At 41.4% G+C, this 55,657-nt stretch overlaps 1 protein-coding gene and 1 long non-coding RNA gene across 3 annotated transcripts in view; one reads left to right on the top strand and one right to left on the bottom strand.

Annotated features, from left to right (window-relative positions):
* Positions 1–32,109: 32,109 nt before the first annotated feature.
* LOC103923696 lies at positions 32,110–38,053 on the top strand. The gene is made up of 3 exons (XR_663944.1): positions 32,110–32,120; positions 32,922–32,924; positions 37,976–38,053. It is a non-coding gene; the product is annotated as an uncharacterized LOC103923696 (long non-coding RNA).
* A 16,051-nt stretch (positions 38,054–54,104) lies between these two features.
* The window catches only part of LOC103923704 (inducible T-cell costimulator-like), a 10,298-nt gene continuing 8,745 nt past the window's right edge, over positions 54,105–55,657 (bottom strand). The window contains exons 4-6 of one of the 2 annotated variants that reach the window (XM_009332125.1): positions 55,395–55,507; positions 54,692–54,782; positions 54,105–54,156 (exon numbers count right to left, since the gene is read on the bottom strand). In XM_009332125.1, coding sequence (XP_009330400.1) covers positions 54,693–54,782; positions 55,395–55,507 — 203 coding nt within the window. In that variant the 3' untranslated portion in view covers positions 54,105–54,156; position 54,692. Of the gene's footprint in view, positions 54,157–54,688; positions 54,783–55,394; positions 55,508–55,657 lie in introns of those variants that run through there. The other variant, XM_009332115.1, reaches the window with a different exon arrangement.

Here is a 55,657-nt window from a genome sequence, read left to right on the forward strand (position 1 = left end):
ATAAAAAGCTGGAAACCATTCATGGGGAAAAAAACGAAACTCGTTCTGCCAAAGAAAGAAAAAAAGAAACACAAAAGACAATAAAAAATGAAAAAGACCCTTGAAACTGGCTGGGGCAGTGCCCTCATGATGAGGGGTACCATGCCCTGGAAGTGACTCAGCCTTTTACAGGATCAGGCCAAAGAACAGCTTGTCTGCTTTGCACAGGAGAACAAACACCTGCCTATATCCTGCCAGAAAAGCACAAGGCCTGGAGATGGTTTTCTACATCTCTCCCCCCTGCCTCTGACATATACACTAGATTCCACCTGATGGGGAGGGAGATACTAGCATCTTCTATTCACCTAAATCATATAAGAGATTCCCTTCCCCTTCACTTCTGTGATACCTTGTGAGGACAGGAGCCATCTTCTTCCTGTCTTCTGCAATTCTGCCTTCTTGTAGTGAGCAAAGAGCCTTCTTTCTGTAACCGCTTCCTCTCTGTTACCCCCAGCAGAGTGAGAGGGAAAGATATCTATCCTGGTCCTGCCAGGTATATTTTCCAGTGCCATATAGTAAGATAGAGGCAGGCCTTGGATCAGGATCAGTCTGCTGTTTGCCAAGAATCCCATAACTGTTTGCCCTGGTTAAGGCCTCATGTTCTCCATTTGCCAAGGACCGAATCAGCAGGATGTGGCTCACACAACCTAACAGCAACTCCTATGGATGTCAGAGGAGCACTGTGAAACCCCTGCAGGTACCTGGTCCATGTGGATTGCTCCTGTGATTGTGCTCTTTGCTAGATTTAGAGAGAGAAATGACATTTTCCCCCAGCTCAAAGGGAAGGTCTCTGAAGGAAGGGGTAAAGGACTAATTGCTATTTTTTTGCTTGTTTCTAGTCTGTAGAGTCCTCCCCAGGCTCACAGCATCTTTTTACCTGACAGGCCCAGTTTCTCTAGGTTGATGGAGTAATTCTGACTTCTCTTGCGCTCTTCCTGTGGTGCGTTGTAGTTTCGGGGCTTCTATTGTGCAGACAACAAGCCTGCATTTTCAAGTGTCTGGACTTAATAACTAAGGGAGACCTGTGCTTGGTTTGCATCTACTGAAGTAGAAGGTGGTTTTACAAATTCAGCCCTAAATGGCTAATGTATTCTGGGTCTTAGGCATACTGTGCCTCCCAGTGGTGGTGGCTCTATTTCCACATGTGTAAATGCCTGGTAGACATGAGGGAAGGAAGAGCTTTGGGTTTTACAAATGATTTGGAGCCTGTTGAGGCTTTTGACACCCTAGAAGAAAGGTGGTTTGGAGGCAGTGCTTTTGCAGTGGTGAAAGGATTTGCTTGTTCTTTCATCTCTTTTCTCTGAACAGCATTGATGTGATGTGAAAGTTTGGATTCCTAGCTCTTCATCCCAAATAACCGTTGAAAGCAATCGATCGTACAGCTCTGCAGTCGAATAAGACTTCTATAAAAAGATGGTTTATTTTCCTGATACAGAAGACGCAGGGCAGTGGTGTGTGCTCCATTCCTAGCCTTATTCGTGCTTCATAGGTACATATGGGCAGGTCACTCAACATCTGGGTTGGTTTTTTTTTTCCCCCAAAACTGTATTTGAGAGAAATGTTATGTGCTCAGAATCACACTCTCAGCTCCTACAATAAAGTTACTAAACACAACTGGCCTGTTTCATCATTGTATATGCAAATACCTAATTTGTGCTTGCAATCACATCTCTTGTCTCTATGCAATTAGGTACACACAGTTTAGAAATCCAGACCTCTTTAAAAAAATAAACAAAACCTGCTGTAACTGACAGGTTGGTGAGCCAGTTACTCCATGTCTTTATTAAAAAAAGGGGGGGGGGGAAGAAATAAAGTACATTCTTGAAGCGAGGCCATGAAGCTCAATTTCTTAATATTTGATAATTATCTTTAGGTGGCAAAGAGAAAATTGCATTAAGACACATGCAGTGTTATGACTTGCACTGACTAAAAGTAGCATTTGCCAAGAATATGATGTCCTGAAAATTACTGCTACTGTTATAATGCCATCAGCCAGGGTAGCTGTGAAGGATTTGTTTTTATGTCTCTGCCTTTAATTTCATCATGATTTTTAAAAATTCCCAGAGAGTGTTGCAGCTGCTCCAGCATTAACAGCCTTGAAATAGAAATGTGTTACTTAGCAAGATACAGCTGCAGAGGAGAAAAAAAATTTCCCAAACAACCCCAACATTTGGGTTGATTAATCTACCAAGATCATTATTCGTATTTTAAATTCATGTTGTTTAAACTCAAATCTGTTTGCCTCCCAGCCATTTTATTTAGTTACGTTTTTCCTAAAGTGGTAACAATTTCCAAGATCTGCATAAAAAATGAACACTGCCCAAGCAGTTCAGCAGCTCCTGCTGCTTGTTGGCTCCTACTTGTTTCAGTATCACAAGTTGAGGCACTGAGATAGCTCTCTTGAGGCTCTTTATCCACAATGATGTAAATAACTATTCCTCCTTACGTTGCCCTTTCTGTAGATGCTTCCACCATTTTTTGGCCTTTCCTAGGTACAGGGGATTTCATACCATCATTATTAGAGGTTGGAAAAACACACAGTGTATTTGCACATGTCCAGGTATATAAGACCTAGGGGAGCGATAGGAGAAGTTCAGCAGTTCCCAGATTGATTATCACCTGCTCCAACACTGCTGTTAGAGAGCATGTTTCTTCTCCCTTTGCTTCCAGTGCCATAAAACCATTGCCATGTCATGAATTTAGTAGAGTCCTTCGCTGTATGGGTCTTGCATTACAAAAGCCTGTCTGTAGCTCAGACTCTCTTCCTGCACCTAGGATAAGCACAAGGGAACCTCTCTAACCACCGTCATCAGAAAAAGGGGTCTCAGAGAGAGGTGGCAATTTTTTCTTGTTTCAAGAGCTGCTTATGATGTGGCTGAGAGCCACATGAGACCTGCTGTGAATTGAGAGACAAGGAGAGAGAGCTCCTTTGCCTGCTGGGCAGAATGCGGCATGGTGCTGGTCCCTGCTCAGCTGGTGGCTGGGCTCAAAGTAAAACAGTCCCTGCTAGTTCTGCACTCCCCTCAGCCAGCACTGATTTCTTCAGGGGCCAGCAGAGAGCCCCCCCATTTCATGGCAGAGGCTGCGCACAGGAGCCCTCCTTGCCTGCCCCACATCTAGAGAGGCCAACAAGAACGACCCTGAGCAGACCTAAAGGTGCCTGACTAAGGTACCATCCCCACCCCATGGCTGCACTGAGCCTTCCTCCCAGCTCCACCTAGGAGTTGGCCCTTCACGAATGAGGGTATGGCACGTATCTTGCTGGGAGAAACTCAGTTTTGACATTATCTGTGGCTGTAACCCCACACAGGCTTTCACATACGGTACTGGTGAGGCGTGGTTAGGCAAGGAAACAATAGGAGAAAGCATCCCTAAAAACATCAGCCCACATCAAGCTAGGAAGGATTTTCCTTCCGACACATCCTGTGAGAACTCACTCCATAGTGCCTCCATCCACAGGAAGATGAGAGGAACATGACTCCTGAAAAAACCTGTGCTACCACAGGGATGTTCCTGGCAGCACAGCGTGAGAGCAGGCAGTCCCAAAAAACAATGTTTCAGACCTCCTGACATGCTCTGATATCCAGGGGATTTCCTCCCCCAGTCTGTAATATTCATGGATTTTGGAGAAGTGTTATCCCTTCTAGTCCTGTGAGACCATCTAATTTATAGGAAACTCAGAAAACAGGAAATCTGTGGCATTTCCCAGCCCTCTCACATTTTTTGTGCTGATGGTATAATCCCATTTTCATGATCTAGAGGGAAATACATCTTTTGGTCAACTGATTATCGTGTAGCATTTAATACTACTCATGTCATTGACTCCTACAAACACATTATGCAGCCAAGCATGCTTTACCTCCAGTATACCACTTACAGAAACCCAGCTGGATTAATATTTTATTCCTTATTTAAAAAGAGCTGCTCAACTGATTATCGTGTAGCATTTAATACTACTCATGTCATTGACTCCTACAAAACAAATTATGCAGCCAAGCATCCTTAACCTCCAGTAAACCACTTAAAAAAACCCACCGGAATAATATTTTATTCCTTATTTAAAAAAGAGCTGCCCAAGGTTATCTTATCCTGTCAGACCTTACTTTTTCCCCTCTCTAAATAATTCCTTTGCCCTCACATTGTTTCAACTTTTTATTTAGCGGCTCTCCATTTCTCTCCCAGCTAATTTATTCCTTGAAGTGCCTCCTCAGTCCTTTTAGTTTGTCTGTTCTTTTTTGATGACATTCATGCACCCTAGCTTAAGTAGGCTACAGCAGCTTTTTCTTCTTCTCTCAGAAGTTGCCTGCAGTACTTTAATAAGTCCTATAATCTCTTTTTTTGTAAAGAATGCAGATTCAGTTTACCTAACCTTTCTAAAAACTGCTGTGTGCCTGAGTCATCTCTGTTGCCCTCTGGTACTTTTCCATAATATCCTTCTTTTATAAGGTGACCAGAAAGGCATACAGCATCTCAAATGTGACCTCACATGTACTTAACCAATGCTATAATAATTTCCTGTGACTTATAATTGATACCACAATATTAACGTTTCCCAGGATTTTGCAGAGCGGTGAGGTTACATACCTTTTTCCTTGAGGCTTCCCCCACACGCGCTCTTCCAAGCTGACTCTCCCTTATGCTGGCCCACAGTCTTCTGCCATTAACCGTATATTTCCACTGTCTCCCTATGCAAGTCTGGACAAGGTATGGGGAATCATGCTTCTCTTTAACCTTTCTGTATTGACTGGTAGGTATCCCTCTTAGACAAATACAGCTGTCACTTTCCATATATCCAGATTCATGTTGAAGGGTTAATGTTACGAGGGTCTTTTTGCATTCAGCCGTGTTCCCCATGAGTTTGAATGCTTCCAGACTCCAGTGCTGCCGGTGCTGTGATGGCACCAAATTAGGTATTTACTATTATTGACAGTCTCTCTGGACAGGGGATGATCTGAGTCTCGTTCTTCTGAAGCAGGTATTGGATCTGACTGGTGGAGAATTAAGTGCACAGTTGCTTTAATGGTAAGGAAAGGAATAAGTCTGGGAAAAGGATGAGAAATGACTGAGTTTCAGTAGTTGTAGAAGTTCAAGGTGAAGTAAACCTATGGTTGATGCCCTTTATAAAGTGCAAGGAATTCCTGACCACTCACCTCCCAGCAAACTGTGTACTTCAAAGGATAAAATCTGGCTCTTTGTGCTAGAAAATATATTACTTTTTTTTCAAGTGACTCTTGGCTTTTTCAAGTCTGAGAGAATGATTCTATAAAGATAAAAAGTAGAATCTATGGCCTATTACCATTCACTCCCACAGGTATTAAACCAGGTATCTCTAGCCTCAGCATTCTTGAAGGCAAATTTCAACATGGATAAAGGGAATCCCTTTCAGTTTTACAAAGTAATTGTGCACATTTGTCTAGACACTCCAGATTGTAGGCTCCAAGTGCTATTAACCTACAAGGCAACCACTTGTGTGTATACATAATGTGCTTTTCTGGCTTTCGTACTTGAACAGTAAGTACACAACTATACACCCATACACACGGCCTCCCTATATTCATATAATTACATCCTTTGAGTAGACATTAAAGCATGTATGTTGCTTGTTTCGTAAAGAGCAGCCTGGCTGACTGGCTTAAAAGGTGCTGACTGAGGTTTTGTTCTTACACAGTGTGTATGACAGCACTGCACCAGATCACAGGTCTACAGCACATATATAGGTGAAAATATGATTTGTGCAGAGTGTGATTGCAGCTCCCAGTTTATAATCACTTCATCCTGAAGTGTACTTGTTATATAATTATCAGGAGGCCTGAGGTGACAGGGCAAAATAGGATGCTGGAAGAGGTGGAAAAATGACTTGGGATCTATTCAGACAAAGGAGCGCTTGCTAATTAATTTCACTGGAACTCTGTGATTCTGTTAGACTTACTTCCACGACTACTCCAAACCATGCAAAGCTAGCAGTAGCTAAGCAGGATTTCAGTGAGTAGTATTTCACAGCACTGCAGAGCGGCTGAGGTTGGCAGGCATCTCTGGAGACCGTATAGTCCACCCGCCCTGCTCAAAGCAGGCTGTTCAGGACTGTCCCATCACACTTCTAGTGAAAAAGTTTTTTATTTGTTTAAACTGAATTTCCTATATTTTAATTTATGCCCACTGCCTCTTGTCCTGCCACTGGGCACCACTGAGAAGTCTCTATCTCTGCCTTCCTCACTTCCCCCATCAGATATTTATCCACACTTATAAAATCTGAGATTTCTCCAGGCTAAATAATCCTAGCCCTCTCAGCCTCTCCTTTTGCGACAGATGCTCTGATCCCTTTACAATTTTTGTATCCGCATCTCCAGGTAGAGGAGTTGTTCTGGTGACAGCATCCACATGCTTTGCTAGGGCCTCCTCAGAGCAGGTGAAGGCGTGAGCATCTACTGCATGCACACACAGGAAAGCTAAACTAGGTCTCCTTAGGCTCCCTCAGTAGTCAGGAACAAACTGCAGTTGCTTTGTACTTGTGAATTCCTGAACTAGTTTTTAGATTTGCACAACCAGTTTGATTTCCTGAACCTTTGGTGAACTTCAGCTATGCTTTATTCAGGGATGACTCAAGTTAAAAATATGCACATTTCTCTAGCTATATTTCTGGGAGTTGAAGACTCCTCAAAACCTTGGCTGCTCCAGATGAATACCCTTTCCCTAGATTCAGTCCTTGGCTGGCCTGGATGGACATAGTTGACATGAGTGAGTTGCTCAAGAAGCTGGGCTATTTAATTTTCTCCCTAACTCCTCTCACTTTATTCCCTGCTTCTCTTTTGCAAAGCCGACGTTGGTTGCCCACTGACTATGCAGCATATCACTCCCTCTTTCCTCCACCCTTTTGTAAGATTTTAGGCTGATCCTTAGCTGTAATAATAGCTTATTGCTCCATTGAGCTCAGTTTAGTTTTACTTATCAGAGCTACACAATTCGTTTTAAGGGAGCTGTGCCAATTAATAACAATTGATGATTTAGCCCCTTGTTTTCACCTCGTTATAGCATCTCTGTTGTTAACATTCTTGGATATTCAAGTTCTATGGTACTTGCTGCAAGAAAAGCATTCTCCCTTCTCCCAGCAATTTCTTGGTGAATAATAGAAAAAAAATACCCATTGATAAAGCAGATATCTTACTGAAGCTGTCCAGCTTATCCCTATGTGGTCAACAAGCAGACTGCTTCAGAGTTAGTTTCCTAGTACCTCAACATGCCCATGAGACAACGTGTTTTGCGCAATTTTTTCAATTCTATCTGTAACTACCTGTCTCCAACTCTTTAAAATTAGATTTTTTCTCATTAATTAAGTTCTGTGGCCTTTATGAGAAAATTAAAGGAATATTATCTTTTTAAACCAAATTGGTATTTTAAAGGTCTAATAAGTAGAAGTATGATTTCGAAATTAAACACGATATTTCATCTTTGTCTGCTATGCTTATTAAATATTTAATTAAATTGCAGACTGAGATGGATTGATGGTTGGGAGGAGGGGGATGTGAGTTGCCCTTGCACCCACAAAAGTCTTTTATTTAGAAGCCTAAAGGTTTTGTCAGGAAAGCGAGCCTTCAAAGCCCAACTATATGACACCACTGCTGTTGAAGAAACAGTGAATCATAACTCATGAATTCACTCCACCTTCAGCTAAACCTTGTATTCACCATACCTGGGTCTGGCCTAAGGAGGTAGGGGAAGGGGCTGACTGTAGCAGTGCCACATGTGTAGAAAAGACATCCTCCTCTGGACCTCCAGGCCCAGTTGACCCAATGCACAACTCTGCTTTTCTCCTCTAGTTCAGGAAGCACAGAGATTTTCATTTGCTCAGCTCTGTGGGGCTAGAACTTAGTGAATTCAGATGATTCTTCGTCATCTTTCTCATTCCCTTATTCTGGAACTCTCCCTGGCTGTTGATGACAGTCTGGTCCACTCCGGAGTTGTTCATTTTTATCTTCTTCCTCCTGTGATGCCAGGCAAACGGAGACTCACCATAGTGCTGCCTGCACTGGCTGTAGCTCCTCACTGCTTGGAGGCTGGGAGCATGTACCACATATTAAAAAGCCTGTGGTCTCAAGAGTGCCAGGTTAGTATGAAGCACTCGTCACTTTGTGAAACAGTGCCACAGCCAATATCTTTTTCTTTTTAGCATACCTACCATTTGTTCATGTCCAAAGTGTATGAGTATGAAATAAAGACCGTAATTAACTCACTTGCTAACCACATTATACACGGATTCATAATCAGATCATACCCCACTTGAAACTAGATGGGAATCCTCTTATTCTGGAAGGCTGATTTCCATTCAAAGTCTATTCTTGGTTGATTTAGACCTATTTTTTCTTGTGCCAACCTTATTCTTCAACGTAAACAGTTCTTCCCTGTGAGGATATGCCTATAATAATGTCTTGATATACAGCAGTCTGCTCCACCCTCTTCTCCAGACCTGTTCCAGTCTGAAACTCTGCCTTGAATAGGTTTGGCCAGTGTTCCAAACCAAATCTCAAGCCTCATCTGATGACATCAATGCTTCCTTATTTTCCTTGGAAACCTTTCACCCAGTGCTTCTTAGGATTTTACTTGCCTTTTTAATGGCGATACTACGTTGCTGGCTCATAATCATTCAGTGATCAAATAGTATACCTAGGTTTTTCTCCTTCTTAGTCATTTCCGACTAATGAGCCAAAGCTTACAGTAGGAGTTCTGTTACTGGTCTCTAAGTGCATGACTTCACACTACTTAACTTTTTTTCATTTCTGGTTTTTGAGTTCTTCCCACTTGATATAGTGATAGTCTTTTCCTTTTACTGACAATGCCTTTCAACTTTGTGCATCTGTTAATCACTTCTGCATACACCTGCTCTTCATGCCAAGGTCATCAAAGTACAGAAGATACAGAATGAGATTGGTTTCAATACCAGCTGTTGAGGGCTGACACTAAGCAACCTCCCACCAGAAATGTCTTCCGCACAGAGATACAATTGCCTCATTCCCTTTAAGAAGTTCTCACAAGTTCTCTTACAATTTTAAAGCTGTCTGATTTCTCCAGTTAAACCCATATCTTTCTATATTGTATCACGTTAAATGCATTATCAAAGCCCAATTAGTAAAAAGCAGATCGTTATCTTGAAAAGTAAAACCCTATGTTGCATTTTCTTTTAACTTCATGTCAATAGCTATTCATTCTAAAATACATTCTTTAATTTTGCATACCATAAAGGTCAGGCTAGCACATTACTTGGAAAATGAAAAGTACCTAGAGTGTGCAGTTGGTTAGCTACACATTCATATTATATATTGTTTATTATCTAGATGCAATGTCAGCACTTAACAAGTAGGAATGAATTCTGTATGCTAGAGTTATGACTGTCATCTTGAGAAAGTAACAGAAACAGGCAGAATAAGCTGGTATTAAACGCTAAATCATATGGCAGCTCATGAGCTCACCTTTCACCTCTGGGAAGATGGATTTAATAGAAAGCCATCGCAGGGAGAAAAATATGACTTCAGCTCAGCCCTTCTGCAGTTCTGCACACCCCGGGCAACTGGGGGTGCGTGTTGGTGAGGGAGGCATGCCAAAGCCAATCAGTAAGCTCTTGCAGGTGCTGCAGCTTGCACAGGGCTGCTCTCTGTGAGGCCTCTGATAGCAGGGCCTGTCTGACCTCATGGAGTTTAAAAGCAGTACTTATAGGCTGATGCTGTACCTTACTAGTCCAGGCTTCAGAAGGGGGCAAGGTGAGAGTTTTTGACCATGTGAGGAAGTCTGTTTGTGAGCAGGGAGCCTTCAGCCTCACTTTACCCATGTATACCCTAGCACTGACGTGGGTGGACAGCCCACTGGGAAGTTTAAGGCTGCTGTGGGCCGTGCACTCAGATGGCCGGCAGGACTGCTTGAGGAGCAGGGGCTGGGGGAGGCAGGGTCAGGCTGCTTTCCCTCCACCTGTCACTCCATACTGCAGGGGTTTGGGGACACCTGTCATTTCTTCCCGTGCAATACCTGCGAGCTGTGGGAGAACTGCAGCAGAGAGGGAAGAGCTAACTATCAGGGCTGAGTGTGCCTTCAGGTTTTGAGAAAGAAAATGCCCAAATAAAGCAGGAGCTGCTACAAGGAAAAAGCTATGCAACCTCATTCACTCCCCTTCCTTTGCCTTGCATACGTGCTGGGAAAATACACACACAGAGACAGCAGCAACGGTGGATACTCCTGATACATCACTCTTGCTGTTTCCTTCCCACCCTGTCTCCTTCCATCATTTGCTGTATGGGGGTTCTGCACCAGACTCATCCTGAGAAATGACCGATCTCCGCTCTGCCCTTTCGCAGCAAGCCCTGCCACTCATGCCTGTCTCGGTCTCCACCGCTTGTCCATGGGCTACTATTTGATCATTGCTAGTTTGGCCTGTCAGTTCTCCTTACAGCCAAGCAACCTGCCCAGTCGTTTCATGTTCTTTATTTTCTGGATTACATTGTTCTCCTGAGTATGTTGCCTGACTGCATGAAGTGCTCTCTCCCTTTCTGCCTTAGTTATTCCAAATATCAATCACTCCACAACCACCTTTACTGCTATTAACCTTCTTCCTGTCTTCCAAATCAAAACCCATTTCTCACTTCCATATGTCAACACCAGCAACAAGCATCGATTAAATGTCTTTCATTTTTAAAGCACGCAGCCTTGCTACCCTTGCTTATATCTTAATGCTTCCCATATGCTTCTCATCAGACTCTAAATTCCTCTGTTTGCTTCCTCTGAGAAGTCATTCTTCATTATAATAAGTTGCCCCAAGTAAATTTATTCATCATCTTTTTCTATGACAGCCACGTTCTTTCACTATGGGAAATTAAACACTGTACCATATGGCCAGAGCAGCAAACTTTAGTACTCACTTGCTCAATTGTTTTAACACTTTGCCGCCTTCATACAACAGTCTGTTTGCCACTAGCATGTCAGGCTTCTGCCTGACATATGCATTAGACACGTTAATGGGAAGGAGGAAATTAAGTGAAGTTGACAATGTGAGGAAAGAACAGTATGATCCCATTAAGTTCCAAAAATTCACTATTTCTACTATTTTTCACTGGGTTGGGGGAAAAAAAAGCCCCTTAAACTAATTCCTCTGAACATGCCACATCATTAGCCTGCTGTGCCGCCATATGACACCTTTCAAAATCAGAACAATGTGAGAATTCAGAAGTCTGGGGACAGCATATACATGGCTCTGCTGTGCATCCCTTTTATGAGCCTTGTACTGTCATTAGCTTTACTCTTCATGCTGCAGTTGTTCCTCAAGCCACACTAGATCCTGTCTAATTGATGACAGACCATCATCTAATTGATCAACTACTGCTAGAAGCTTATTTTTCTCCATGTTTGTCTTAAGAATTTGGCTCTCCTGACAGAGCTTTTTTGATACATATAGCAAATTGTACATGGTCCTCTTCTTTTAGACTGTGGAAGAAAGGAGGGAGTAAAAGGAGGCCATGAACTATTTTCACAAATAGCATAAAGCTGTTAGATTTATCTTAATTTTTTAAAGTGGTGCTGTGACTTTTATCTGTTTTTAAATTTAAAGAAAAATCATCCTCCATTTGAGGATGCAATGCAACCCCATGCAGCGCTACAGGCTTGGGGAAGAGTGGCTGGAAAGCTGCCTGGCGGAAAAGGACCTGGGGGTGCTGGTCGACAGCCGGCTGAACATGAGCCGGCAGTGTGCCCAGGCGGCCAAGAAGGCCAATGGCATCCTGGCCTGTATCAGAAATAGTGTGGCCAGCAGGAGTAGGGAAGTGATCGTGCCCCTGTACTCAGCACTGGTGAGGCCGCACCTCAAATACTGTGTTCAGTTTTGGGCCCCTCACTACAAGAAGGACGTTGAGGTGTTGGAGCGTGTCCAGAGAAGGGCAACGAGGCTGGTGAAGGGTCTGGAGAACAAGTCTTATGAGGAGCGGCTGAGGGAACTGGGGTTGTTTAGCCTGGAGAAAAGGAGGCTCAGGGGAGACCTCATCGCTCTCCACAACTACCTGAAAGGAGGCTGTAGCGAGGTGATGTCGGTCTCTTCTCCCAAGTAACAAGCGATAGGACAAGAGGAAATGGCCTCAAGTTGCACCAGGGGAGGTTTAGATTGGACATGAGGAAAAATGTCTTTACTGAAAGATTGGTTAAAGATTGGAACAGGCTGCCCAGGGAAGTGGTTGAGTCACCATCCCTGGAAGTATTTAAAAGACGTGTAGATGAGGCGCTTAGGGACACGGTTTAGTGGGCATGGTGCTGTTGGGTTGACGGTTGGACTCGATGATCTTAGAGGTCTTTTCCAACCTTAATGATTCTATGATTCTATGATTCTAAATTGCATTTAATAGGAGGAATACAGACTTCCTTCCCTCGAGTCTCTACTGATGTTGACTTCTTGAATATCTGTCTTAAATATATATATGGATCTTTTCTCAGGAGATAAAATAAAAATTAAAAAAAAAAAAGGGGGTTGAAGACAGCTACATGCTTCCACAAATGTATTTTATTTCATTGCAGCAGCATGTAATTCTTTTGCTTTGGTCATTATCTATCTCTGGGCCAAATCTTAAGCTAGAAGAAGGCACCTATGCCTCTACAGTGAGTAGAATTATATCTGAATATGCCAAGGCTGAATTTGGCCCTTCTCTCCAGATTTCCTCCTGCTCATTTATTGAATTTCTTCTTTGGTCAGGCAGCTAGGAGAAAATTGGTACCTTCAGTTATGCCATGTTTCTATCCCTGTTTCTGATTTACAGCTGGAAGTGATGTAAGAGCCAAGCAGCCCCTAGCTGATGACTGTCATGCTCCTTGGGTGTGACTCTTTGCCCCCTCATACTAGAGGGCATGTGACTCACTGCTGACTGAGGTGTTCTGCCACTCACTCACATGCCCATGGCCCCAGCCTGGGGACCTCAGCAGTTGTGTGTAGAGCAGCCAGTCTCAGCAAGGCAGACATGCCACTGGGCACAGAAACTATTTTTCAGAGAGAGAAGGAAAGATTTTGAAGTCAGTGTGGCATGTGACTCTTGTGTGCCAGTGCTATTTGTATACTGTCAAATATCCAACAGGCATTTTTCTCAAAAAATGGTGTTCTAAAATTGTAAAGTTTTGAAATGATCAAACCTTTACAAAACTTTATTGATTTTTAACTCTGCTGAACATGGAAAAAATAGTAGCTTTTAGCAGCATTATTCATGCATCAGATAATACATAGTTTCGCATTTTATCAATTCAGTGTTATCCTGTGAGGGCTGAACTTGACTACACTATTCTTCCTGCGGTTGTTGTAAGTTAAGCATTGACAATGTTCTCAGCAGTTTATTTAAGAGAAAAAAGATGTAATAATACAGCAAAAAGGCATTTTGCATCCAGCATGGGGCTGCAGAAGGAACTGTGAATAACCTGTGATCTTAAGGAAAAATCAATGACAATCTCTCAAAGCTCAAGATTGGTTTTCAAGGCTGTTGCTAGGGTGAAGGACTAGAAATGTGTCTGCTGGTGCTCCTGGACTTCCAGGCAGATGTGGGCAGCTGCTCAAATGGCAGAAGTCCATAGAGTCCATTTGGGCTCTGTTTGTGTAAAAGCACCTGCTTTTGCCAAGCTTGCTGCAAGTTTAGAGCTCTGTTCATCTAACATAAAATAACAATATCCATAAAATAACAATATTCTTTCTGGATCCAATATTCGGCACTGGTGTGTAGCAACCAATAAAATGAATATCTGAAATAAAGTTAATAACAAGCAATAAAATGAAGCCCTTCAAAAGTACTTCCTGTACTTCAAGTAGTGATGATTTCATTCAGTGCAAGATTTCCTTTATGCTGGTTTCTCTATTATTTCTATTGCTCAGTGTGCAGAGTTTCTGCATTATACATGAAGATAGATTTGGGAGCACAAAGAATTACAGGATTGGGAGGGAGGTCATCTATTGCGTCCCTCAGCCCGAAGGAAGGAAGGAAGGAAGGATTATACTTATGCCATTTTTGACCCCCTGTAATGTAGACTGTACAATCTCCCTAGTCAATCTATTCCAGTGCTTTATACCCTTAGAGAGAGAGATCTCTTCCCAGTATCTTACCTAGGTCTGCCATGCAGCAATTTCAATCCATTACTTCTCATTATATCCACCATGAGAAAACAGGTTATCCCTCTCATTTGTGAAGCAGACTTTTATGTATTGGAAGACTGTTATCATGTCCTCTCCAAGTCTCTTTTAGAATAAGCAATCCCAATTTATTTCATCTTTCCCTGTAAATCACATGTTTCTAGACATCTGATCATTTTCGGTTGTTTCTTTTGGGCTCTCTTCAACTGGTCCGTGTCTTTCTAAAAGCCTTTCCTGTCTTTCCTGAAAGACTTGATGAGGCCTTCACTTGAAGCAGTCAGGGAATAATATTTTCCTTTAAGTGCTCTCTGTGGATAAGTGAAAAGGCTGCTAAATGGGCTTATATAGCTGTTCTCAAATTTAAAGTATAACCCTCTTTGAATAGCATTGGTCCAGTGAAAAAAGAAATTACGCAGCTCTGGAGTGTATTCATTCACCTGCAAAATGAGCTGACATTACATCAAAATATTTAATCTAAAGACATTTCTGGGTGAGTCAACATGAATACACATCCACATGAAATTAAATGAGTCCATTGCCTGTGTGCCACTAAATAGTCAGTCAAATAGTAGAGACAAGGTGAATCAGGGAGTTAACACATTCACTGCTTGTAGAGCAGCTCTGAATAGTATTGCTTTGCTAGCCATTGTGTAAATGCATAGTACATGGTAGATATTGCCTTGAAGAGCAAACAGCCTAAAGAAGAAGGGCAAGCAGTGGTAGGAGATGTCGCATTTCACAAATGAGAGAACCAAAACTTGGGAAAGGAACTGATTTGCTCAGGATTGTTGTGGCAAAGAAGAAATTGATACTTATTTTCCTGAGCTCCCCTCTTGCCATGTCCATGGGGCATTCTTCCTTGCCATGAATGAGTCTCTGGCCAGTCCTTGGAGTTTGCGAGGTGCTATCTTTATGGATTTATGACCTTGAAGGGACCCAAAATAGGGTTTCTTTCACAGAATCCGATGATGTATAATGAGCACACAGGAGTCAGATTTGCCATGAAGGACAGCAAAGAAATGTTGTGTAATACCTATGTGTACAATCTTCTTTTAATCTCCTCTGGCTTTAGAGATACTGAGTTGTCAATGGGCAGACTGTGACATTACGTACAAAGGCGAGATCATCTCCTCCTCTTCTACACTCTTAGTCTACACCTGTACCAGCAATTTGGCATGCAATCCAATTTCTGTTGATTTAAATGGATCAGCAGGATTCCCCTTGGGCTGTAGTAAAGATCTAGGAGAGAGGGAGTGTGAGTCAGAGGTTTTCATACTTTGAATATTATTAATTTTCTGATAGCAGGGATTTGAATGGCTCTTTCTGGGAGCGTCAGCTGGCTTTGTGAGGAGTTTCTTCATTCCAGTGGGGCTTTGTTGACCTCTTTTTCCCTCCCTCCTTTTCCATCCTAGGGTCAACAACTTAAACATTGCAGATGCTAAGGATCTTCCACCCCCAGTGTCTCAAAGTTATTTATGGCAATCTGTCTGGAAGCAGCCTTGCCCTGGGAAGGAGGAAGAGCTGAGCAGCCGCAAATGCTGCAGGCAAGCTGCCTTGTACGTTCTGAAAGCTTGTAGCCTCTGGCCTAGGTGGCCAAGATCTCCAGGAGGCAAGCAGCTGGCCCAGTACCATGCTCACTCTGAAAAGGGAAAAGGAAGCCAGCTCACCACGTAGCACACTAGGGATTCCTAAAGTTTGTTCTCCTGCCATGAGGTCTTCAGGGATGATACCCTTCCCTCTGTTTTGATTTTCCCAAAACTGTGTCCTCCTTTTACAAGGCATTCTTATTTGAAATTAAAACCTCAAAATATTTCACTGTTTGATTGCGGTTTAGCTAGCCCCTTCCAGACTTCCCAAGAAATCTGGCAGGCGCACTTCTGCGGGATACTAGGAGCACTCAGAGTAGGAGCCCTTCTCCACAAGGAAGACTGCTTGACTGAATTGCAGCCAGAGAATGAGATAGGAAAACAGCCACCCTTGGCTGCTAAATTGGAGTTGCAAAGCTCCAAATCACCCAGCATGAGCCCACTCTCTCTCCCTTGCTCCTTGTTCCCCTGCCATCTCCACATCCCCCAACCCTCACTCCTCCCCAGCTCCCAGAGTTTGCACAGCAAAAGTTAAACCCCTTGGTTTTTAGCAGTTGCAATTTGAGAGAGGGCCAGACATATTTTTGCAGACTTTTCCAAGCTTGCGGTTTGCACTGTATTCCCTCTGAGCATAATTTAAATAGGGAGGAAATGAATCTTGCAAAATAAGTCTTAGTGTGTTTAGATGCTGTTCAATTCAGTTAGCATTGCTCATGGTTTCAGAGAGTTGGGCAGCAGTAAAGGTGGCATTTGAAAGTGCAGCATTTCCTAGTCACTTCATTGAAACAAAGCACCGATACAAAAAACCCTCAGCAAAACCTGAGAAGCCAGAAAATGCCCACTGCAGTCAGATTCCATACTACACTCTTGTTCCTCCAACCAGGAACCTTTCATTTTTTCTTTTTCCTTCATTTTTTTTCTCTCTAATGCCATATGTACAGCTTGAGGTTATATTGGAATGTATAAATCTCTTGTGAGCCACAAAGCATTAAGCCACCATTATCCTTATAATTTCATTATCTCAGTTCCTACCCTAAAACATTTAAAACTAATTGAACACCCAAGGTTTTCCTCTGAAGTTTATTTCCTAAACATTATTGAAGTACTGTTGATAAAGCCAAAACATACAAAGTCAGCATTTCCTAAGACAGCCTGATTTATTAAAGTAGAAATGTTTTTTTATTAATAGGATCCGAATGCCAAATAGTTCTTATCATTTTATGTTTCCATGTCGTGTATTTTAGTTGATTTCCAAGAACAACTACTTAACTTCCATGAAGTTGTGCCAGTTTTTCTTCCCCTCATAATATCACTTTAAGATGCTTGCCAGTTTGTTCTTTGTAACTATGAATTTACACTGTTTCTTAGTATTTTCTTTGTCTTGATTTAAACTGTTTGGCTTTCCTTGTTCTTGATGTCACAGGCTGTCTCTGATACTTCATTTATGCTGCTAATGGTTCCCAAATGTTCTCATGTTACAATAGGCTGTATTTTTCAGTAGAAATGTATTTTATATTCTTGGTGAAGTTCATAGCATAGACAAGACTTGTGTAGCATAGAAGATCAGACTAAATGATCATTATATTCCTTCTCAACGTGTAAAATCACTAAAATACAGGTTGCTTTGTTATTAAAGATAGTTCTGCCTCTATGTTTCCTTCTCCAGCCTCATGGTATTACAATGATGTTGGATCCAGCTGCAAAAGTTGGACTAGAATTTAAGTTTGGTCGTTTTCATTTGGCAGGTTATAAAGGCACAAGCTGTTATTTTTTCCATAATAAAGAATGGCACTCATGCTTCCAGCATCAAGCAGCTTTGCTTTTATATAAAGAAAAATATATGAAGAGAGATGGAAAGATCAGAGGTTTCCAGAATTTTTGTGTTTTGTACAGGTAGTAGCAACTTTAAACATAATGGCAACTAGCAAAGCAACAATGAGGGAAGCTGGTTTACTACTGAAAAAGTGATAATTGAACTGAGTAGTAACAAACCCTCACTCCCAATTTCAAATTCAAGTTGGTGAGCTTGGATCTAAAGCTGAGCTCAGACCTTTATCTGACAAAGAGCTAGCTGTGTTGTTTTCTCAATACAATAAATTGAAGCAGGCATACAAAAGACAGAGGTTTTTAAACTCCATCCTGCTGGGTAACTCTTCCAAGTAGTTCTGCTGAAGTCACTGAAACTTTGGTTCAAGATTAGCAGGCAGGATTGGGCCTATTAGATCACGGGGTCTTTGAGCTGGCCATGACAATGGTCTTTGGTAGCTGTGTTACTTGTAATATCAGATTTCAAGTGAAGAAAACAAAACTAAATCAGGTAACCAGTGAAAAAATGAGTCCTTCCTCTTTTTAAAATAAATTGCCAGCAGTTACCATAGTAACTGCTAACAGTAGAGCATTTCAGCTTTCTTTATTATGAACGGCAAAGTAAAATATTCTCTTTTCTTGGGAGAGCTAAGGAATGTTAATCCAAAACAATGGATTAGCTAATCATTGCTTGCATAGCAATTCATCTCCAAGACGTAGATGGACGGGAGGTGGCTCAGCTCCCCGCCAGTAGTCAGCTGAAAACTGCAAAGCCAAAGCATGATTTGTTGTCCCAATTAGTTGGACTGCCTAGAAAGGAGAATGACGTAGTGAACCTGGAGGTTGGCCTTCTTTGTCACCTCTTAAAGAGATTTCTGCTGGTCAGATATGAAATTTAGAGGAGGTGGTGTGTAGGAAAGCCGAGCATGTCCCGTTGTCAGAGCTCTCCAGCTGAAACCATTTCCTCAAACTAATTCTTAACTGGAGAAGGATTCTCAGCCATTCACGTGTTTCCTATACTAAAACCAGCTGCTTTCTTTTTCTTCTAGTCTTTGGATCACCCTCCTTATTTTTCCATCCATCTGCTTTCACAGCTACTTAGAAGAACGTATTTAAGCCCTTTGGGATTTGGGTGTCATGGGCCCAGGCCAGGCGAGTAGCAGTCAGCACCAGGGCCTCTCCCCAGGCTGGAGCAGGTATCAAAGCCACTCTATGCTAGAGCAGAAAAATGGACTGAAGGCAAGGGAGCAGGAGTCCCAATAGCAGAAAACCGGCAGGCCTCAAGTCGTGTTGCTGAGCACTGGCACTGCAGTCTGAGGTATGGGATTATGACATTGAGGCTGGATTGGGAGGAGGTTTATATTAACCTCCCTCCCCCAAAAATGTAGGCCAGCTCATTCAGCTCCTCAGGAGCTCTCACCATATTGTTTCCACTGGAAAATCCACCAATGCAGTTTCCAGTTCAGTTTGACTGATGAAAATGATGGGGCTTCCACCACTGCTATGCTGAGACTAGCTGCAGTTTCACAGGTCTCCCTTTTCAGGCATTTCTCCTGAAAATCACCTAGACCACCTTATTCCAGTTTCTAGGGGACAGCTAGCCAGTTTCATGAAGAGTATGAGCACCAGTGCAATTGCCACCAAAAGTACAGACATTCAGCAAGGAGGTCCAAAGAGTGGCTGGGTACAAAGAATTACTCTGCCATTCCTTAAGCTAACTGCTGCCAGTCAGGTTAGCAGTGGAGAGATAATTCAGGAAAGCACGGTCTGTCACTTCTATGTTCAGACAAGTGTCATGATCAAAATCAGGCAGGACGGGATCCTCAGCTGTTGTGAACAAGTTAAAAGAAGTGGCACTATCTTGGCTTGCACATCTGAGAAACCTGTGTCGTTGGTTTTTAATCAGTTCCCATCAGAACCTGTTAGACCATTTTAAACTATTTCTTTAGCCTTTATGTAGATGGACACTTTTCTCCTTTGAGCCTTATACCTTCTTAAAGAGAAAGGAAAGCCATACCAAGTATAGTTAAATATCCCTTTCCTTAGTTATTGTTTGGCCAAACTTTTTAACCTGAGATCCTTTAATCTCTCGTCATAAATCAGTCACTTCAGTCCGTTAATCAGGTTTGTTGCTGCTTTCTTAATTCCCTCCAGTTTGCCAATATCTGCCTTGCTCTGAGGTGCCCTGGAGAAATGGCAGTGTGTGCTGGCTCCTCACCTCAGTGCCGAAGGAGGAGAGACTGCTACCACCCTGAAGTCCTGCACTGGTTGCTGTTGGGCACAGAAAATCTGAATACTTATCAGGCAAAAGGAGAGTGGGAGAGACAAAGAATATCCAGTGGAGGTGTGCTGCATTGAGCTCAAGTGAAATCTTAACTTTGTTTATCATTTGTTTATGTGAGGAAAATATTTGGGATATATGGTTTGCAGTTACAGCTGATAAAAGTAGCTTTTCAGGAAAGTTATCACAGAGGAGTTACTATAAAAAGGGTATAATCAAAGTAGGATTTTTTTTTTTTTTTTAAATGGTTGATTAAGGCCTGATCCGGTTATATACATTTACCATCATGAATGCAAGGCATGATCATAGAAACAGAGAACAATTTTCATTGGAAGGGACCTTTGGAGATATCTGGTCCAATTTCCCTCCCAAAGCAGGGCCAGCTTCAAAATTATGCTAGCTTGCTCAGAGCCTTGTTGTTCACACTGCAAACATTTCTGCTAAATCTCTGATGAGGACTTCTGAATAAGCAGTCAAAGCTTTCTTCAGAGAGGCTGTTGCAGGTTTCCAGGGCTGGGACAGACCCTGGGAAGCTGAATCTAGTGCTTTATGAAGCATTAACCCATAAAACTCATCCAGTAAGTGCTCCATTAATAAGAATCTGCAATTAGTGCTAAGAAGATGTCCCAAAGCCAAGAAGAAAATACCAATATTGCACCAGACAGCCATCAAATCTTGTAGTTTAGGTCTTCCAAGGTGTTTTTTTTATCTCTTTTGCCACAGTAATACACAGGTGTGAGGGCACAAGTGCTTTATTGGAATAGATGTATATCACCAGGGACAGAAGTTAATGAGTGGGCTTGATTCTGACTGTTGAACATGGATAGTGCTCCTCCATTTCCAGCAGCCCCATGGCCTGATGTGTGATAGAGCCATGGAGGAGACCTGAGGCTACTTTGTGCAATCTCAGGAGCTGGCTATCACTTCTGGGCCCAAGGGTGGCAGAGCCATCTCTGGGTCACTTGAGTGAAACTTATCAACCTCTCAGTTTCTTCAAAGATTGTCTCTTTTTGTATTTTTGTGATCTGAAAGTTCAGTTAAGGGGAAGCTCTTTGAGAACGTGATTCAACACCACGTTACTAGAGCTAATTGGGGAGCCAGACCTGGCTTTGGTTCTGTCTGGTCAGATTTCATGAAAAAAGACTTCAGAATCTTGCCAGAGCAGAAGATAAAAGCTGGTGTCAAAAGAGACAGTGTGTTCTCTCCTACTTTTTCTTTTGATGATGTAAGTCCTGGTGGTTTAATAGTGCTGGTAGTTAAGCAGGAAAGTTTTCTGTAGTTAACTGTTTGCAGTGACAGATATTCATTAGTTTTACTTCGACAGCAATTCTTCAGTAATAGCTCTTCAATGGCAATTCCTATTTGACTGATTTATAAGAGCTCTTTACCCTCTATTAAGAGACAAGTTAAACTTAAACTTAAATCTTATTACTCATAATTGGGGCTAGCAAAAATTAGTATAGACTTCAGACTTTTAAATTTTAATTATGAGTGCATTTAATAGTCATGAAAGCGAACAGCTAATTGCTCTGGTTTGAACTAGACACAATGCATGTTCTCTACAAGCTTCATCTTGTAGTTCAGCCAGTGCACCTCAACCCTGAATCCTGTTAATCCAATCTTGTGGTTTTTTTGCAATGGGGCAGCCAGTTTGTCAGTGTGTTTTATGAGCTACACAAAAAAAGGAGCAAGGCTAGGATCACCAAATTCTGTATCCAAAAGCAGGCTTTGAGCTTACAGCTGCAGGAGGCAACTGTTAATGTAATAGCCCATTGTTCAGCAGCTGAACATTGTTCAGCTGAAACCTTACACAGGTAAAATCAAGTGCTTGTCCATAAAACTAGTAATTTTTATGTCAGTTTTTTAAAAACTTTATTATTCCTAATAATATTTTTAGTGTTGTATACATTTTCAAATATTTTATGTCTCTTTCTGGATCAATATTCTATCAAACATGTTAGTTCTTCGTATTATTTATTTTTTCTTCTTTGGAGATTGGGTGCACTTGGACATGATAATAACTTCCTGCTTGCAGTACTCAAAATTAATGGCCAGAGTATTGAAAAGCTTGCCATAGATGTTAATAATCCTTTTTTGCGCTGTTTTTGTTACTTCCATCTGTTACCACAGGAAGGATGACTTGGTAATAAACCCTGTTTATACCTTCACCACAAAACAAGAGAGAGGAAATGAGATGTCAGCAAAAATGCATAGTGTGACACAATCGTGTTCAGCAGTATTCTTTGTGACTTAAAGACCCTTACAAATATGATGTTGTTAATGCCCATATCTCTGAAGAATTTGGGATAGTTGCAATAGGGTAAATTAATCCAGGATGCCACTCCTCAAGAGCTGCAATGTCCACTGAGAACCAAGGCATCTCTGTTGTGTTGATTTACACTCTAATGCAATTTGAACTTCACCTTCAGGCTGAGATAGGACTACGTTGCAGCATTTTACAATACTGAGAAGCTAGCGTGTGCTTTAATTTGAAAACCTGTACCCAAATGGTGTATTTGTGATCACAAAATGTCCACATTTCCATGAGTTGATCCAAATTTGCAACTCAGCCATCCTGGTGGCTCTGCTGGCACAAAATCGAGATTCTGTTCTCAGTCTGCAAAGGTCTGGGCTTTATTCCAGCATCTAGCAAGAGGATCAATACACTTCATGACTACCCTCTATACATTTGTACACTGGGGATATCTGGGCCCCAGCAGACACCCACCCTCCTTTTTTCTTATCTTACAAGCTCCACTGGATTCGCCAGAGCTCTGAAACCACATGCAGGTGGCTCCTAATTTTAGTAGCATCTGAACAATGACTATCATGATGTGTGTGAGACAGAAAATCCCACATCTCTCCAATACAATGAGCTTGGGCTTCTGATGGGTTTCTGAGCAGCCCTGAATGTGCTATGCTAGAGAGGAAGCAGCTGAGCAGCTGCAAGGCATCAGGTGCTTTTGTGGGAAGGAATGAGATACTGGGAATATGGGACATCTGGGGAAAATCTTCTGGCTTGTCCTGCAGTGGGGGTATAGGCTTTTTTACCACAGTGTTAGCTAGGCAGGCCTTGCCCTCAAGGCTAAAACATTCCACATTGGAGACCTCTTCCAACAGACTATAGTAGTCTTAGGCCCGGCACGAAGTAGCTTGTAGAAAGTAAAGGACACTTTTCACGTGGCTTTTTTATCAACCTTGATGTACCAGCAGGCCCATGAAATCCTTTCTGCTAAATGTGGCATTGCAATTGTTAAGTCCTTCCTCAAAACACCCAGGGGATCACAGAGATTTTAACTATGCAGGTTACTCTCCTGCTCAATCCCTGTCCCCACCCCAGTGGCTTGCAGCAGATCATAACAGGTCAGTCCTCAGTGGTCCAAGCTCATGATTCAGAAGAGTGAAGTTAGGCCCATGGAAGTCTGACATGTCAGGGTACCTGAATGCAAAGCCTTTGGTGTATTAACCAGAGCTGCATCTCTTTGCTGTGTCATCTGGATGTACTGCAACTTCTAAAAAGCCCTCAAATGTATTTTTGAAAACAGCATGGAATGAAAAAGAAAAAATCTTCCAGTGACATCTTCCAACAGCACTTAAAACTTCCATTAATATTATGAATGAATCCAGCACATAATCTGCTGCTCAATCAAAATTTCCAGCACTGTATTCCAACTGCATTAAAAGCTGTATTTCCATTAATGTAAAGAATGAATCCAGCATGTATATATTGCTGAATCAGAATTTATGCAACAGGTTAGTTAAGAGGCTACAGTCAACTCCTATAACTTGAATATCTGAAGCCTGACCTAATGCTATAGCCACTGCAATTAAAAAGCCAGCAGTAGATGTGAAAAACATGTCTGTCTGTGGAGGAAGATCTATTTCTCTAAACAGTGATGTGGACAGGAAGTGAAGAGGTTTGAAAAATTGGCTCTGAAAGTAAAACAGTCACCTCCTTGATAAAACAGGCTACTATTGCAGTCTGTTTTCTTGGGAAGGTGACAGAGCATGTAACAAATTTAGTATTTTTATTTAAAAGTTTAGTACCATCTTATTTTGCTTCTTCAAGAAAAAGTACAAGAGAAAGTACAATAAAAATTTGAGGAAAAATACAAGAAGTTTGAGAAAAAGTACAATAATGTGTCCAGATTGTTCAAAAATTGCCTTGAGACTCTCTCCAGTGGAGTGTTCTTCTCTGAATGCCTATGTCCCTTTCCTTATATTTTGTTATTTTGGGAAAATCCTTACCTTGTGATGTTTATTTCCTAATTTGTGAAGATGTCTATGCTCTTCAGCAAGGCATTCTTATTTCACTGACAGGAGTTATAGGCAAAGGAGTCCTCAGAGATCTCAGCAGCTCTCTCCCAGTCCAAGAGACATAAGAAAATCAGGAGGCAGCAGCTCAGTTTGTGAGAGGCAGAGATTCGGCATGGCTAACAGGTTCCCTGGGAGGGGAGGGAGACCCTTTCAGGCTCACAGGAAGCAAAGGGTCCTGGCAGGAATTCCCCTTCCCTGAAACTGGGACGTACATTTGCAAATTATCTTCCCATGTAACAGCTAGAGCCTTGAGGGGAAAGAGAAGGGCCTCGGGTGCTCTGGTTCAGACAATGGTGACATGTACTTGTATTGTCCCTCCCATGAGATGACAATATATAATTCTACCTAAAGTCATCCCTTACAATTTCACATCTACTGTGATGAGCCAGGATTTTAGTAACAGGTTTATTGCCAAGCTTGATATCTTGGGAATTAACATTACTCCATCTCTGTCTTTATTATCAGCCTCATTCTTTCAGTCCCCCTCTATGGCATTCCTTGCTATTAATTTTATCTTTTTGTTATCATTCTACATCATCTTCTACATTTTTTGCATTTCTTTTTTATTTTTACTAATGCAAAATTGCTTTATCATTCCTTTAATATTATCAGTCTTATTCCATCCAGAGCTTTAATTTTAGCTAGTCTTGGCCTTCTCAGAAATGCTTAGACATCCTCAGTCAAAGGCAGCTGAGGATATGCAGTCCCTTGCAGGATCAGACCCAGACATGAGAGGAACTTGTATGATCTCTAGATGTATTAAACTAATTACTTTGACTTCCATATACTCATTGTAGGTTCAAAGGCCAACAACCGGGCATCCTATTTGAGAATTTCAAGGGAGATGGCTGAGCACTGGAGAGCCTGGGAGCAGGTTTCAATTATTTTATTAGACAAAGGGTTAAGAGTCATGCCTGGGAGGAGAGATGAGTGTTTCTTGACGTGGGATTTAGAATGTAGCAAGGAGGACTTGAGGGCTTTTGATCTGGCATCTTTCTCAAGCATTATCTCACTTCTTTTTAAAAGAAAAAGGGAAAAGAAGAAAGGATGGAAACACCTCCTAGGCAGGAGATTTTGTAATGACACCAAGAGGAGCTTATGAAACACTTGTGTGGTTGTTACAGCTAGCAAATCCTGGGGCAAACAAAAATTCATGCTAAAATGATAAGGAGTTTTGTTCACTGGGAACAGGTCCCCCTGTCCTTATACTTCCAGCAATGGATCAGGAAACAAATTTCCATGTTTTGGACAGGCTTATGTAGTAAGAGTTATGGCCTGGAAAGGCCATTAAGAAAATAACTGTAGTAAAACTGTGAATCAGTTATGGAAGAATATCTGAAATATGATTTTAGTTTATACATGCTTTCGAGCAATAAAGTGTGATGAGTTAATTCTCTTATGCTTATTTCTAGAGCTGCAAAGATGAGATTAGAACTTGCAGATTCCTGGCGCCTTGTCCGTGCTGAGTCCACAGACAATTTAACTTCTACAGCATTTACTGTGCTAATGCATGGAACATGGTAAGTGTTTTAATATTACTGTTCCAGACTTCTCTTTCCCCACTTTATGTATTTTTAGTCTCCCAGTATGAACCCCAAATAACTGCTGTGGAGGAAAAATTTACTGTGAAAGAAAAAAACTATAATTTATGCAAATTCCAAAATATCGAGTGTAACTGGCTATCTCTTCTGTGACACCCCATAGGGTGAGCCTTGGACAAAAGCCTATTCCTATTACATCTTTCTGTGCAGCTTGGGATGTCAGTAGTCATTTGAATGAAGTTGTCTGCTTAGCCTTAAAAACAGGCAGTGGAACTGTTTAATGTGAAACCTGGGACTGAATTGTAAAATGTGTGAAAAATAGTACAGCAGCTACTATAACTTCAAGTAGTTTTTATTCAGAGTTGCTTTCAGAACAAAAGCTACAAAAGAGTCATTTCAAGAAATACACCTCAATAGAGAAGAGGTACATGAAAAACCATAGAAGGGTAGGCTAGATTCAATCACCACTTTCATACTTGTAATGAAAAATGGTAAATACAATCCAGTGTATTCTCCAAATGCTCCCGATATGAATCAGTATGTCCACGAGTGGGTGTAAGTAGAGTATGATAACAATTCAGCTCTATTCCTGCCGCCTACACTACTGCAGTATTTGAATACTACAGAATTGTTAGTGGATTTTGTCTCTCTGATGTTATTCCCCCTCCTCCTCATAAGGTAGGGAAATATCCCTTCTCACAGGTAAGTAGTTGTTAAGCCTGACAGAGAAAATGGGCTTGTTTGGTGCACTGGATTATGTGCACGCCCAGGTGCAACCGCACTGGTGTGGTCTGCCCATCACTGCCAGTACCTACAGGGCTGATTACATGACCTACATAAGGCCACGCAAAAAGTTGATCCTGAAACTGAATTTTCTAAGTCAAAACTGAAGTCTTCTTGCAGAACTGATTTTCTAAATAATCTAATTGTTTCTAACAGAACTAAGTCCTTTGCCTAGTCCTGTGAGGAGAAATTGTAGGGTTTGGTCTCCATGCAATAAATATACGGTCCTGAAAGGCATTCCTTTATGGACATTAGGAAAATTAGAGCCTCAAAAAGTCCAGGAGAGTTTCTTTTGAGGTCTTCCCCTGCAAAGACTTATGTTTACTGTGTCTGTGTTCCTTACAGCGTTAAACACTAAACTTTCCTCAGTGAGCTTCCCTAGTGAGACCTTCATATGATGAAAACAATGAGGACATGATGGCTATTCCTGTACCATAAAACATTAAGCATTACCTTTTTTTATACCATTGCTATGTCTGTTAAAATTGGATATATTAATTCTTTGACTGTTCAGTGCAATTTCATGTTCCATAAGTGTCAAAGTGACTCAGAATCCATGGACTACTACACATAAAAGTTTGATTTTCCTTCTTTTATTTTATATGTTATACTTAAAAACAAAATGTTCTTGAAGCTCGATCAAAACAAGGAAAATAAAAATGTTTCATTCAAAAAACATTGGAATGGGATGTTTGGACAATACCAAGAGTACCCTCCCTTCTCCCTTTTGTTTGGTTGCCAAAATAAACTTAAGCCAAACTGATGCAGTTTGGTGAAGGGCATTTAGCTTGTGGGAATTGCATCTTATGACAGAAAATTGTTCCACCAACACTTCATGATGCATTTTCCAGCAGGTTTTCTATGTGCAGCATTCACCTCAGTGCCCCTGCAAGGTGGTGGCTTTGAGAGGCTTGTGAATACTCTCTAGCCTTTTTTCAAATCAACTTTTCAAGGTGCACCAATTTGTATTGTTCCTTCTTTCTACGCAGCCTCTAGATAGCCATTTTGATGAGTGATCATAGCATTAGAAGTTGTAGTTGTTATAGCTCTGCCTAAATCAGAAGAGTGGAAGGGGGGAATACGAGGATATAGAAGTGCACCCCTGAGCCAGACCAATGGTCTGTCATTCAGTGTCCTCTCTTCAGGAGTGGCAGTAAAAGCAGTTGTTTAGGGAGAGTATGCAAGCTTGGCCATAGTCTGCAGTCCATACCCCTTGTACTCCCTGAGCATCAAAATAGTTGGGTTAGGATGTTAGAGAATATATCCCTGCCCAGAGTTTTCACGTTCCATCTGTAGCTGTTGTCCATGAATTTGTCTGAAACCTTTTTTCACCTGCTGCTGTGCTTGCCTCCACAACCTCCTGTGGCAGCAAGTACCAGAAATTCACTACGCATTTTGAAAAGAAGCACTTTTATCTGTTTTAACTCAATATCTCCTACCAGTTTCATCAAGTGCCCCTGGTTCTCAAGTTGTAGGACTTGGTGAAAACAGTTCTGCCTTTACCTGAGGAAGTGCTGTGTGCAGACAGTGGAGGTGGAGGAGGAGAGAGGAGGAAAGAGCATTACATGGATTTCTTACAATTCCCTGATCACAGAGTTGTGTAAAAATATGTCTGTTAGTAGATTATGTAAACTAGAGCTCTAGCAGAAGCCGGAATAACACCCTCTTAGTAGCTGTGTCCTGCCCCTGAAGCCTAGCCCAGCATTTACAAATTCCAAAATAAGGGAACCAAATTAGTGGCTTAAATGTGGGCATTCACTGCCTGCAAGAGAGCATGTGGGCTCTCTACCTTGTACAGGAAGCTTGTCTGGTACTTAGCCTACGGTTTCCTTTCTTTAGAATTATTTTTGTATTTGTAAGCATAAACCCATAGCCCACACTAAGTAATTCCTTTCCTTTCTTGATTTTCATTTTCTCCGCATATTTATCTTGCCTCACCTGTAGCTGTCACTGTGTCAGGTTATACAGTACAGGGGTTTTTTTTAGCTTGTTCTCTATTCACTAGATTCTCCCTGTCCTATGGCAATTTTAGTTGTGTTTTTACTTCACTCTGATTTCCCTGAATAAGATTTGTCTGTTGGCTGTCTCATGTATGTTTTATTTCAAGAGACATTTGGTGTCTGGTATTTCTCAGCTCTCCGACTGGTTTCTCTTAAGGTCCATGAATCTTTCTAATTCCAGAGACGCCCTTTTTTGTAGTCTCACTGCTTGAAGCACAGGCCAAGAGACAAAATGGAGAAATAAAATCAAATATGTGCCTGTGAACTACCATCTCCTATTAGTGGCTTTATGCAACTATCTCCTATTAAAGACTTTATGCAGCTGTCACAAGAGGTGTTTCTGAATCAAAACCTTCGAATTAAAATTGTGGAGCCCCGGGGGGAAGGGAGTTGCTCCAGATCTGAAACCTGCTGCTTGGGTCCCTCTGGCTTCTCTCCCCGCAGTTTCCTTTGAGGCACGTGTTTCATTGTGAAAGAAAATGTCTCAAAGGATGCAGTATTGGTGCCCTCTTGTGGGGGGAAAAAGAGAGATGCGGTGAGGAAAAAAATTGTGGCACATCGGTGGGATACCGTTTAAAACAAATTGGAATTGATTATTTTGGCAAGGGATGGAGATGGGGAGTTCACTCGGCTACGCAAAAAGACTTAATTCAAGGATTTATTGATGGGCTCCAGAGGGGTATTGGCCAAATGAGATTTCAACAGATTGCCTGGGGCAGGTCTGCCCACCTCACAGCTGACGTGTGGCACGGCACTGTGGAGCACAGCCAAAAGATGTTGGTGTTGGTGCCACCAAAGGCAGCGTGCTGTCCCCTGCAGAGAGCCAAAACCCACCACAGTGGTGGGGCAGCTGCCTTAGCAATGCTTCACCGGGGCTCCTGGGGCCTGGCCGTTAGCTTGGGCCCAACTCAGCTCTGATGTGGCTGCAAGTTTGCAAAGGGGATTCAGTGGCCTCTGACACTAATCTCTTTGGAGTCCACTGTATGGCACAGAGAGGCCTTGCATTTCATCAGCTCACATGGGTCACCTCTGAAAGGGGACCGTATACCTATTTGTTTTATCTATGTAATCCTTGTTCATGGCATCTTATGCCTACATCTCTGTGTTCTGGCTTTTCAAGATCCTTTTTGATTATGAAAAACAGAGTCCATAAAATGTAACAGAAAGTATGGTTTTCTCCACATTTCAGCTCAGTGTATTTCCCATTCTTTTTTCCATAAGCTAAGAGCCCGTGGTTTGTTTGTTGTCAAACAGTTTGTGTGCTATCTTTTTATTAAAGCATGAGTACAGACTGTTGTAGTACATGAAAACAGCTAGGTTCTTCACCTGAGATGCCAAGCTTTCATAGGCTGACCTGCAGTCAGTCATCACCTCACCAGTTACATGAGACGTCTTCAGTTTTTTTCAGCAGTTAATAGTTCTGGTTTTAGCTGTTTGAAGAAAATGCCTGTGGATGGTGAACAACTTCGTGATGGAAGCATTCGCCTGTGGTAATATATGGAAAAAGGTAGTTGCATCTTTCTGAGGTAACAGGCTATTAGATTCCACTTTCTTTAAGCACAGGAAAGAAGGCTGTGGGCCAGCAGAATCCAGCATTAAAAGACATTAATGGGATAGAGAACAGCCTTATTGCATAATTAAGTAGCAAACAAAAAGTCATAAACCTAAATCTAAAGCCTTCTCCCAGGCTTGATGATTTTAAGATTTCCCTTGAAGCTTTTTTCTGGCTTCAAGCTTTCTTGAAGATTTCCAAACCCTAGCTTAGTTCATTTGCAGGTGATAACCATACTTCTTTATGCAGGTCCCAGGCTCCCCATTTGAAGTTCACTAAACTGAGGGGGCTATGTTTTTAAGCAGACTCCTGAAACTTACTACAGGCTTGGCTAGATTTCAAGGTTACTTGCCATTATTCACAAGCAATAGCTGTACTGTATGACCAATCACCAGGGTAGTGGCAAGGAAATCAGTGTTATAGTTCTAAAACAGCTATGAGTAATAGCTAAAACTATTTAAAGTAGAAGCTAGGGGAAAGGTATGTCTGTCATTCAAGTAAATAGAGAATGCCATTTCTTTAACAGAGAGACAGAGAGAAAGAATTCTTCATGCAGGTGGCATGGGAAGTGATGTATGGCATTTCAATAACCACTTGTGATTTTTTTTTAACCCTGTAGCAAAGGCATAGTGTGTTTAAGAAGGGAACCTCCACCAGGCCCTCAAGGACTCCCATTGTGAAATGGAAAGAGAGGGGAAGAAGGAAGCAGGCAAACTGTCATGCTGCTGTCAAATCTTCCAACCCCGTCTTTTGATCTTGGAGGGGTTGATTTTTCCCTACTCCTTCTTCTTTTTTACTTTCAGGAGCACTAATTCTCCAGTAAGGATAGAGGGGCAAAACTGGCCTGCCCTTTCTATCTCTGCTCTTTTCTATGGGATGAGTTCTGCCACAAACTTTCTTCCAAGGCTGGTCACCTTCTTGGCATCCAGTTTGTTCAAGCCATCTGGATTTCATTATCAATTATATACAGTCCTTCCTTGAAGCATTTCACTACAAATGTCGAAGTCTTGTAGCATCCTTATCTGCAGAGTGATATGTGTTAAATCTGCCTTATCACAATCTGCCACCAGGGTTTTTACACGTGTAACTTTCATTATGGTTGACAAGAGTGATACATGTAAATCTACCACATAGCAAGGAAAAAAAGTCTTTTTTTAAAATAATCTGACTCCTGGAAATACCCTCTGTATATTACAGTGAAACAAAGGCAAGACTGAAACAGCAGTAGCTATTAACAGTCAAATATGATACGCCAAAATGAAGACTACTAAGCCTGCTTTACAAACAGTTAGGTCTGTCCGTGGTCCATCTTGGGCCAACCAAGAGGATATTCCATAATTTCAGGGTTCAGATTATTAGATGGACAAGCCAACAGCCATAGTGGAGGGCAGCAGCTGTATTGTGTCACTTGGGATGTTACAAGCCAAAACATAAAAAAAGACAATCAGAGGAACTCAGGAAAGGACCTAGTGAAAATTTGAACCAAAAGGTAAAATTTTGTACAGTACCTCAGAGGTAGTGAGCTTGATTCAGCCTGTCACCAAACACCCACTCAGAATCAACATGCCACGCAGTACTCTGGCCACACGAATGCTTTTACTGGCAAAGCAAGAAAATGTATGTAACAAGGCACAACATATATTGTTCATATCCATTAAAGACAGTGAAACTATCAAGTTAGCTGCTGACTAAAAGCTTCCAAATTTGTAGTTGGCTTAGACTGAAACGACGAAAGTGGTGTCGGTCTGGTGCCACATATGTGGGAGTGCATCAGTGCACAGTCTGAGTTTACAGGATATGAGGCAGTAAGCAGTTGGGTATCAGCAAATAGAATTAGGACAGGACCTCTAATCTATTATAACTATAAATTGTTTGGCTCTTTTCCAGGGCTTTGTAGACATGAATTTTCTTCCTGGGTTCAGTTCCCACAAACTTCCTGTTCCTCTCAGGCAAGTTTCAGAGCCAGATTCTGATCTTCATTTATTCTTTGTAAATTCAAAATAATTCAGTTGAGCCCAACATGTGGCAGTTGTTTAAAACTATCCTAAATGAGCTCAAAAGGGCATGCAGGGTGCCTTATTTCTTCACCCGTAAAAAGAGGAAGGACTCTTCTCTCACCTTCCATTTTGCCTATTTGGTATTGTAGCAGAAACAGAGTTACTGTGTACATATCGGTGAAATCTTAGCTGGAGTCTCTATCTGCTAATACAGTACAAACAACGGATCAGTACTCACAAAAGATTTGAGCAAATTTTTCAAGATGCAGTCCCAGATTCCAAACACCATGAGAGCAGAGAGCCATGTAGCACTGGCAAATGTGCAGTAATTCAGAAGGGAGCCTGACCAGGTTTTACCCACACAAACAAAGGCTCAGGATTTTAACTCTGAAAGTGATCAACTAGCAAAATAAACTTTCAAAAGAAGTGGTGGGATTTCTCCATTTCTTATGTTTTTAAATCAGCCTGCAGATGTATTTCTGGATGTTATGTTTTAATCAAACACAACTTTTTGTCTTTCAAGCAGAGACAGGCTAGAGAAATTCTATATTCCATCTGTTTAAAGAAATCAAATTAAATAAATTAGTGTGTTAAACCTTTCAGGTTGCTCAGATCTAAACAGGGGAGACAAAACATAATAGAGACTCAGAATGAAGAATGTACAAGGAGTATTCATACAAGAACCTGCAAAAGGCCAGGCAGTAAATTTCTCTGTAGTGCTAACAACATAGTGTCTGTATTTCCAACAGACATAATTCCAATAATAAAAGCAAAGAGAGACCAGATCTGCATAAAGTAATGCAATCCCATTCTCAGTATCTGTGTGTGCTCCTAGCCTTCCTTAAATACGTAACAAAGTGCATTTGCAAAGACACCTTTCAGTTAAGTGTTCAGACTGTACACAATTTGGAGATTAAAATATATGTTTTTTTGAAATGAGGGCTGTTTGAAAATGAGTAACCTGAATTCAACAACACATCTGAGTAGTTTATAAATTTATTCATTTTTTATGTTGACTCTTTCAAATTTCCCAGAAAAATTACCTTAAAAATACTATCTAAATCATCTTTACTATTTAGCCATATTTGTTAGGGGGACGAACATATATGAGCAAATTTCGGAATCATGTAACTGAAATGGATATTCTAATCTTGAAAGTCCTGTTACCTAGGAGGAAAGGTGACTACATTTTCAAAATCAAAATTGGACACTTTTGCATTGACGTGTTTTAGGACTGTGAAATGTTTCTATGAAAGACAGAGGTGCTTCTTGTAAAAAATTAGTATATTGAACACACTGGAAAACCTTAGGTGTAGCAGGGGTATATACCTTTTTTCTGAATAAGTATTTCCAATAGTTTAATGTCTGATTCAAAGTTTTCTCTAAGCACTGAAAAGTCCTATTAACATTTAGTCTCTGAAAAAGAACAACTTAATGAGGGCTAGGCTTATCTGCTTTTTCTCTTGCTTCCAAATACTACTCATCACACCAGAGACCCATTCCACTGGTTGGTTTATTTTGTGATACAAACAGAATGTTGTGTCTTGGGCAAACATGATGTAGCCATTTATTTAAAAAAAAAACGTGAGAAAATGAGATGTAAAAGATTTTGTTCCTGCACAGTGAGAGTACCCCACACAGAATCTGGGCTTGTACCAACATAAAAATTCAGAGCATATAGGCATTTTAATAGAGAACTCACATATGTTGAATTTTACCATAGTTCAAGAATTGTCCTATTAATTTGGGCAGCATGATCTGTTTTAAGGCCAGCAGAATCTGGCATGTAAAGTAGTTATTTCTGAGGAAGTCAGAAGGAAAGATACGGAGTGAAAGGGGTTATTATGTATTCTTTGTGTATTTGAGAGTTCTTTGTTTAAAGTAATTTTCCCTGTGTTGTTTCTGTGGAAGACTAAAATCGGTTGACTGATTTTGTCAAGATCTTTAATTGTGAACAGAAAATTATAAAATATGCTATTCTAAAATTGTTCAGGTTTGCAAAATTCAAGTTCATTGATTTCTTCTCAAACAGTAATCTGTTTGAGAAGAATTTTGAGATTTCTTCTCAAACTGTGCTCTGTTTATGAATGGCTCTGTGCCCAGATTATTTGTGCTCACGTATGGCGTTTCTCATTGGTGTTAGCCGGGCAATGATTCTTCATGCAAGGACCTCCTGAGTAGTAGGAAGAGATAGAGCTTTGAGGAAAGCATATTTGTTTTAGTATTCTCCAGAAGACGCTTGGGAGAAGCTGAGATGAGAAGTTAGAAAATAGTAGGTCAAAGCGAGATTTCTCTCTTTCTGGAGTGAGGCTTGTAGGATTGCTGGGAGCTGTTGAGATGAAAGCAGGTTCTAGGTAGCTGGAATTAGGGAGTGGGGTAGACAGCTAGTGGGCAAGTGGTAGGATAAGAGCTTGATTTCCCTGCTTTTCCATAGCACTTGCTTTTAAGGAACAGTCACTTTGAGGACCATCTGCTCTGTCTCACAGTCCCCTTGGAGGCAGACGGGTTTCAGGAGTGGGCATTACTTTGCAGGTCTTTGGTTGGAAGCCATAGCATGTGGAAGGTCTGCTCCACGAGCCTGGCTTCGATCTGTGGGGCTGGGCACAGAGCTGAACACAAAATACTTAACAAGTCATGCATGAAGGAGCCATCAACTACATCAGGCTGAGAGAAGCTGTTTTGTGCGTGTTCTAAGTTACATAGCAAGTCTTGTTCTGGGTGCTTTGATAGTGATATTTAAGAAGCTGCATCTGCAGTTTTTAAATTATGATGAGTCTTAAATTGTAAAATCGATAAGTTGACAAGAACCGAAGGATAAAGCTTTCTGAGGGAGAGAGAAGATTGCCCCCTGGCTAACACCAGCTCTACAGAATAAATGATCTGTACTAGGATGTCCTAGTGTGCATTACATTTCAGCACAAAATTCTTCAGGGCCCAGTTATACTTCTAGAACTGAATTCTGGAATAGTGAAAAATATACAGAAAAAGCACAGTAAAGTATCTTGTGTGAGTTACTTGTCACAGTACTTGATGGCTGTGTATTTTAGTTCTTGCAGGCTGCTGTTGGGTAGGAGCATTTTAGGTTACTGCAAAGTACCATTCTGCCAGGGGATGACAGTGACCAAATTGCCTATTTCTGCGATATTTCAGGTATGTTTGTCATGTCTTACTTCCCACCTGCGCGTAGAAGAAGATGCTGTAGGAAAACAGGAACCAAAAGAACAGCTAGTACTAGCCCAAGAGATATGAGAGGAAGCAGGATAAAATGACAAAGGCAAGATGCAACAGCAGAGTGAGACGGGATGGGGGGGTCATGGCATGGAGGTTAGTGCAGGGAATATGTTACAAAATCTGGGTGTCATGGTTTGCCAATAGGCCAGTCAGGGAAGTACCTTTGTACCAAATTAGCATGGCAAGGAAGTGATGAGAAAAAACTCCCCAGCCAGTCCTGTTAATAAGTCTTATCTCTGATCTTGAAGGGCTTAAAACAGTTTACTTTCCATGCCTGTGTGAGCCATTTGTGCTAGTAAATCAGAAGTGTGTGCTCCATATCCTGTTACCTTCAGATCTGCCTCAATAGCCACAAGCTGTGTAATGCCAAAAGACATGCCTCTATCTTAAAAAGAAAAAAAACCCTGAAGGTTCTTTTGATCTAAATTGAATCTCATTCAAGTCTATATAAACCCTTATGTCTGTGGCACACAACACACGCTTCGTGGCCTTGTTCCATTGCATTCACACCGATGTCCTGTGGTTTCCTTGTCATTTTTTGCAATCAAGTCACATGAAATATATTATTGTCTACCTTGTTCTGATAATCTTGATACCACATTTTCCTGTTGCACAAACATCTTTTTCAGGGTGATTTGATCTAAAAGTTTAAACCCAGCAGAAAGGAAACAAAATGTGAGGGTTTTTTAAACATCCTACTTCACCACACTGAGAGCTTGTTCTAACTGCTGCATCCTAAATTTAAGTATTGGGATCAAAGTGGGGTAAAGGAATGATGTAAGGAACTGGACCATATCTTCTTACAGCTCTGACACCATCAGTATCCTCCCAAAGATACGGGTTACTTTGATTTTAATTGGAGTAATAAATTTATGCCCCTTGTGCTCCCACTCAAGAAAATTTCTAGTAACTCCATGATGGGTGGTTGTCACACAGGCTACCTACCTACCACATTAGACTGGGGTTTAGGCTTGAACCCAGACTCCTGGCCTACATGTTCATTTTCACTCTGCTTTTCTCCTTGTGTGGGAAGAGGGCAGGCAGCTGGCACATTTGTGCTCTATGGCTATGGGCAACATGAAAGTAACTGACTCAAACCGTTTGGTTCAAGAACTGGAGGCTGTTCTGCGGCACAGCTGACAGAGGCAGCAAAGCCACAGTCAGAGGCACTTGCCTGCTGTCAGTTTTCCTGTCCCCAGTATGGAGAGGTCACCTAGCCCCTGGCCATGGTCACTGCACCATTCTTCACTTCTCCCAGTTAGAAAATGTGACAGGTTGCCACAGCTAAAGACCAACATCCATTAGTTGACCCATTACAGGGACAGGATGAGTTAAAACAGAAGCAGCTCCATCATGCAACTCTTTTGATGAGTTTCGGTTATTTGCTGGAGGTAGCATTGATGTCACTGAAATAGTGACTCAGATTGTGTGTTTCTTGAGTCACCTGCGCTGAAACTGGCAATGTGTGTGCCAGTAAAGCCTATTTCAACTTTGGTTTTTAGTGATCCAAGCACGTTCCCCCCTCCCCCAATCTAAAACTAGATTGAGGCTATCACCTGATAAAATCAAATTTTGAGCCTTCCTGAGAGGGAGACTAGACCAAGACTTCTCCAGGTCTCACTTCATATAAAGCCTTATATAAATATATAAAGCCATATAAATCCAAGGCAGCACATCTGCCACAGCAGCTTTTCCCCTGTTTCAGCTTTCTGGGCTGAAGGCAAGATCCAGATCCTGCCCCTAAACCTCCCACTCACTTGAAGGCAGAAGCTGCCTGTGCTGTTAATGAGCAAAACAGCTTTCTAGTACCTGGGGGAATGGGGTGGGCTGTGTCTTACATCATCTTCCTCCCTGGTGTGTCATATTAAGTGCAAGGTACAATCCTGCTCCATAGGCAAGAGCACATCTGCAGCTGAGTGTGGTTTGCTGTGGGCTGGACTCTAGTAGGGTCAAGCTGTGGCGCTTCTGGGAGCCAGGCAGGCACTGGCATGGCGGGAGAGGCTGAGCACCAACTCTGCTGACTCTTTCTTTGATCATATTGGAGCTGAGGTTTATGTCACCTAAACAGCATATGGTAGTTTTCCCTCAGTGAGCTAAACTACAAATGCACATGTGAGAGGAGAAACTAATTACCATTGAAAGTAGCAAGTAGGAATGGGGAGACACAGGTACAGTTGAACTAAATCTCCTACAGCTGTGAGTAGGAGTACATTCTAGGTCCGGACTGCCCTTAAGCAACCAGCTGAATTCCTTCAGATAGCAGCACTGAAACCAGCCTGTAATTGTTGCCAGTAACACCTGATAGCCGGACTAGAAATCCTTTGCCTCTGCTCCGGACTCCATTTTCTGACACTGCCTTAGAGCTACCAGGTCTTAAACCTTCTTCTAAAGTCCTTCCCTAAGGAAAGGGAAAAAAGGAAGGGAAAAAGGGAAAGAAAATAAGAAGGGAAGGGCCTTTCTTTTACCAAAGGAGGCTATGTGACTGTGTAAGAAATCAAAAGAGCCTTGAAAAAGGTTATTAACAGATGTAGGCCAGTGACATTTTCAAAGCAGATGGAGTTATTAGAGTGCAGAGAACAAGGTGCCAAATAAAAGATTACTGCAGAAGAGCATTGGCTCTTTTTACCTTCAAGAATTATAAAAAGTCAACTACAAACATGGACAGGGTTTACGTGGTTGAAATTGCTACAGATGTAAAAGGAGTAAAGGAAATAGAGAAGAGGGAACATGAGCTGGGTTAGACTGTCGTGAGACAGGTTAGTTTTACCTTACTGATGGTGTGTTGTTGCAATAGTAAACAGCAAGTGAAGCTGTCAAGCCAGTGAAGTAGCTGGGGTGGCATGCTAAATTCAGCAGCTGGATTGAAGTCTCAGAAGCATGTGGTGTTTGGACAGTGATGCTTTCAGGAGACAATATAAGCAATGAGAGCTTTTACTCTATTCTGTGCAGCAAACCCTCTGCTGGAGTTTGCCCATAAATCATGAGCTTGGGTTTTGCAATCCCATCAGTTAAATCCTTGACTCTCTCACATTCCTGAGAAGAGGATTTAGTGGAACAGCTGGAACAACATCTCTGAAGGAACTGCTTTCCAGATCTCCTGAGGGAGGTAAAAAATGGGCATAATTTATGCTACACTGCTATTATTCATCCCTTCAGGAATTATTGTTCCACATGAACAAAGGTAGGACAGGTAGGCTAAGTCGCCTGAGATACTGCTAAGCAGTGAACAGATGGCTGGAAAGAAAATCTCTAACAGTGCTTAAATGTTTTCCAGGGATGGTAAACTAGCCCTTATTTTAAGTAATTCTGCTGAGGGGCTGCTCATGCGGCTCACCACAGAGATTCACAAAACATCTATCTGGTGTGTATACATGGACATTATAGAGCAATGGCATGTGGGGGACTTTCTATACATGGGTTATGCTGCATAACCCTTCAAGGAAAGAACAAACAGTGTTTATTCCTTATGTAGGAAAATTTGCATTAAGTTCCTGTGAGTTATGTTGACACCATTACCAGAGAAATAAGGGCAAATAAGGCCATCATAACATTCCTTCTTGGTAACGTAATGGTCAAGCTAAATCCTAGATCATCAGAAAGCCTTTGGATTTTGAATAAGAATAGTTATTGGTTGTGGTCAAAGTTAGGAAGATCCTTCCATATGCCAGAACTATTGCACGATATGTCTTTCAGTGGGTTCCTGATTTGCTGTGATGAATGTGACGTGTGTAGGGCACATATCTGACAGCCTGTCTCAAAAAGCTGTACCCTTTTTGAGAAAGAGCCTAGATATTGCCAAGCCTCGTGTAATGGTAGGACATTTTGAATAAGGTGGATTCTGTCCTCTCAGGGAAGTGTTTGTGTCTGATGTATAGTAAGAAAAGGAACCCTAAAAGAAAAAGAAGAATTTAGTTCCTATTACACATGTCCTCCTAAACCTTTTAGAAGCAAGGTCAATAGACATGGGGCCCATCATTTGTAGCTGAGGAAAAAGATGAGAAACTTTCCCATAGGTAATAGAGACATGTTAAATGTGGGTCCCATTCACTGTGGTTTTGAAGTGTGTGTCAAAGTCTGAGCTAGAACTGTTTCAACTCTTACACACCCAGATTAGCAGAGAAAAAGCCTCTATGTAAAGGTCCCTCCTGTGTTGCTTATCATCAACTTTTTACTGCCGAGAATGACATTGATTACATGGATTTAAAATTTGACCTGCCTCCCAACCAGGGATGTTCCAGCCAGTATTCACTGATTAAAGCAGGGAATCTGAGGGCAGAAATTTACTTTGCAAGGATGCAGAGTGACCACCACTGTTAACAGGTCCAGGTGAGGAGTGTTTGAGAATGTCATAGGTACAAACCATAGGAGAAGTTGGATACCAGAAATATGGACACCGCTCAGCCCACTTGCATTTTATGAAGCTACTTCAATGTGAAGAAGACATTCTTAGATGTGTTTCCCTGAAACTGGATCTCTGGTGACTTGCTCATCCCAGAGCCTTCCATTCCAAGAGTATGTTTACATTGACAAATCTTATTAAACAACACTTCAGCTTGTGGTGTAAAATCTTTGCCGAGTCCATCCAGCACTTCCAGAACACCAAGGACAGTGATCTTTGGAGTTAGTGGATACTTGGCAGGCTCACACTCTTCCTGCTCTTTTTTCCACATCATTTAGCTTAGGCTGTGCCAGGCATTTCTGAAGTGTGGAGGAGTAAGACTTGGCTTTACTGTGTTCATATAAACCTGTCTTTAGAGATTAGCTCTCATTTGAGCCACCAGGAAGTTTTCAATGTGATTCTGGTATTTTCTTCTTTGAGGAGAAGGCCTTAATTGCTACAGCTGATGGCTGGGTACCAGGTGTGGTATAGCTTTTCAACCTAACTATTGCTTAGTCAAAAGACAATAATCAAAGGGATGGAAAAACTTTAGCATTGGGGTGATTAGCCCCATACATCTCCCAGCTGTTTCTCCCCCTCTCTGTTTTTTTTAAAGCCTTTTGTTACCCACACTTTTTATGTGCTTGCACATCTCTTTCAGAATGCCAGTTGGTGACTTGTCAAAGTTATTTTAAAGCACCGAAGGCTTTTCTAAGACTGTGATCACTATATTTTCCAAGGAGTAGAATAGAGTTATTCTCCACCAGGTGCAGAACTGGACAAGAAATTCTAAGAAAGCCACATTTCTCTTCACCTTCATGACATCTACTCCTGTGGCAGGCTCAGCTTGAAGAAGAGGTTGCTACCAGCCCATCTTGATTCATATCCAGTTGACTTTTTTCCCAAAGCTAAGCGACTGCCAACCTGCAGAAGAAAGCCCTACTCTGAAACTAAAAGTCTTTGGGACAGAATCATTTAACTCCACTGCCACATAACCCGTTCTTTGTTGCATCCTGAGCAGTCTCTCAAAAGAAATTTGACAGGGCTTGTTTCATTTGCCTCACCAAAGGTTGCAGTCTGCCATTGATCCTGGATTGTTTCATAAAGAACTGTGCACTTTGTCTTTAGGTTTGTAGGTCAGTTTTTCACTCAAGTGAAGATATTTTGGGCTAAGTACATGGCAGTCAGATTCTTGTGATGTATGTAATTGCAGAGGCACTTTCATTTTCACCACTTTCACAAGAAGAGTCCATCAAATAATCTGAAATAATGGTGCTTATTTTGTGGCTGGGAAAGAATCGATCATCATTAATGGCAATAGTCAAGCCTCCCACAAAATTAATGAGAGAATATTTGCAAAGCAATTCTTCAGACAACAGTTGCCAACTATTTTAACATCACACAGTATTTTCAAGTAATGCTTAGCATTATCCACCCCCTTTTTTATAAAGTAACTTTTACCATAGCTCCTGGGTGCTGTGAGAATGATAGGAAAAGGATACTTCCGTTTTCAGTCAGTGGAGGGGATAGATGTAAGCCTTTTGGTGATAATTCTCTTGTCAAACTATTTTCTTAGTCTGTTTAAGGGCTTGTATTTCTCATTTTAGTTTCCCTCAGACTTGGGTTTCTCACAAAAAGCAGCAGTTACCTCTTTCTTTTTAGCATTCTTCTCCTGAGGACCAAGCTGTACTCCAGAACAAGCTCCTTTGAACTGCCCAAATCAAGGGATTTTCCTGAGTAGCACAGTGGAGAGCAATCCCCATGACACATATAGGCCTTTCCTCAACAACTTGTACCCATGCTTTTTCCATCTTGCCAACAAAAACTCTGAAGAATTGGTCTGTCAGGAGCTCATCTGTGAGTTCTCCTGAATTATTACTTGGGGAAGGGTTTTGTTTCCTCTGACACCTCAGATATCACCAAATCTGTGTCACGATTGAGGTAGGAATTTTGCAACTGATCTGGCAAGTAGCATCATTCTAAATTAGCATAAGCAGCAATAAACCAGGCTATGAAATACATCTGTATATGTAATGTATGTCTTTGGCATGTTGCTGGCATGTTTTGAGGAGACACCTTTTCACCCCTTTCAATGTTATAGTCACATGATGAAACTATGTATTCTGGGGAAAACTGTGATCAGAAGAATTTACTAGCATCTTTCACAATGCTGAATTTGGGGAGGATTTTATTGGCCAAATTTACTGCACAGAAAAATTTTAAACTGTTTGGCTGTTTGTTGTTCAGCGGACTTCACCAGTTTCCTGTGCTTACCTTAATGTACTCCTTCTCTCTGGTTGAACCTATTAACATACTCCTCTTTTCCAAGGGTTGTATACTGTGTGGGAAATCCTGAGGTCTCTTGTTTCTGCCTGAGATGGAGTTTTTTCATAATGAGAAAGAGGAAGTTACATTTCTCTTCAAAATGACAAATCTTGTAGATTTTTAGCTATCTTGTAGCCTTTGCTCTGATTCTGCAGGAGGGCCATTTCCTCACTGTTTTCTGATGCCTTCTTTTGTATATGTGCTAGAGAGGGAATGTAAGTTGGTTACCTATTCTGACAAACGACATGAGGGAGAAATGCCTTCTCAGAAGACATGTTTTAACTTTGGCAACTCCAGGTTAATTTGAGAGAGTGTCAAAAATATGATGATTGATTCTGAGATATCCAGGGTATAGGTTGGTAAAATCATAATAATGGATTCCTTTGTTGGGTTTGGGCTTGTAATAAAAGCACGTGCATTGTTTCCCTGAAAAAGAATATCCCTAGGAGCCAGAGGCCACAGTAGTTGAGCTTTCTTTAAAAAGGCCACAGGCTCCCTGTCAAATTCTAGCTTTCACAAATGGTCCAGACAGTGTGCTTTAGAGATGCAGAGATACATAGAATAATTTGTGCCTTGCTCTAAGAAGAAAATTGTATGTTGGTCTCATTAGCAAGTATCACTCTGTTTTGCAGTAGCAGGTGACAAAATGTGGGGGAAAAAAATCTGTTAAATTCAAAGGCCATGAGCTTCCCAATAGCAACCACGTCACCATCTAAAAGCAAAGGCCCTCCTTTAACTCTGTCCTTCAATGCATGACAATTCTCAGTGTTCTCTTTGTGTAAGATATACAACAGCCGCTGTATTGATGGGGTTGAATATGTTTGTCTATCTGTGATAGTTGCCTGGGGGAAAGTGCTATGTTTCAGGTCTTTAAAAATATAAATCTGTACCTAGCCATGCAGAGACATACCAAGGCTATGTACTGGTAAGGCTCTGAATAGTGTTTCCCTGTCCTGAACTTTTTCTCCTCCTTTGTAACAAAGGGTTTCTTCATCACTGATGTGATCTCTTTCCTGTCAAGGAATCAGGCCCACCTCAAAATACAAACATCCTGCTGGCAGCAATTAAGAACTGTGTTCTGCAGATCACAAGATTTAACCCCGTTGTTCTGACACCATTTTAGAAACTCTGGTTGTTCCCAGGCATCGTGCTGTCAATGCCATAGTACTCCTCCCTCGGTAAAGGACTAACATAATGAAGTTTTTTCATAATGGCAAAAAAACTGTGGCAATATGCTTTAGAGCCTTCAAATCCCATGTCCTAGGGGTGTTTGCCATTTTTCACAGGCAAAGAATTTGATCTATGAACTAAAGGTCCAGAGGCTTTACTTTTATGCACACCAGATCACCCTCCCTAGTGTAGAACTGCTCAAGTCTACATTGTCTTTCCCCTGATGAAACTGAAATAACCCCGGTAACCCCGGTAACTGTTAGAATGGGGCACTATGAAAATATAGCCCACCAACTTTGTGCCTGTAAATCTTTTAGCAAAAGCTGGTAGACATTGTTCATCCTCAAATTAATAATTTTCTTCCCGTTCTGGAATTATTGCAAAAAAAAATAATAGGATATGTGTCTCCCTGTCTCCTCATATACTCAGAATTGTAAATAATATAATTTTCTAACTTTTCCAGGTCTTTTATTTGGAGCATAAACTAGAAATGATTGTTTATATGTTATCCAGAACAGACTGATTATAATAATGTATGTGTGCATATGTGTGTATATGCAATAATAATTACATACTATATATAGTATTTATCTATATGTAATATAAGACACTGATTATGATTATTTCCTTATCATCTGTAACTCTAGTACACACAAGTGGCATCTATACTGAAGTTTTCAACGCTCATTCAACCCAATTCTCAGAAGCCAAAACCGCATATGCATCTAAGCAGTTTTTAGAACAACAATACCGTCTACAACTAGGACATCTCAAAGGCCCACTCTGTGCTGTCTGCATCCTTCTCACCCAGACAGAGACAAGGAGATACCAGCAATCACGGCTATGGCTGCATAATATCTGGTGTTATTCTCTAGCTTTGCTCACTGAGGAAATCTTTCACATCTGAGTAACATACTAAAGATCCACATACACCAGGATGAAAACACTTTTGGACTACATGGGAGTGCCACACATTAAAAAACAAACAAACAGGACCTTTATTTCATAGGGAGAAACCATCTCAGTATTGACCTGCACAGGGGTTTGGAATTATTTGATATTACTGTGCATTGACCTTTTTTACCAGATTATCCCAATTCCTCATTTTTGATCATTCTTATAATTTTGTACCGTCACATCTCCAGTCGGCATAAGAGACACAGATGGTTGCAAAACACAGATTATTGTCTCTGTTATCCTAAGTCCGCTAGACAACTTCTTTCTTTATGGATGAGAATATTACAGGGCATAGAGTCAGTAATGCCTCGCCCCCACTTCCCACTGCTCAGATTGTTTCCACAGGGGTAGTTGGTCCTGAATGGGGGCACCTGCCCTGCCCTTCTTCCAGGAGGGCACCCCTGCCCTGAGAGACTCCCCGCTTTCACTGGCTTCATCCATGGAGGGCACCCACAGGTAGAAAACCCATACTGCAGGATACAGGGAAATAGCTAGAGCAAAGTAACCCATCACATACAAGCCTGAATATAATTATGGGAAACCCAAATATATCTTGGGCCCCAGAATATATTAGGGTGCTCTGAACCCACCTGTCATTGCAGGGGGAATGGTCTGTGCCATAGGACTGCTTGTCTTAGGAGTAATTTCTTATGATGGGGACCTTGCCATGACAGTTGTGCCTCCATTGCTACAATGATCATATCTCAGGAGGCAGGGAACAAAGTCATCTTGTTCAGCTTTCAGTTCAGGTTGGCGCTAGGATTAGGGGTGTCCATGAGCTGGAAGAGGAAAGGAGTGGCAAGCCCGTGGACTGTGGCAGTTCTAGACGGACCTTGTTCCTCTGCTAGCTGTGCTGCGTTAGCCAGATTCAGGAGCTTGATTCCTGCTTTGCCTCCTGTTTGCTCCAGTTTCATATGTCCACAGGAGTCACTGAAGTCCTTAACCATGCAGCCTGAATTCTTGCTAAGGAATTCCTTCCCGTCAGCAGTGGTACTCTGAGTTGCCAGTATCCGAGAGGAGAGTACTGAGCTGTAAAACTGGAGAGAGGAATTTGGTGTGGGCTATTTGGGATCTTTTGAGTTCCCAAGGGAAGCTCACAGGCTCTTTGCTGATTGTGACAAGGAAGTGACTTTTTAGTTCTGCACAGTACCCATATTGCCTGTGCCTGAAGTAAGTGGACTCCAGTTGCCCTTGATACACCCATCACAGTTTGTACTTTGTGGTAAACAGGTTTTGACACACAGTTGTTTGTAGTCAAAAGTTGAAGGTCAAGATCAAAGCTGGATGTCGGTGCCCTATCAGCTCGTGTAACGAAGGCACGGTCACTGTGGCTTTGCAGTACACAGAGAGGCAGCAGCTGAGGTGACACCTCCACAGCTGCTGCCTCCCAGCCAAGTGAGCATTGCCCATTTACAGCTGGGTGACCTGGGAGCAGGTGGAGTTCAGAAGATGTGTAGAGATGGGGAAGGCTTTTATGATTTCATTCTATTTATACTGTGTGTACCAGAAGGCCTGAAAGGAGGGGTCAGGGCCTTGCTGTACCTACACGGCATAAAGCTTACTCACTCAACTGAGGAACCTCCAAATTAAAGGCAGAAGACAAATATGAAGGAGCAGGAGGGGAAGAATGAAACAGAATGGTAGAGAGATCAAAATTATTTGTGAGAAATATCATTTAGCTCCTTAAATTGTTCTTTAGGAAAAAAATGAGGATATATATGTATTTATTTGGCAACATGACAGGCTTATAAAAAGTGTGCATCAATTCTATGCTCCTCAGAAACACTTATGCATATTTGATAGATTAAGTTATTTGATCATCAAAGTCTCAATGTGCTTAGATAAAATACAACTTTCAAAAAGAGATTTAGTTTGTAGGGTTTCAGTTCCTGGAAGCTGTGTGGTTAATCATTCATTTCAATATTACTAATTTTATCTTGGTAATATTGAAATTAATACTCTCAAAATGCAGCCAATCTTGATAAAAGATTCTGATCTTGATGCTTCCCTGAAGATGAGTCTTGCTGAAGTTGCTGATTCTGATCCCAGGCTGTCATGAGAAGCTGTCTGGGTTGGTTCAGAAGGCAGAATGCTAGTAGCAGTGTATGCTTGCTTTGAATATAAGCAGGGAGAGAGTACCGTCTTCTGGCAGATCTGCTTACTCTGTGAGTTTAAGGTTGTATATGCGTAGTTTCATTATGAGAATATTTCATTTATCTCTTGTTGCTGGTAGCCCTGCAGAGCAGTGGCATGCTGAGAAATGCTTTTTTGGCTGGCCTCACCAGCTGAACTTCCAAACAAGGGCTTGATTCTCCACATGTGAACTCACATTGCTGTTATTTTATTTACTGTTATTTACGAGCATCATTTTCTGTGACATGTATTGCAGCGCTGCATAAAGATCCTAAGCATTGCTCTGTATATGTTCAGCGGACTCTCCTAGAGTTATCAACAGGCGCAGGTGTCAGCAGAAATGTGCTGTAGGCCCAGATCCATGTGTACAGAATCAGACCAGCTGCTTTTCATGCTCTTTGCATTGTTTTTCAACCCTTTTTGATGTAGCAGAGGAAATGATGTGTTAGAAGTCTGTGTTGGGAAAGGGGCTGGCGTCAGAGACTGTTTTCTGCCACTTTCAACCGTCTGGGAATTCTTCAAAGTTCACAACAGTCAGTTTAGTCTCAGGCTATTTACCATGCTGAAGTCTCTTGCTGGTAGCCTGAGAAACCTGTGGCCCTGACAAAACTTGAAGAGCCAGAGAAGGTTTGTGAAGAAAGCTAGTCCTGATTGTCTAGCCCTTACACAGGACCCCAGAGAGCTGCCGGGAAGGGAAGCTTCCAGGGACCTCTGAGGACAGTAGGAGAGAGACTTCAGGGAGACTTCAGACTGCACTTCGTAGCAGTGCTGGAACTGGCCTGCAGAGTTGTTAGCAGTGACCACCTAAGAACCAGAGAACCGCTTGACTCTCCATTTTATTTGAGTTCATTTTACATAAGTTGCCTCTGCAAATAAAGGGATTGAATTTGGCTCAAATCTTCAAGCAAACTTAATGAAACTTAACTTTCATTAAGATTCATGAACATTGATCTTCATCAAATGTTTGACTACAATGCAAGCATATCATGAAAGGACTGTGAAATTTGCATTATTTTGATGTCAAATCAAAAGTAGCCAGATGTGGCAAACATATTCACAGATTAACTGTATTTTAAGCAAATGTGACCTGAATCTCAACCTTGGTTAAGAAAGTCCAGATCATTTGACTTTTGCATAGTTTGGAGTTTCATTAAAGTTTGTCCATACAGTTTTACACTGTGAAATAAAGTGGCTTTGCAAAGCATTACTTGCATACAAGTTCTCCAAAGGAACAAGTTTGACCTCTCTTCATCCGTTTAGCCTTTTATCATTTTCTTTTCCCTTCCTCCCTCCAAGGGACCCCGTTCAGTTGACAGGCATTGAGCAAATCTTTCCTAAAGTGCAGGCAAAGGATAGCCCTCGTCTGGCTTGCAGAGCAGCTCTCATCTCTTCCACCCTGCGTCATGTATGAGCAGAGCTACATGCAGAGCCCTTTCTCCTCTTCCTTCTTTCCAGAACTGCAGAGACACACCATGATCAGAGGCTCCTGCAGGGGAGGAAATTAGGCACCTGTACCACAGGGTCCCAGGTGGGAATTCTGTAACCCAAAGGAGTGAGGTAGTAGAGGGGGGAGAAGGGGGAGAGTAAGACTCCCCTTCTTCCTCCTACACATGCCTGAAACCTCAAAGCTCTTTCTGCTAGCCAGACCCCCCTAACTCCAGTGTCTCTTTCATGTTTCCCTCATTGCACTAAAACCTCACTGCAAGCTTGAATTTTGCCTGCATGTTTGAGGAGCAGTAGCTGGGGGTAGCTCTAAACATGCTTGATAGTTTCCTTACAGCACTATTAGTCTGTGACACAGGAAACACTGGTGATGTGTGAGATACCAGACAATGATGTATAAAATGGTTGCAAAAAAACCTCCCAAAATTCTAAACTCTCACAGGTGTTCCCTTGCCCTTGGCAGATATGGGTTACCATCTGTCTGCAGGCACAGAGACTAGCCAGCATCCCGCTGCAAAATGCCTAATTAAGGTGATTTGTAATTGTGTCAGTAGCACGTGTCTTACCCAATGTGGAGTATTTTACTGAGCATTCTCCTGGCTATCAAACAGCCTCTCCCGGGAGGGGTGGTCTAAACATCCTGTAACAGGCTGAAGATTCACTGAGGGAGAGTGTGAGAGAGAGAAATCTCTGTAGTCCACTAGTCACTGGCAGTCATGTGAGGAGGGACAAGCCATAGTTCTGATTCAAAATCTATTTTGGTACTTTATCCCTGAATTTTTCACATGAAGTTCATTAGCAGTCCTTGGGATGGTACTGTGAGGGTGCAACTGTTAGGCTGCAAGGACATACTCCATCCCTTCTCCAGCTCTGTGACCTGCTGCAGTGAATCCCCTGGTGAAGTGCTGCCGCCAGGCCCTTAGGATATGACACCACAGCACTTCAGTCAGCTGTGGCATCCACTGCCCAAGCCAAACAGCTACACACTGGGTTAGAGAAGGCTGTTTCAGTTTCTCAACTCTTTGGTAGATCCCAGATCACACAGGACACCAATAGTTTACTGGAGAATGAGCCATGTTCTAGGTACATGTCCTAACCACTTTAAAAAAATCCCTTTTTGACCTTAAATCCATTCATCCTTTGACAACACTTATGAATTCAGCCACTGGAGTGTGGCTTCAGGGAGCTACTGTGTGCAGGCAAAGGAATTGCACTTTTCTGCTAATAGGTTCTTCGCGCAAGACCTTGGGACACCTCAAGGTGCCATAGACCCAGGCAGGTCCTTTGTGGATTGCTCAGTACCACTTAAATGCCTGAAAAATGATCCTTGTTGCTCTCGCTCTAGACTCACATTCTTTATCTGCATTTGCGAGCACCACAGAAAGCAGAGAAAGTGTAGCTTAAAAATGACTCAGAAGTGATTCCATGGTCATGTGGTATGATGCTCTGGTTAGCCATCAAAGCGATCTGACTGAATGTCTACATTAAAAAAATCCACTGCATACGTTTTATTCCACTAGCTTAGCTGTAGCAACGTTTCTCTGCATGTTTTTCTTCACAGCTGTTGTTTTTATTGGTGTCTACTAACTGAACACTTTTTTTTCATGGAAAGGGAAATGGGTCACCATTACCGGAATGCAGTTCAGGTCTCTGAAAGATGCTTCGGCTAGTTGTAATTACAGAAGGAGAGATGTGGTCTGTGTGCTGAAGGCATTTGGGGTCACTTGGAGACTTGTGTTTGAAATAATAACTGCGCTTAGTGACAGGAGTTTTCTTAAAACATATAGAGGCCTCTTTTCTCACCAAATAAAATGTATGTTTTCACCATCTTGAGAAAAGAGGATATTTCTTTTACTCAAATTTTCAGTGGAAATTATGAATCATGAGGCACTATTCAACATGGGTGGCCATTTTCTTTAGTATGTCTATGTTTTCCGGTAAAGACCACACTTTTTTTCTTTAACCTTTGAACGGAAGGATTACCAACACACTTAGCAGGAAAGACAGGGCTTGTTTCATCTGGGTTGTGTCCCTGATGGAGAAAAAGTACCTCCCAGCGTACTAAAAACTGGGAGGACTGATGCAGGATTTAATATGTGGAAGATGTTCGGTATTTCAAAGTTGTTAATGTTTGCAGTTTTTAAAAATTATTATGCTTGATGTGTGCAGCAGTTAAATCTTTCTTGTTGATAATCAGAGCTGATTTATCTCTTTTTAAAAATTGATCTCAAGCCATACAAGATCTTATGACTCTCAGGAGGAATTAAATAGCTCAGGCGTACTCATTTAGATGAAGTTCACCCCCTGACCTCTTCTTCATATCTCCAGTTCATACCTGTCCAGTTCATTTTGCCAGAAAAGCTGTTTAATCCTTCCTATTCCTCCCTCTTCTCCAACCAATCCCCCACACTAAATTGAACTCATAATCATAGAACATAAATACAAATCTCAAAATTTCATCTCTCAAGGAAATGGGAAATTTTTATGACAGTGGGTAAACTGCTATAGCAATGATGGACTGGACAACTCAAAGGACTTGGGTATATAGAGTGTCTCATTGCAGTTAAAGTCAAACCAGGGCAAAGACTTAGATCCAGCTCCCCAGTAAACCTTGTATGGGCAGAAGTCCCCACTAACTGATTGGATTTATTTTTATAAGTTGTAATTAAATAATTTCAATGACCTGTGTTTTTCCTATTTTTATTATTGCTGTGTTCTTCTGCATGGCAACTTATAGGTTCACATGCATAACGGACTTTCCACATTGTAAAACACTTTGTGAATAACAGTGTACGATATCTTCAGTACAGATCCTCATTTGGATTCATTTGTTCGCTTTACACTAGTTCAAGAGCCTCTTTTCCCCAGCTTGAAATAACCTTTGTAAAAGTTTCTAAGAAGTATTATAGAATTTAAAACTACTTGAACTTTGAAGTTAATGAAATACCTGTACTAAGGGAAAGTGGCCCACAACGTTTCATAGTGTCATTTCATTCCCAGTGCTATATATTAAGTACGAAATTGCAATCTTGAATCTAATCATTAAACTGCAAGAGCATTCAGATTTGGGTTCATAATTCAGGCTGGGAAGAAAAGCTTGCAAAATACGTATCGAGGTTTGGATTTCAAACCACCTCAAGATATGCAGGTGTTCAAATTATTATATTCTTGTCATTTATCCTTTTCTAAATTTTGGAGTAGCCATAGTTGTCATCCTTAACATCTTTCACCTGTTCACATTAGACCATACTATCTGTTGAGCAAGACTAAGTTTGCTCAAGCTGTAAAATTTTATTTCAGGTCTTTACCTTCAAGGAGATTATGAGTAGGTTTTTGCCGTACATACCTATTTGGTTTACTGACTTACTGACTTCATACATTCCATACTGGCACGGACTGGGAAGATATAAAGGGCATCACTGAGTGTAAATACATGTGGGGCGACTTACAGCAATGATATATCAGAAAGGCTGAAAGCATCTTACTGATACTGAATCTTATGTTACATGTTGTATGACAGAAACTGGTTTTACATGAACACTGTTGTTAGGGATTCAGCTCCTGGAAAAGCCCTAGCCAAAATACTTTTTTGGTCATGTTCCCCATAAAGCAATAGAAGGCAAAGATGGAGAGGGACAGGTTGTAGAACCCCCCTCATGGACTGTTGTGCAATGCTAAAATTTCTGTTACAATCCTAAACCATTATGTAGCAAACAGAGAAAACATAGGTTGAGATTTTGTCTTAGTCGTTTATTTTACCCTCAAACCTCTGATTTCCTGGACATTATTTGGAAGTTACTCATGCTTCTGCTTGTCTTGAAAGTGAATTTTGTGGAAGAGAGCTGGCTGAAATATTCTTACTTGTTTTTTTTTCCTCTGCTAAAATGGTCTTTTCCCAAAACTGGGAGTTTCCAAAGAGAGTTTTTGCTTTTTGAAATGCTGACCTGTTAGAATATCAGGCTTTTTGTTTATTCTTATTGACTCCTTTTTTGTTTTCTTTTATTTTAATCCTTTCTTGTCACACAGTCTATAGACTCAGCTCATGTTAATTTTTTCATGTTTTTTTTCTCATTCTGCTATCCTTTATCTTCTTCCAGCTCCTTCTGATATGGAGGTTTTGAAGAATGGCAGAAAGAAACTGAAAAATGTCCCAAAATAATCCTGAACCTTATCTGTATACTGCATAAGGGATTAAAGGAAAGGAAGAAGAGATGGGACAATACAAAAAAAGACTTTCTCATGAAAATAAAAGGAAACAAAGAGATCCAAACAGTGTCATTACCTCACTGCATAGAAACAGATCCAAATTTTTGGTTTTCACTTTTTTTATATTTTTTTTTCCTTAGTCCTTTTCCTGTTTCCCACTGAGATGCTATACAGGATTAAATTACCCCGTACTCTCTCCCCATTGCACTGTGGATTTTATAGAGCTTATTTCTTTCACACAACATGCATGCATGCCTAAACTTTCTTATGGACACATATGGCATAATAAAAAAAGTTTTATTAAGAATAAAAATCTCTTTTTCCAAAAAGAAAGCAGTGATGGAACCTGAGACTTCCAAAAGCTTTGTTACAATGAGTATAAATCATTTATCTCTCCAGAGTAGAATGTATGTATTTTGAACTACCTTGTTCAGACTTTCATCATTTGTCCTTTATCCAGCAGCATCTTAAGGCAAACCTCAAATTTTTCCTTCTTTCAGAAACTCTTTATTCCTTGAATTTCCTTCTCAGTCTGGTGAAAGGTTCCAGGGGATAGGACTCTCCACTGTTATATAGGATCTTGCATCCAGCATTTCTCATAGGCAGTAGAGGTTAGCTATTTTCACCAATAATTTTCAAAGGCAGTAATTGTCAAAGGCAATAATTTTCAAAGGCAATAATTTCACCAATATTTTTTTAAAATGGTAAAATCAGTGTATTTGTGGATGTACAGAGGAGAGTTTTGTTTGCTGCGGACATCAAGTAATTTGGCAAAGTTTATGTGTCAGAACGACAGGAGAGAATGTAATGTTACCCAACACGCCAGAGTGCCCCTCTACATCTCTGCCTAGGAGCTGGTTATCTAAGCAGGGTACCCACTGTGAAATTGGCAGTCCCCACTTCATTTGATACTTCACTCATTTCCCCTTTGCTTAATGTCACAGTTAAAAATTTGCACCTTCTCTCTGCAATACTTCTATGTATTTCGGTGTTTGTTGAGGAAAACCCTGTTCTTGACATACCAGCTTATGTCCTCTTCATGCCTGACAGTCCCTGTTTGCCCCATCAAATTTGAAACCAGCCGTCTGTTTGCCAGACAAGCAGGCTATGTATCTTTCACAATAGTGTCCTCTGACCGATATTTGTTTTTTCAATGAATTACAGAGAGTCTCAGAATCAACGCACCGCTCTGCTTCCAGCAGCCAAATGGTGTCTGGCATCATATTCAGGCTGGATTCCCAGTTGGTCATTTATGGTCAGAGTTTTGATGGATTTCACAAGGAGCATGAAGGATTGATCATTTCATTCATGCTGAAGGCTCTGAGCAATTTGAGGCAGGTCAAGTAACCCCTGAACCCACTGGGGAAGTGGTAAAGGTTTCATGTCAAACCACAAGAGGAAGATAATTGCAATGCAGAGTCCGTGAATACACCGGCCTTATGGACTGTGTAGTATTTGTGCTGCAAGACATGTGAATAGGATAGATCATGCCTCCTAGTTTAGGGATTGATCCTGCAGGTTTGAACTGATTTAAAGAACAATTGCAGTCTTGAAAGTAATATATTCCTCTGTTAGTAAAAGAATTCAGAATTTAATTAAATAAGAGGAGCCCCAAGGTGTGAATGGCAAAGATGGGTTGATAGCACAAATATGAAAAATGCAGATGCGCATACTTGAGGTACTGTGTCACAGTGAAGTCTCTGCTGTGCTCTCTCAGGTTTTGCTCCCCTGCTGTCACACAGCTTGGTGCAGGAGAGCATGTGTGCACACCGCACTCTTCTAGTGTGGTGCTAAGAAGTTTGACAGTGAATCTGAGGATGAATTGATAGCATCAGGCTAAACTAGCCCTAACAAAAGGGCATGTGCAATACATCGACCATGCTTCATGGCTGTGCCACAAGGATTGGCATTGGAGGTAGTCTTTTTTTTTTTTTTTTGTCCCCAGTGGAAAGTTTATCATAAAGGACACTGTAGAAAATAGAAGTTCCCTCTGTAGCAGCACTACAGGAATCTACTCTCAAGCAAACTCACTACATTTTCTTCAACTAAAAGCTGACATCTTTAACATATTGTTAGCACTTCATGTACAAGTCAGTGGATCAGGCAGTGTGCCACTTAACACACACGGCTAGAGCAAAACACAGCTCAGAACAGTACTAAAAGTGGGTGACTGAGCACACAAGAGCTCAAGGAGGCTGGGAAAGGTGAGGAAATGATGATTTCCCATTGTTCAGGTTCAAGTAGTTGAACTGCTGCCAGAATTTCCATGCCACAAGCGACTTATACCTGGAACAGGAATGGAGAATTAGTTACATGCAACCCCCATACATCTGAATTAGTCTAAATTCTGCTTCTGTTCTGTATCCCAAACTACTTCTGGCTACTATGCAAGGGCTTAAGCAGTTAGGAAGTTCCTCATTCTCTACAGATTATTTGCCCTTAGCCAGTAACACTCAGTAAATCTAACAAATCACTTCCCCAGAGAGATTTTGCGTACCACGCCTCATCTGAAGAATCGGAATGAAACAGTTTCACATCTCTTCCTCAAGCATAAGATCATTACTTTGCACTGATGTGAAGCAGTTGCATTTCTAGGAACCAGCCCACCATTCTGATTCAAAAGGTTTCCAGAGATTTTGCTTTTTATTTCCCCTTCCTGCTACATGGCAGCATGAACTCCATTAACAAGCTATTGTAACAATCTCACCCACCCACCCACCCACCTACCTAGAATCAATTGGAGACACAGCAAGCAGCCCTTTCCCTCCCAGAGAAAGCCTTGCAACAGATACAAGCAGAGTACAACTAGGCTTAATACAACCTCAGATTCTTGGTTTTTTAGCTGCATTCACTGCTGCCATGGGCATGTATTCACTGTTGTACTCATGGGAGTTGGATTCACACTGCTGATTCTGCAAACAGAGAGAAAATACCATGAATTTAATTTGTGGTCACTAACCTTCACCACTCCTCCCTTTGTTCTTTAAGTAGGGCAGTTACTCTGACTTTTCAGTGGGAATATTAAAGTCAGAATAGACAGGCACTCACGTAGAAAACTTGGAATAAAACGAACTGAAAATGAAAAACACACATTGTCCAAAAGAATAACTAATGTCCATGGTCTCCTTTCTTTCCTGAGCCAACTGGTTCTTTGTTGAAGTGATTTTGCTCCAGAACAGAGCTGGAATTGCTCCACTGATGATTTGTTTCCCCTTCATGAAGAAAACAATCAGGTGAATTGCTTACCAAAGTAATTTTGCTGACCTGTGCAGCATTTCTCCTCTTTCCTTTGATTCCCAGCCTTTAAATCAATAAACAATTCTGTCTTAGAAAAATTTAATCTGAGCTGCTGTCATCAATGACTGAATTCCAGTGGTAAATTAACAACTCAGTCTCTTTGTCAAAAAACACATCACGTACTGAGTTAGTATGTGCCTGTCCCACCCTCTAAATCTCATTAAATCAAGTTCCCCATCCAAGACCCTTGGAAGGAGGGTTGTGCAGAATCTCATAGACTTGCTTACCTTGTTCCTTAAGCAACAGGCTACAGCACAGCAGATACAGGAAATCATGGCAAACAGGATCAGGCCAATAATTACCCATGACATGAGTCCCAGTGAAATGCAGTCTTCCTTATCTGGAGATGCGGAGGCAAAAAAGTCATTACTGATAATGTGCTTTTCCCCCCCTAGAGATAACTTTTCAAATTCTTTCCCCTCTTCTCTTCATATTAATGAAAGTGAGCTCTGGAGAAGGATTTTCCTGAGGTGAAAAGCCACCTTGAAAA

Source organism: Pygoscelis adeliae, unplaced genomic scaffold (genome assembly GCF_000699105.1).
Source record: "Pygoscelis adeliae isolate BGI_AS28 unplaced genomic scaffold, ASM69910v1 Scaffold160, whole genome shotgun sequence".
NCBI lineage: Eukaryota > Metazoa > Chordata > Aves > Sphenisciformes > Spheniscidae > Pygoscelis > Pygoscelis adeliae.